The 72,089-nt window shown below is 45.4% G+C and overlaps 2 protein-coding genes and 1 long non-coding RNA gene across 3 annotated transcripts; all 3 read left to right on the plus strand.

Annotated features, from left to right (window-relative positions):
* Window positions 1-21,478: 21,478 nt before the first annotated feature.
* LOC135372084 (uncharacterized) lies at window positions 21,479-21,904 on the plus strand. Its single transcript, XM_064605807.1, has one exon. The coding sequence runs from the start codon at window positions 21,479-21,481 to the stop codon at window positions 21,902-21,904; it is 426 nt and encodes a 141-aa protein (XP_064461877.1).
* A 1,612-nt stretch (window positions 21,905-23,516) lies between these two features.
* On the plus strand, window positions 23,517-28,718 carry LOC135372085 (uncharacterized). Its single transcript, XM_064605808.1, has one exon. The coding sequence runs from the start codon at window positions 23,517-23,519 to the stop codon at window positions 28,716-28,718; it is 5,202 nt and encodes a 1,733-aa protein (XP_064461878.1).
* Window positions 28,719-39,186: 10,468 nt separating this feature from the next.
* Window positions 39,187-40,570, plus strand: LOC135372115 (uncharacterized). Its single transcript, XR_010415835.1, has 4 exons — window positions 39,187-39,319; window positions 39,410-39,584; window positions 39,659-39,767; window positions 39,895-40,570. It is a non-coding gene; the product is annotated as an uncharacterized LOC135372115 (long non-coding RNA).
* The last annotated feature ends 31,519 nt before the right edge of the window (window positions 40,571-72,089 follow it).

Genomic DNA, 72,089 nt, shown 5'->3' on the forward strand with positions numbered 1-72,089 from the left:
TACACATATGACTGTGACACTGCTGACCTACAGCTCTACATTGTCTTGCTTTTCCCTTCGTACTCTCCCCACGGATGACGCTGGGACTGTAATGTCGTTCTAGTACCCAGGACATGCACGTTGGCTGGGAAACCGCTCCTTAAGGTAAACAGCTCACTGCTATATTATTTTAAAAAGTGATGTGACTAAGTTGAACTGATTCACTAGGACTAGGCAAGAGATTAACAGAGATGTTCCATTGGGGGTCTGCGTCGAACACTTGGTCCATTTGAGCACTTGAGAGGCGCGACCAGTGGGACCACTGCGGGGATGGACGGTGTAGATGAGCAGCTTAGAGCAGATGTAGAAACTTAGAAATTATAAAAGTTAGGGAGGATATCTACGTTACGGCGGAAGCTCCGCCTTCTTTGGGACAAAAGAGCTAAAAGAGCTTTTTAGCTCTTTTGTCCCGAAGAAGGCGGAGCTTCCGCCGTAACGTAGACATCCTCCCTAACTTTTATAATTTTTAAGTTTTAATAAACCCCTTTTTTTGTTACTTCCCCTACCTTCGTCTTCTGTCTCCCATTTATTTCAACTATATATACATATATAGATACTCATGAAACGATGCGGCAGCACCAGAGGACACGTGTTTCGCCGTGTTTGCGGCTCGTCGGCCCTGGGTAGCTGCGCATCGTTCCGAATTGGCAAACCAGGGGTCACTCAGCGAGCGATATACACCTGGGAGGGTGACTGAGCACTCCTCAATGCCACAGTGCAAGCCAGTGAATCATAATGCAGGGAAAAAAGCCATTAAAGGAACAAATAAATGATACTAGATGTGTTTGTAATTCAAACTTACAGATTAACATGGCTTCTATGGCTGCACGCAGATAAACAGATACTCATGAAACGATGCGGCAGCACCAGAGGACACGTGTTTCGCCGTGTTTGCGGCTCGTCGGCCCTGGGTAGCTGCGCATCGTTCCGAATTGGCAAACCAGGGGTCACTCAGCGAGCGATATACACCTGGGAGGGTGACTGAGCACTCCTCAATGCCACAGTGCAAGCCAGTGAATCATAATGCAGGGAAAAAAGCCATTAAAGGAACAAATAAATGATACTAGATGTGTTTGTAATTCAAACTTACAGATTAACATGGCTTCTATGGCTGCACGCAGATAAACAGATACTCATGAAACGATGCGGCACCACCAGAGGACACGTGTTTCGCCGTGTTTGCGGCTCGTCGGCCCTGGGTAGCTGCGCATCGTTCCGAATTGGCAAACCAGGGGTCACTCAGCGAGCAATATACACCTGGGAGGGTGACTGAGCACTCCTCAATGCCACAGTGCAAGCCAGTGAATCATAATGCAGGGAAAAAAGCCATTAAAGGAACAAATAAATGATACTAGATGTGTTTGTAATTCAAACTTACAGATTAACATGGCTTCTATGGCTGCACGCAGATAAACAGATACTCATGAAACGATGCGGCACCACCAGAGGACACGTGTTTCGCCGTGTTTGCGGCTCGTCGGCCCTGGGTAGCTGCGCATCGTTCCGAATTGGCAAACCAGGGGTCACTCAGCGAGCGATATACACCTGGGAGGGTGACTGAGCACTCCTCAATGCCACAGTGCAAGCCAGTGAATCATAATGCAGGGGAAAAAGCCATTAAAGGAACAAATAAATGATACTAGATGTGTTTGTAATTCAAACTTACAGATTAACATGGCTTCTATGGCTGCACGCAGATAAACAGATACTCATGAAACGATGCGGCAGCACCAGAGGACACGTGTTTCGCCGTGTTTGCGGCTCGTCGGCCCTGGGTAGCTGCGCATCGTTCCGAATTGGCAAACCAGGGGTCACTCAGCGAGCGATATACACCTGGGAGGGTGACTGAGCACTCCTCAATGCCACAGTGCAAGCCAGTGAATCATAATGCAGGGAAAAAAGCCATTAAAGGAACAAATAAATGATACTAGATGTGTTTGTAATTCAAACTTACAGATTAACATGGCTTCTATGGCTGCACGCAGATAAACAGATACTCATGAAACGATGCGGCAGCACCAGGGGACACGTGTTTCGCCGTGTTTGCGGCTCGTCGGCCCTGGGTAGCTGCGCATCGTTCCGAATTGGCAAACCAGGGGTCACTCAGCGAGCGATATACACCTGGGAGGGTGACTGAGCACTCCTCAATGCCCCAGTGCAAGCCAGTGAATCATAATGCAGGGAAAAAAGCCATTAAAGGAACAAATAAATGATACTAGATGTGTTTGTAATTCAAACTTACAGATTAACATGGCTTCTATGGCTGCACGCAGATAAACAGATACTCATGAAACGATGCGGCAGCACCAGAGGACACGTGTTTCGCCGTGTTTGCGGCTCGTCGGCCCTGGGTAGCTGCGCATCGTTCCGAATTGGCAAACCAGGGGTCACTCAGCGAGCGATACACACCTGGGAGGGTGACTGAGCACTCCTCAATGCCACAGTGCAAGCCAGTGAATCATAATGCAGGGGAAAAAGCCATTAAAGGAACAAATAAATGATACTAGATGTGTTTGTAATTCAAACTTACAGATTAACATGGCTTCTATGGCTGCACGCAGATAAACAGATACTCATGAAACGATGCGGCAGCACCAGAGGACACGTGTTTCGCCGTGTTTGCGGCTCGTCGGACCTGGGTAGCTGCGCATCGTTCCGAATTGGCAAACCAGGGGTCACTCAGCGAGCGATATACACCTGGGAGGGTGACTGAGCACTCCTCAATGCCACAGTGCAAGCCAGTGAATCATAATGCAGGGGAAAAAGCCATTAAAGGAACAAATAAATGATACTAGATGTGTTTGTAATTCAAACTTACAGATTAACATGGCTTCTATGGCTGCACGCAGATAAACAGATACTCATGAAACGATGCGGCAGCACCAGAGGACACGTGTTTCGCCGTGTTTGCGGCTCGTCGGCCCTGGGTAGCTGCGCATCGTTCCGAATTGGCAAACCAGGGGTCACTCAGCGAGCGATATACACCTGGGAGGGTGACTGAGCACTCCTCAATGCCACAGTGCAAGCCAGTGAATCATAATGCAGGGAAAAAGCCATTAAAGGAACAAATAAATGATACTAGATGTGTTTGTAATTCAAACTTACAGATTAACATGGCTTCTATGGCTGCACGCAGATAAACAGATACCCATGAAACGATGCGGCAGCACCAGAGGACACGTGTTTCGCCGTGTTTGCGGCTCGTCGGCCCTGGGTAGCTGCGCATCGTTCCGAATTGGCAAACCAGGGGTCACTCAGCGAGCGATATACACCTGGGAGGGTGACTGAGCACTCCTCAATGCCACAGTGCAAGCCAGTGAATCATAATGCAGGGAAAAAAGTCATTAAAGGAACAAATAAATGATACTAGATGTGTTTGTATTTCAAACTTACAGATTAACATGGCTTCTATGGCTGCACGCAGATAAACAGATACTCATGAAACGATGCGGCAGCACCAGAGGACACGTGTTTCGCCGTGTTTGCGGCTCGTCGGCCCTGGGTAGCTGCGCATCGTTCCGAATTGGCAAACCAGGGGTCACTCAGCGAGCGATATACACCTGGGAGGGTGACTGAGCACTCCTCAATGCCACAGTGCAAGCCAGTGAATCATAATGCAGGGAAAAAAGCCATTAAAGGAACAAATAAATGATACTAGATGTGTTTGTAATTCAAACTTACAGATTAACATGGCTTCTATGGCTGCACGCAGATAAACAGATACTCATGGAACGATGCGGCAGCACCAGAGGATATATATATATATAAGCGAAAGGAAAGGGGACACAGCGACGCATTTGAGGTGTTAATAGAATATAAACAAAGGTTTATTTTACATAATTAAAACATTATTTAGGAAAGGGGAAGTGTCGACGTTTCGGATGGAAGCTCCTCCTTCTTCAGGACAGAAGAGGCAACAAGTCTGTCCAAGGCCTTTATGGATTCAGCTTGCTGACGTAATCTTGTGTATTCGCGCCACCTGGCGTTCGTCGATGAGTCACGTTCTGGAAGGTTTGTCACTGTCCGGTGTGGTGTCACTGCCCTGACGTTCCGGGATCTTCTGAAGTCAGAGCTGGGGGTCATCGTCTTTCTTTCAAAGGCATCGTCCGTGGTGAAATCATTATCTGGGAGTCCGGGGTTTAGGTCATCGTGTCTGAAAGCCTAAGGTGGCCTCCTCGGGAAGTCGTCGTTTGGGGCGTTGTTGTTCTCGTGGCCCTGTTGATTTATCAATAGTCCATGTAAGGAGAAGTCATCTATCGGGTTTTTCCGTAGCATTGTCCGTACTGCGGGGATGTCCTCCAGCCATATCTGAAAGAGAAGAAGAACAGTGCGAGACGGAGGATAGCTAATTGTTTAAGTTTTTAACTGTTGACAGTATACCGGGATCTTCATTGATTGCGGATTTAAACTTATAAATAAAATATGACTCGCGTTGTTCCCTGCATCTGTCAGAATTGAAATTTGATTCAAGAATAAAAAGGGAGACGTCATTTATTGAGTGTCCGGGCTGTTTGAAATGGCGGGAAACAGGAAGCTTCGGCTTCTTGCTAACGTCTGATCTGTGGAATGTAAGAAGGCAGTCGCGGAGGTATATTGCGGTCGCAACTGCCTTCTTACATTAACGACACAAACCATTTTCTCGAATTACTAACGGAGTGTGAACCTTCCCCTTCGAGCATATTAGTTACGCTAGACGTGTCCTCCCTCTACACAAACATCCCGCACGACGACGGCATCCTCGCAGCAGAGGAGGCATTCCAAAATTACTCAGGTCATGCATTTGACCCCATTGTTCTTTCCACTTTTCTCAATCTAATTCTCAAAAACAATAACTTTGAATTCGATGGCAAGCACTACTTACAAGTTAACGGATCGGCCATGGGCACTAAGATGGCGCCGAGTTATGCCAACATTTTTATGGGGTCCCTAGAAGAAGATTTTTTGTCCAAATGTGAGAAAAAGCCAACCTTCTACGAGCGCTTCCTTGATGACATTTTCATGATATGGCCGCATTCAGAGGATGATCTAAATGAATTTATTAACGACATCAATCAAGTTCACCCTTCCATCAAATTTACTCATTCATATTCCACTGTAACAGTTAACTTCCTCGACGTTCAAGTTACATTAACCGACGGGGTCATCTCCACTGATCTCTACCGCAAACCTACTGACTCCCAACAGTATCTTTCTTATAGCAGCTGCCACCCGCGCCACACTAAACTCGCTATACCTTACAGCCAGGCGCTGCGATATAGACGTATCTGTTCCAACAACGAAAACCTAGACAGAAATCTTGATCAACTGAAACGCGCGTTTGTCAACCGCAAATTTCCTACAAGCCTAGTTGAGAATGCCCTAGACAAAGCCCGCAATATCGATCGCCGAACCTTATTCGAAAAACGCACTAGACCATCGGACAACGACGGCGTCAACCTCGTTGTAACTTTCGGCGGGAATGCTCCAAATATTAACGGTATACTCCGTCGCCACCACAGTATCCTTCTCCAGTCGGAGAACCTACAGGATTGCCTGGTTAGGTCAAAAGTTAACAAACCGGATGCTTCTCTGACCGGCTGTCGCCCTTGTGGCGGCAGCAGATGTCAAATCTTCAAGCTAATGCAAAGTACCCAGATTGTCATAAGTACAAATTCGAACTTTTCCATCAAAATCAGCGGAGATTTTGACTGTAATTCCTCTAACATCATCTACGTCATTCAGTGTAAAGCATGTGAATGTCAGTATGTGGGACAAAGTCATCCTTCAGAATCAGGTTTAATAACCACAGATCAGACGTTAGCAAGAAGCCGAAGCTTCCTGTTTCCCGCCATTTCAAACAGCCCGGACACTCAATAAATGACGTTTCCCTTTTTATTCTTGAATCAAATTTCAATTCTGACAGATGCAGGGAACAACGCGAGTCATATTTTATTTATAAGTTTAAATCCGCAATCAATGAAGATCCCGGTATGCTGTCAACAGTTAGAAACTCTCCGTCTCGCCCTGTTCTTCTTCTCTTTCAGATATGGCTGGAGGACATCACCGCAGTACGGACAATGCTACGGAAAAACCCGATAGATGACTTCTCCTTACATGGACTATCCGCTCCTTGCACTACGCAGGTGGAGCCAGCGTCGTATGTCCCCTACCGGCGCTGCGCAAAATGTCGGGTAGTAAAGGGTGCGTATCCTCGCTTGCTTTGACTACACGATTTGGCTGCGTTGCGGCTGTTCCCGCTCTACTTGGCCTTAGAAATACTGTAGCTAAAGTTGTAGATGGGTAGAAATCCAGCGAACCGGTAGAGATGTAGGAAGGGATTTGCCTCAGGACAGAAGCCGCCGATATTTCGAACAGAGACTGTTCTTCTTCTGGGCACCGTCCTCATCATTGGCATGGTATTTAAAGGGTTAGGTGTGACGTCACACCTAACCCTTTAAATACCATGCCAATGATGAGGACGGTGCCCAGAAGAAGAACAGTCTCTGTTCGAAATATCGGCGGCTTCTGTCCTGAGGCAACTCCCTTCCTGTAGCTAAAGTTGTTGGTTGTTGTTATGACACGGTTTCTGGCCCATGAACTGCCTGGACATTTTTTTGGACAAAGTAGCGCTGTCAAAGGGTCAAGGATCTGTGAATGCACATCATTCGTCTGAAGATTTCCTGGGGTATTGTCGTAACGTGTGCTGGCTTAGACTCATGCCAAAATCCCTGACTTTTGCGAAATTCTATTTCCGCACGCATGTAATCTCAGAAGTTGTCGATTTGCCCAATTGTTATGTTGCGGTTGAACGGTTAGGGTATGCTTATGGTTTTTGTTAGATATGTAGAGTTAAAACACGCGGAGAGGTAGCTCACGGCTACGTTGGTCCCTGAGTTTGCATAAACGGTACAGGTGACAATGAATTTCAATTAAAACTGCCGCGGATACTGAGCTGGCGTTTCCTTGGCCTGGTGGCTCTCTGGTATCAACGAAATTATATTTGTGAGAGCGCATTGCACAACTTTAATAGTATATTCTGCAGAAACGTTCGAAATGAAAATGAAATTTCAAAAATGCAGAACTACACAGCAATTTGTAGACATTCTTTCATTGAACAGTAGACATGACGGCACCTTTAGCTTAATAATTACGTAAGGTCTCTTGAGGTTCATGAATAAAAGCGTTAAAACCCCAGTGCCGGGGAGCTAAAAAGTCAGACACATGCACTGACGCCGTTTTGCGTTGTTGCCGTTTAGAAAGCCCTGTAATGAGAGGGGTGGATTTCCGCTTAAATTGCTGCGCACTTAATACTGAGTTTCAGTATAACCGTGGTAAAACGTACGCTGACGCCTTTGCGCACGTAAGGGAAAGCGTTGGTGGTTCGCACGCGCAAGACACAAGCAGCGACTTGCGCAGAACCAAGAGGCTATCCCTTATGTATACGCAAAAGCGACAGCGTGCGGTATGCTAAAACTCACTATTATCTATTACGGGCCTTTCCTATCGGGATGATGGTGTAGTACCGCCATTTCTCCTCTCCCTCGAATTCCACAAGGAATGTATCAAAAGAGAACACCAACCCATCCGCCAGAAACGTGAAAACGTAAAACACACCGCAAAAAAAAAAAGAGAAAAGAAAGAAAAGCATAACAAGAAAAAGAAACCAGTAAAAACCAGCAACCGTAAAAATGTCAAACCCACGGAAGAAAGTGGGAGTATTCGACTCCTTTTTCATTTCGGCGAGATTTGCCTGGCTAGAGTAATGTATAGCAAGCTCGTCGCGTCTTATACATGTTTCATTACAAAAAAATTACAAACGTGCAGTGTAGCTTTGTCTAACCTAGAGCCACTAAATAAATGTGCGCTGTACTGAGCGACTGTAATAAGCTTCGCTTGAATGGACACCATTTAGCGAAACAAGTCAAACCGTAGGAAAGCAGGAGACCCGCCCGAAGTTACTACTCAAATGTTAACACGTGGCTTGTAGAGGGCGCTCCAGCTGCTGGAGAAACTCTACTGCAAGGAGCGTATTGATGAAGCAACAGGGCCACGAGAACAACAACGCCCCAAACGACGACTTCCCGAGGAGGCCACCTTAGGCTTTCAGACACGATGACCTAAACCCCGGACTCCCAGATAACGATTTCACCACGGACGATGCCTTTGAAAGAAAGACGATGACCCCCAGCTCTGACTTCAGAAGATCCCGGAACGTCAGGGCAGTGACACCACACCGGACAGTGACAAACCTTCCAGAATGTGACTCATGGACGAACGCCAGGTGGCGCGAATACACAAGATTACGTCAGCAAGCTGAATCCATAAAGGCCTTGGACAGACTTGTTGCCTCTCCTGTCCCGAAGAAGGAGGAGCTTCCCTCCGAAACGTCGAGACTTCGCCATTTCCTAAATAATATGTAAAATAAACATTTGTTTGTATTCTATTAACACCTCAAATCCGTCGCTGTGTCCCATTTCCTTTCGCTCATATTCCACGTCGCGGCTGTTTCATTTTTCATCTTCTGCAATATATATATGAAAGCCCAGTGAGTGAGTTATCTCACTCTGACGGGAGGAATCACGTGTTACGTGACCTTCTGACGCCATCCACTCAAACGTTACCTGCCTGCGTACTGTTGATGAGGCCCAACAAGGCCGAAACAGCTGTCCAGTACTGGCATGGCGACGTTTGAGTTACAAACATATGCTATACGTGCAGCCAAAGAGCTCCGGCTATTTTTTTCAGTATATATATATATATATGGCCACATTTAGCTCTTTTGTCCCGAAGAAGGCGGAGCTTCCGCCGTAACGTAGACATCCTCCCTAACTTTTATGATTTTTAAGTTTTAATAAACCCCTTTTTTGTTACTTCCCCCACTTTCGTCTTCTGTCTCCCATTTATTTCAACTATATATATATATATAGTACGGTAATTTACTAAGGATACACAGGCGACTCCGGAACCTCGAGGCAGAACCTCAGCGGTATGCAACGACCTTCCTCGCTACCATCTCGGATATAGCCCTCTTTGCAGTCGCACCTGCGAACGCAGTTTAGAGTGCATAAAGTTGGATGAGGTTTACCGCAGACGAGAGGGCATGCTGATCCACATGGGTTCCAAAATTCTCCGACGCCGCCGTCGGGAGTTGGGCGCGGAGGAGAGACCGCAGATATCGCTGGAAACAACCGTAATATCAATGAGTAAGTAAGAATGGTGCAAGCAGTGTGGTGTAGCGTAGAAAGAGGTAAGATTTCGTTGAGTTTAAGGGACACACAAGACGAGAAGGACAACACAAGACCCAAACCAGCAGAAAATTTAATGCAGAGGGCATAGAGTGAGAAGAAGCGAACAACAGGGTGAGGGGTGATGGAGAGAGCTTTGGAACATAGCGCAGGGCGTTGCAACTCAGTGGAACAGTCAGTACTTGATGCTTGCAAGACTTTTAGATTTGAAGGAACCCGTTACAGTTGAACTTGTAACTTCTACCAGTACATCTGTTGACTGTCTGACAGCAGAGGAATAGAAACGTTCCTCTGGCCTTGTTTGTACGCTTAAGCCCCTGTATGACGCCACTGTTGCCTCCAGTGCAGAAAAATATCCGTTAATGTCATGTCAGACTGTCATGTCATGTTCGGGCACATTAAACTTATCAATTGATTAACTACTTCATAATTTTTGGACTACTGGAATGTCTTGGTGGGGGTACCCCGAATTGCCACCGTTAAGAATCCACCGTTTAGAATCCCATATGCTCAAAATCCCAAACGGGACTAGCGTAGCGTTGCATGCGTGCCCAACTGTGGGAAGCCCCCCAACGGTGTGGTGCACTGTCAAAAAACACCTAACTAACCTAACCTCTGAAAACTAACCTGACCTAACCAAAACCTAGTAATTTTTGCTACTCTGATGTGACCGCCATGGTAAGCCTAACGGTCGCCAAAAACCTGATTTTTATTCACGACACTGACTTCTACTGACGTGAAAATCACGAAGTACTGCAAGGTTTGTCAGTAATATGTATTATTCAACACTATCGTTCCGCCATTCTTCATATTAAAGCTTTAATTTAGAAATCTGGGATTTTAAACGGCGGATTCTTAACGGTGGAATATCGTGGTATCCCCGTCTTGGTAGACTGGAAGGTGAATTCAGATTTGCACATTCTCTCCTCAATGCTGTCTTGTTACGGTTTGCAACCTACAAAGTCGATTAAACCGCGAACATTGCAGTGTTTCTGGACCCAAGGTTTAAATGGGCCGTGTACAGCAATGACAAACAAATGCAGCCGTGGCTTGAAAGCATAATCCTATGGGAGGTGTGTACAGATAATGTGCTGGAAACCATTCTACAAGGTGCACAGACTTTATGCGTCGCTTCACCTGCAACAGTGAGCCTATGGAGCATGTTTGAGAACATGGCTTTCGGGCAGTGTTATACATAGAGCTGCTGCCGTATTCGCTACTTTTTCCAATAGCGGAGTAGCGATCGCGCTACATTTTAATTTGGAAACGGGAAAAGTAATTCCGCTACAAATAGGGGTGGCGGCGGACTCATTCTCTGCTACCGCTACTTTTCACAACATGGAAGACGTGGAACACAGACATAAAAAAATGAAATAACGATGAAGCAAGCTCCGTTAGAGTAACAAACCTGCATTCAAAGAGTTTCGTGCCCTTGTATCGCCCGCTATATCTGTCATTGACATTTCGGCTCTAATCCTTATAATTAAAAAACTGACTAATTAATTCCACTTCATTAATTAATTGTAAACAAAATAATAGTTTCAGTGTCCTCACGCCACTGGTAATACTTTGCAGTCCGTCTTTTTGGTGTGCGAAGAACCATATTTAAACACACTGTGGAAACCCGCGTTTCCACAACCCCGGGGCGTCAGCCCGTCCGTCCCGTGCGCGAAGGAACAAGCAGTACAAAAGCGGATTCAAGCAAACATACCAGATTTATTGTCCTCTCAGCCATCGAGACAAAGCCAAACGAAATGACCATAGTTTTAACGAGACCCTTGCTTTTATACCACGTTCGTCTGCCACGCCCCCTTGCTGTCACCGTGGCACTGCGTGCCCCGTATCTTCTGATTAGATATCCCCCCCGCACAAGATTATACGGACATTAAGTCTTCCGGAAGGCCGAGGAGGATGTCTTCCGCGTTGGGCGGCGGTCGTGGTGCCTGCGGTACCAGAGGAGCCTGAGGGGGGTGCGTGTCTGTCAGTAATTCAGGCCGGAGGCGCCTCAGCGTGGCCAGTGCACTGTTGACGTTGGTGGCCGTGCGGGCAGCTTCAGTACGGGCCTGGTGGAGGGGTCCCCGGTGGTGGGTGGTTCGATGTACCTCCGGGACTTCGCACACCGGACACAGTAGTCTTCTCTCTTCTGCTGTCAGGGGCTGCAGGGGATCGGCCGGGTGCCACTCGGAGAGAGTTAATTCCCGGAAGGGGGCTGGGGTGCGGATGAGGTCGTCCCCGTGGAGAGGTCGCGGATGGGCAGTCCAGCGTGATTGGAAGGCCCAGGACACTGGCTGGCCGTGGGACACCACGGTCCAGGTGGCCACGGAGTGCTGCCGGACGGAGGCCGAGCCCGTAACACGGAGAGTGTTCTGTGCCGGGCGGGAGTGGGAGGCTGGCCGATGCGGTGGACTGACGGGCTCACGGGTTCTCGCGGTCTGACGGCGGGTTCCGGGAACCGAGCGATGCTGCATCTGTGAGAGGTAAAAGGGAAACGGTGAGAGGGAAACCCCAAGCCGTGAATGCCTGAAAAAGGCACTCCCCAGACGAGACATAGCGGAAAACTGTGCAACAGAAATCACACTAATAAAACACTATATCACAAGCACTATGCTTAGCGATGGAGATAGTGGCAGCTACGTGCGCCGCCTGCGGGGACGCAAGTTGTAGCGGCTGGACGCAGGTCCGGGAACGGGATCCGGGTCCAGATCCTGGAGGGAGGCAGGTTGCAAATCGGGCTCCTCTCCGTCAGGGTCTCGGAGATGGTAAGGCTTCAAGTCCGAGATGTGAACTGGCCCAGTCTCTTCGCCGGTGTCGCAGCGACGAAGCTTTTCTTCCGTTTTCTTTCCTTCTTCCCTTCTTTGCCTTTTTGTTTGGAATAGCAAGCCGACCTTCGTCTGGCTGACCTTTCCTTTCTTTTTCTAAATAAACATATCCCCCCCCCCCCCTGTAAGTGAGGCCGGAGGAGCACGCACTTACCTCGAATGTGCCGTCCCACCTATCTGCGAGTGAAGCTGCAAAGCCTGGTGACGCATCACTTAGCGGGTGAGTCCGTCGAAGGACGAGGTCACCGACGCTGTAGGTGAGGTTCCGACGTCCACGGTTGTACTGGCGAGCCTGGACCAACCTTGCGACGTCCAGATTCTCCCGAGCCGTCCGGCCTGCATCGTCCAGTCGACTCCGGAGGTCCTCAGCAAACCTTGAATAAGGAGGCCGGGTAGCACCATCCTGGAGGCCCAGAGCATTCTCCCCTGGAAAAGGGGCCTCTCGTCCCAAGTTCAGGAACGCCGAGGTGAATCCTGTGGACCTGTTGAACGTCGTCCGTGTAGCGAACGCCAGCTCGGCCAGGCGAATATCCCAATCACGGTGGTGCTGGCTAGTAAAAGCAACCAACATCATTTTCAGGTTCCGATTAACACGTTCCAGTAATGTTAGCCTGAGGGTAATACGGGGAAGTCTTCTTATGCTGAATGCCTAAGACAGCGCAAGAATCTGAGAACACCTTACTTGTAAAGTAGGTTGCGTTGTCGGTGATCAGTTGTGCGGGAAACCCGAACCGGCAAAATGTGTCGAGTAGTTTTTCCCACACTCTCTGTGTCCTGAGAGGAAACAGCTCAACCCATTTCGTGAAATGGTCAGTAACCACGAACAAATACTGGTTACCTCTAGGACTACGGGGAAATGGTCCCATCACATCACAAGCAACTATCTGCCAGGGTTTGCTCTGAACAGGCTGTAAGCGCCCAAGGGGTAAACCACCACGAGGTTTCGCTCTGTGGCATACGGGACAAGTACGAACATACTTTGTTACATCCTGCCTCATTCCTGGTCATGTCGCAACACGACATCCGTGGCACCACGACTCTGAACGGGGATGAGCCGTCGTCCTCATCCGCCTGGGGTATGTATCTGAAAAGGATGCCATCCCCGCACAGCAGATAGGAGTCGTGCCGTCCGTCAGTCGTTCCGGTGTCCGCCGAGTCTTGCTCAGCTATCCACAGCGACACACGCTGACAAAGGCCGTCCGCTCTCTGAGCGTCTAGGAGCTGCTCTCTGCTCACGACCGTGCCCCAAGACGAAGATACGTCTCGTGCCACCTGTGCTGCTAAAAAAAAACTTTAGCTCATTTTTCGTGAAACACTCTGTACATCGGAAACACAATGAGATATCGCTATAGCCATTCATTGCACTCCAAACGTACCGCCGACTTTGCTTTAAAAGAGCAGTCTAGAGGCCCGAAAACAGTTTTCCCACAATTAGTACAACCGTAGCGAAATTGGGATGCCTACAATAGCTCTCTGAACCTCCCGTGCGCGAAACACCCTCCTTCGCCTTCACGATAGGCACGTGATGAGCGCCACCACACGCGTCACTAGGTGACGCAAGTGGTGAGGACGCTCCTCATTGGACCTGGGATCACATGATCGAGGTGAGCAACATCGCGCAGGCCGGAGCGTCTGCTACCGCTTCGGAGACACCATGCCTTCCCCGGCTACGTGATGTCCGAAATGGAGGGTTTGAAGGCTGTCCACGACAAAACCACGATTTTTTGGGGGCCGCAGACACGACGGGAAGAGCGAGTGGTGCAGCCCAAAATTAACTGCGCTTGTACAGCGAAAATTCCGTACTTCTCGACAGTGTGCAGCCTGTCCGACCGCTTTCACCGCGCAGTTGGTTCAGTGGCTAACAGGTGGCTCCACAATACCGCCGCCATCACTTGCTTTCTGCTACTGTGAATTCTGAGATTGCACAGAAGCCACGGATATGTGTTTCTCTTGTGATCGTAATGTTATTTTCTCAGGCTGCATATATGGCTTTGTTTTTTTAGAAAACGTGATATAAATCATATAAAGGATAGAAGTCAACAAGAAACAGCTCGCAATGTTCGTAGCAGACGGTTCTTCCTACGAACGAATGAGGGGCTCTCTACCACCAACGTCACAGTAGAGTGGGTGTGGTCTGCAGTTGGAGCGCTCCGGCCTGTCACCGCGGCAGCGATTTTCCAAATTAATTGTACCGTGGTGAAACAACTTTGGACAGAAATATTTTGTGGGAATGTTTCTCACATACTGCTTTACAAGATGACAGCAGTTTTTGGCCATGTTAGATACCACTTTAATGCTCCTTTGAGGTGCTGTGCCTCAGGTGAAGCATTTCTGGCGAGATAGAATTACCTAAGCAAACACAGGTTGTCGAACGCTGTCTATATTTATTTTCTCACCTTACATTCGTTAAACTGTGGGTATATCAGCTTTACAAAATGAGTAAATAATAATATCACCCGGGAGCCAGTGTACGCTAGCATGCTTATTAATGCTGTTTGCGCACTTACTTGGTGGCGGTACACAGGCAATTAACCTTAAAGCAAGTGATTGTTGGCAGAGTTTGACATGTTCAGGGAAAAGTTACATGATCTCATACGGGTAACTCTTACCGAGGAACTCATACGCCCAGAAAAAGCGTATTAAACGCAGATTTTCGTATAGTCAAACGGTTTGTAAGGGAAGCCGTCGTGTGGCTGGAAGCAGGGAAGCAGGATGTAGGCAACAATATTAACTCCTAATTTCTCTGAGACCTAATTCTTGGTGCAGTATGCCAACAGCACGGCGTTGAGAGCAAACATCACACTTTAAGAAAAAAAGGGAGTCGCGAGGCGTCAAATGCGCGCTTTACCCCCTTTCGCCGTTTCTCCAACAATCACTCCCCTCTTCCTTCTCGCACTCCTTCGGGCGGAATGTGTTGCGTGCAAGAACGGGGGGAGAGTGGACCCGTGGAACCGCCAGCAGTACTGCTCAAACGTGTCCTCAAAACGTGAGACTGCGTGAAACGGCTGCTCGCATGCAGTAAAACGAATAGGTAAAACGTTTGCTCTGCTAACATGCCATGCACAAACATGTGATTGTGCACCCCTGCTTAGACAAATAAAAAGTACAATGAAAAAGTGAAAACGTACACACACACATATATAATGCGCCTCCCAACCCATATTCGAGGCTCCGGGATTTGCCTCTCCACATTTTCGGTGCCGTCAACGGGTCAACGGTTTTGAAACTCGCAAGGCTGCTTTCACATGGTCTTTGTATACTTTTGTAGGTTTTCGTTTATCATTTTCGCGAGACGTTTGCGTGAGGATAGCACCAGGGCCACTCTGTTTGTGAAATACAAGTCGTCGACGAAGCAAAATCACATGGGAGGCGATCACCGTGCAGATGACGTGAAGGAGGCATTACGGGACTCAAGCTTTCGGTACCGTAAAGGTAAAGGGATCTCTGATTTCGTTGTGTTGCATGCGGTTTCTGCGCTTCTTTGAACAATGAATACATGGCAGTTGTGCTGTGTGGGGAAGTGTGTGTGTCTAAGGGTACACACTTTATGTTTGATGTGCTTCCGGATTGCTTTGTCGTTGAAGATACATGATAACGAGCTGTGTGGCGTTCGTCACCCGCACAAAAGTGCACATAGTGGAAAGGAACACCATAATTATTTGACTGCAGGTAGCAGCTGTGCCACACTCGCATTTGGGACGGTCGTGGGTGGATGCAAAGCAGAGAACACGTCCATAGTACAAACGCACAGGCTTAGAAGATCTTGAAACAGTGTCCCGTCTGCCTGCATGTTGCTGTGTCATTGAGCATAAAAATCAGTTTTTTTTCTTCTCCCGTTTTTCGAATGTGCTTCTCACTGTGGTCTCCCTTTGCATTATTCATGTGAAAGGCAGAGTGGTTGGGGAATTTGCGCAGTTCAACGCAGGACGGAATTTTCACATAATGTCTGATTTTTATATAGTACAGTTTCTATATAGCTAAATATTAAGGCGGAATCACCGCAATGTAATCTCTATGGGTATCACGGTGTCCAGTTCATCTCGCAAACCACGGCTCTTAGGTAGCCAAACACTGGGCACAAAATAATGGAAGAGACCATGTAGGTATTGACACCTTTTTAATTCATCTTCTGCACACGGTTGAATTTATACATTTTTTTGCTTCCTTGGAAACAAATACATTGAGCCCTATGGGACTAGCATTAAAACGGTCGGTATAACGTCGGTGAAGAAAATTTTCCTTTTCAGAATGGTGTCCAGCAGTGCAAATGTTGATTCTGATCACCATTCAATTGAAGTTTCGTGTCAAGGCACTCAAGTTTCCGCGGTGAAGTGGACATAAATTTGGCTGTTTGTCGTCTGCTCGCCGGGGCTGCACTGTACTGCCACCACATCCAGCTTCCGCTTTGGGAGAGGGACCTCGGCTTTCGCACCTAGCTGGGAGAGGGGACGGGAGAAGGTGCGCGAGCAAGCGCGTGCAGGGCAAACTGTCCGTTAATCAAACTACATTACAAATTCCGACTTTGTTTTTCTTTGCAAACATATCCTCTATGTCACTCAAGGGCTCGTGACTGAAAGAGTTAGTTGAACCTTTGGCTCACGAAACGTATTAGGGATCGTATAGTGTCTCAACTAAATAAAAAAGCTGCCGTTGTTGGTGCTAGCAAGTTTTACTCTTAAGAAAGTTCCCCAGTTGCGTACGATCCGCCTATCCACAAATGACTAGGTCAAGAAAACGTCCATCAAAGGCAAGGAAGCGAGAGCAAGGAGCATTGCCACAGCTCGCAAGAGGATGCGGCTTGTTGCCACATCATTGGCGGAAAACTCTGACAGGTAGGCGTCGCATGACATAATTTATAGCTGTCCAATCCCTAAAGTGGAAACATCCCCAAAGGAGTGCAAAACTTGTTCGTAAGTAAAGCACGAGATGCACCGCAAAAAAAAAACAAAACAGAAAAAAACTATAAAATAAAATAAAAGTTCACTTCGTTTTTCCTTTTTAGCTTGGAAAGTGAGTAATGACCAGATGCAGCATGTGCGCTTGCAGCGCGTTGTTGCTGACCCACGTTGGGTATACTATTCCTTACTTTACTAGAGGAAACGCGTGAGCGTCACCTACTCTCACATACGCTTACAGGTCTTTGTAATTTCACCTCTAGGGATCAGTCCTGTGCATTTGATGCGGACGTGATGGACACTGAAGCACAATGGGTGTCTACCCCAAAACGTCCAAACACGGGAAAGCCACAGGAATGTACTTTCATGCGACATCACGTCTGCGATAACAACCACGCAGGCAGTGATAACCGGCAGCAGTCACAGAGAAGTGATCTGGAACTACCAGCATCCGCGCCGAGTGTTCACGGCAGATCGGGAAACGACGACAACCGGCACCCGCCTCGTACGGCATCGTTGTCCGCAACCTCTGCGTGCGACTTTCCAGAAACCCCTGTCAACACAAGCCAGTCGATGGTGTCAGAAACCGCAGATGGTGAACGAGCCACCCTAGTCATCAACTTTCAACAAGTGATTGAGGAATACGGAAAAGCTGCTGTTACTCATTCACAAGAATGCGTGTTTTGTGGCCAGCTTCGGTTCTACAAAGAAGTTAGAGTGGGGCTGAGTGTCACATTGGAATATCGCTGCACCAAATCACCTCTCTGCACCTTTAGCCATTTTGTGCGCACACAACCTCCACTGGATTTGAAAAACAGCATCAATGCTAATATTGTTCGAGGATGTCTCGCGGTCGGAATTGGGTTCATTCAAGCCCGAGAACCGTCAGTTGGCCTTCCCCTCCTTTCTTACAAATTGTATCAGAAGTGCGAGGACAAAGTTGGCGAAAGTTTGCACGCTGCAACGTTGGACTCTATGAATGCTGCTGCTCAAGAGGAAATCGAATTGGCGAAGCAACGTAAAGAATGTCCTGATCCTGACGGCTTTTGGCAGATTCCGGTCATAGTGGACGGAGGATGGAGTAAGAGGTCTTTTTTGCACAGCTACAATGCAAACAGCGGTGTCGCGGTTATCGTCGGCAAATATTCACGAAATATACTGTACATTGCCATCAGGAACAAGTATTGCACTCTTTGTCAACGTGCGGAGGCTGAATGGAAATATCCTTTTCCACACACCTGTGCACGCAACTGGGCTTCATCTTCGACCTCAATGGAGCGCGACATTATCGTCCAGGGTTTCCAAGAAAGTGAACGAATGTACGGAATCAGATATACGACACTAATTGGCGATGGAGATAGCAGCGTTTTCGTTGCTGTTCAAACACAAGTTTCATACGGTCGATTGGTAAAGAAAGTTGAATGCGTGAATCACCCGGTGAAAAATTACACTAAAAGACTGTACATCGCTGCAAAAGACACCAAAGCATTCACATCACCAGGTGGAAGGGAAGCCAGGAAGATTTTGTCGTCAGCGAATATCCGAATCCTAAAGGGTCTCGCGAGGTCCACGGTTAGACGACATGCCCAAAACACCCACGCTGTGACGCCTGAAGCGATAATGAGGCTACGTCACCAACTGAAAAACGGCCCGTATCATGTTTTCGGCATCCACAGCGGCTGTCCCTCTTAGCATTGTCCCATCAAGAGAGGTGATGCGGTTGAACACGAACGACGAACCGAAAAGGGCAGGCTTCTAATACGATCCGGCATGATGGTTGAAATTCAAAAGGCGATTGATATACTCGCTGACAGGAGTGACATGCTCCTTCTGGACGCAACAAGCAATGCGGCTGAGACATACAGGATGCCAAAATTTGCAAGCGTCGCCGGAGACAAGGACTACGGGCCAGATTCACAAAGGCCGGACCTCGAGAACACCATCTTTCTGCAGAAAGCTAAAGAGCTAGCTGACAAAATAAGACTTACAGCCCACGAAGCGAACACCCTCCAGGAATCTACGCTGGAACAAAGTCAGTGCTCACTTTGGCGTGCAGAAAGAAAGCAGAGGATACCTTCCACCTCGATTTACAGCATATGTCGGCCGCATCGAGCGACTTTCAACTACTCGTCAATTGTGAAGAAGATATTGTATTCCAGGTCATTCCAGAGCAGGGATTGCCAATACGGTATGGACCACGAGAATGCGACAGCTTCGGTATTCCAAGCCAGAAATCCAGCCTGTGTGGTGAAGCGCTGTGGTCTTTTTGCGAATCCTGACACGTCGTACGTGGCCACGAGCCCCGATCGCCTTATTGATGACGATGGCATCCTTGAGATCAAATGCCCTGCAAGCGCTCAAAACTACCCGTCCATCGTGGAAACTGCTAAAAGTCATGTAAGGTGCCGACAGGTGAATAAAGAGGAAGAGGAATGGGGCACGAGCCTCATTCTAGGGTTTTAAGAAGAGATAGGACTGTGAAGTCTTACATTGGCGCAGCCGACAACCGAATGTGGGTTGAATTCCTCCTAGAAGCCACGCCCAAAGGGCCGAAGGTGCGACACTGTGACGTCGGAGAGGACAGCTTCAACCTGGATTCTCACCCCGACCACCAAGCCCTCCTTCAGTATGTGGCTTCAAAGGCAAACCTCGACATTTCTTCGCCTGCTACTCAGGGCACTTTTAAAGTCAATATGAAGCTCGATGACTTTGATCGGCTAGTCCGGTTTCCTCGGAACTCACAGACGCGACAGACGGCTTCGCAAGCTAGTGGAGACACGGCAACGTTGTTATCCATGTTCCAGCACCAACAGAATCAGTTAGCTGAACAACAGCGAGTCCTTGTTGACCTAATTCGCACCATGTCTGTCCGGGAGGATTCATCTCGCCCCTCAGCCTTATTCAAGCCGGAGGAATTTGACGGTAGTAGGGGTGCGGGGTCATGGATGCCTTTGTACGAACACGCGTGCCAGCATAACCATTGGTCGACAATTTACGAACCTTCCTTCTCGGATCGGCCAGGAGGTGGTATGACTCTCGCCTACTTCAGCATTACCAGGCAACTTGGGAGTCATGGAAACAAAGCCTCCTTCTCTCATTCGGCGAGGATAAAGTGGCTCAGTGGAATGACGCCATAACCTTCAAGTATGTTACTGGTTCATACACTGACTACTATTTAGAAAAATTAGGCTTACTCCAGCTTGCCGAGCCACAGCTGCCCAGCTCCTCTGTCGTTGCTTTGCTAATACACGGACTACCCATTCATGTTCAGCAAGTCGTAAAGATCCGCGGACCACGAGATCCCGAAGCAGTGTTGCAATGCCTACGCGACGCTGGTGTATGTCGAAGCACACATGAAGTACCAGCCACAACAGTACGTCCAGATGCTGTAGGAAACGCCAGCAACGCAACCTCAAGCCAACGCATTTTTCCGCCTCATGGACCGCACAAGCGGCCAGGCCGTCCAACAAACACACAAACCTCAGCTGTAGCTGAAGACTACAATGACCATGTAGTACAAAAAAACGAGTAAAAAAGGGTGCTGGTTTCCACCCAAAGACACAATATGAAACTGTTTACCTTGTATCCACGAAACTCATTTACATCGATGTACGTGTCAACGACATCCTTGCACGTGCCCTTATAGACAGTGGATCCTCAATCACTTTCGTCAACACTCGCCTTCTGTCTCCAGAGGACGTGTGTGAAGGGAGAACTGTATGTGTCAAAGGATTCGATGGCACTTCTAAGATATTCAGTCAGTGGAGTGAGGTATCCCTGCGGATTTCCAACGAAACTATCACCACAAACGCTCTGGTCATTTCTGACGTGGACTATGACGTGCTACTCTCACGACCAGATATTAAACGCCTAAAACTTAATATCTATTGGGACGATACAGTCTCTACTGCAGATGATACCGGGCACTGGATTCCCTTCACCGACCACGGCGCTGGAGGTTCCGTTTACAATCCGGGACACCACACCTATTCGGCGAAAACCTTATAACTTATCACTTGACAAAAAGAACTGGCTGCAGCAAGAACTCCAGGCTATGCTCGACGCAGACATAATTCGTCCATCAACATCATCATTTGCCTCACCCATAACTATTGTCCCCAAAGCCGATAGCTCGTTTCGCTTGTGCACCGACTATAGGCTCTTAAACCGTCAGACCGACCTTTTTCCGTTTCCCATGCCCCATGTGGATGATATTATCAACCAAACAGGTGGGAGCACAACCTTTTCTTGCATCGATCTCTGCAAAGGATTTTGGCAAATCCCTTTAACAGAGGAAACAAAAAAGTACACGGCCTTTGTCACACCGTTTGACTTATACGAGTACAATCGTCTACCATTCGGGTGGAAAAATTCCTCTGCGTGGTTCCAAAAAATGATGACATCTGTACTCCAACCATTTATTGGCAAGTTCGTACATGTCTACATAGACGATATTCTAGTGTATTCGAGATCAACAGAGGAACATTACCATCATCTCCATATGGTACTACAAGCACTCAGTAATGCCAACCTCCAAATCAACATTAAGAAGAGCGTTTGGTTCAGCTCTAGTGTTGTTTTCCTGGGCAGGCGAATTGACGGCATGACCAAAACAACTAAAGAGGAATCTGTGGAGAAGATCAAGCACATGACGAAGCCTTATGATGTACACTCCCTGCGTGTGTTCCTTGGACTGGCTGGTCACTTCCGTGCGTTCGTCCAGGATTACGCCGCAAGAACAAGAAGTCTAACGGCTTTACTTCGCAAAGACGTTCGCTTCCACTGGACTACGCAATGCGAAGCTGCTTATCAAGACATTCTTGCAGCAATCACTTCCAACCCCATCTTGACACTACCAGATTTCAAGTTACCATTTGAGCTGCGTACCGATGCCTCCCACTTTGGAACGGGCGCTGTACCAGCGTGACGCGATGAAACCCGCCGTCCAACAAATGACAGCTATAGGGTACTACTCATACACGTTCAACGACACGGAACTCAATTATAGTACAACAGAGAAAGAACTTCTCGCTGTTGTAAAAGCCGTTAGGTACTTCCGTACCTTCCTTGATGGAAGGACTTTCAACTTGTTCACAGATCACCCACCCGTGACACACATCCTCACATCTGCCGACCTCAAGGGACGCCTTGCAAGATGGTCCTCAGAGCTCCAACAATTTGATATGAAGATCCACTACAAGCCAGGAAAGGTCCTCACAGACGCTGATGCTATGTCTCGCCTTGGGCTCGAGCATCTCACCGCCGCAATTTTTTCCAATTCACTAATATGGGAAGGCACTCAGCCGATAATCCTCAAGGAAGGCAGGTACGTAGTTCCTTCAACCATGATAAACAGAGTTCTCTATACTCTACCATGACAGCCCAGAGTCTGGTGGCCATGACGGCATCTCAACAACTTATCGCAAGATATGTCAACGTTTCACATGGCCACGTATGAAGCAAGACGTCAGAAACTACGTTCGTTCGTGTGACTTGTGTCAAAGAAACAAACTCAAGTTTCGTCAAAGAGCTGATCGCATGACGTTGCCTCACCATTCATCAGTACCATTCGAAGTGATACACCTCGACTTTGCTGAATTACGTAAAAAGTCTGAGGGCATCAGGAAAACCCAATCATTTCTGCTTGCCATCGATGAACACACTCGAGTAATTAACACACGGCCAGGGGGGGAAGATACCATGAGCGTAATTGCCATGCTGGAACGGGATATCTTCACAAACACTAAGACCATCATCTGTGACAATGGACCTGCGTTCACAAGCAAGCGTCTAGCCACATGGGCCCAAGAACGACATATCCAGTTGAAGTTCACAGCTCCCTACCACCCTGCGGCAAACGGAATGGCTGAGCGGGCTATCCGCGATATCAAGCAGTTTATACACATGTATCCTGATTTTCCCGGTGGTTGGAAACCATGTTTGGAAGCTGCAACGCATCATCGTAATCGTTCCCACAACCAAGCTATAGGGTGCTCTCCCTACTTTGCTCTACATGGCCGCTCACCTATTCTCCATGCTGATCAGGATTTAGGCATCAGTGATACAATCATTCTAACCGAGAAGCGCAACAACTTGGATCAGATCAACAAGTACAGGCTAGCTATGCAGCTACACTTCGACCGTCGTCACAGCAATCGCATCCCGGACATCAAACTCGGCGATCTTATCCTAGTACAGAGGCGCCTACCTGGGATGAGAACTACACCACAAGGTGTTGCGGAATGAGACCTGCAGCGCGAACCGTGCTTGATTTAGATTTTCATGTACTGAAAGACGACGAGGTTGTTTGGACCTTTCAAGAGTGTTGCTTTTGTTTTTTAGTGTTGTAACTCGTGAACGACGAGGAAGAAAAAACTGATTTTGGAATTTTGGAACGTCTGGTTCGAGTCCTTTTCTCTAGCTCATCGAATGTCCTGCGTCACTCTGATCGAAACGAAATCCGGTTAGTAGCTATCCATCTGACCATAACATATTTGGTGCCGAAACCCGGGAAGTCTGATTCCGGACGATCGAGGAGGATGGATCGCTTGAAAGCGAAAAGGACTGTACTGCGAGGGAGGACCACTCGAATCATCAACGAAAGCAAAGCTCTTCTTTCATCTGAGACCGCCAGCGCTGAGGATCTCACCGTTCTACTAGATCGCCTCACCATTTGCAGTACCGACTTGAAAGACGTCGACACCCAGTTGGAGACGCTCATTCCAATCGAAGATCTTCAACACGAGTATGACAGCTGCTTTGGATACCAAGAGGAAGTAAGCACAGTAGTCTCAAAATTGAACTACAAACTTCGACAAGTTGAAGCTCCTGCTTTGCAGACCATGACATCGCAAACTGAGAGGAACACTCAGTCCTTGAGGGAGTCAACGAGATCTGGAATTAAGTTACCAAAGCTCCAGCTCCAAAAGTTCAATGGCGAGCCCACGCTGTGGCCAAGCTTCTGGGAGCAATACTTAAGCAGCATACATGAAAACGCTACCCTTTCCAAGATCGAGAAATTCCAGTACCTGAGATCTCTTCTCGTTGGACGGGCGTCTGCTGCGATTGAGGGACTCCAGGCCACGGAAGCTTGCTACGATGATGCATTGGAGTTGCCGAAAAAACGTTTTGGTGATAGACAGAAGATAGAACACGAGTATTTCTCCCGTCTGCGTCAACTTTCCCATATTCGCTCTTCGCACGATACTGGTGGACTGAGGAAGATATATGATCAGACCCAGTCTAGTATGCGAGGATTAAAATCTCTCGGAATAACTGCTGGAAGTTACGCAGCGATGATGAACGACATTCTCCTGAACGCGTTGCCACAGGACATGGTTTTGGACTACCATCGTAGGAAACAGCAACAACCAGCACAGCTCGAAAACTCCGAAAGGCAGTTAGAGGATCTCCTCGATTTTCTCCAGAACGAAGTCGAAAGCAGAGAAAAGGCGGGAATATCTAGCCAGGATGGAGGAGTTGTGAAACGAAGAGGGAGTCAGATGAGCCGTCCCAGTGGGCTAGTACTCCAAACGGGTTCTGAGCCGGCCAAGTGTATCTTTTGCGGCTCTTCGGCGCATACGACTGAACGATGCTCTTCTGATATGAATCTGAGTGCCCGAAAAGAGAAGCTCAAATCTCAGCGAAGATGTTTCCGATGCACCTGGGTGGGACATATGACGAACCAGTGTGTGAGACGTGTCAAATGCGATAAATGCAAAGGTAGACACGTAACCTCCATGTGTGACCCGGAGTACAACCCAGCCCAGTCAACTAGCCCTAAAACGCAAACCCGCAGCGCAGTGATCGCCACGTCCTCAGCCACTTCACGTTCCACTGTTTTGCTACAGACTTTCCGGGCTTGGGTGGTCGTCGACAAGAAGTGCGCATACATTCGAGGATTATTTGACAGTGGTAGTCAAAGTACCTTTGTGCGAGAGGATCTTGTTCGCAGCTTGAACTTGCCCGTCCTGAGAGAGGAGGAACTCTCAATAAGCACATTTTCCAGTGATATGGGGAGGAAACCAGAGAGGCGACGAATAGTGGAGCTCCAGATACGAAGCCAGTATGCCGAGGAGGTAATAACTATGGAAGCAATCGAAATGCCAGTTCTATGTCATGATCTTCCATCAGCTTCAGCAGATGACCGTCACTTGATTCTACTTCAGGAAGCTGGAGAACATGTTGCTGATGTCGTATCGTTCCCAGGCATACCGCAAGTGAAGGGAATTTCGGTCCTTATTGGGTCGGATCAAATGTGGAAATTGCTGAAAGGAGAGATCCAACGTTACGGGCCAAACGATGAAATCGTTGCCATCAACTCCAAACTAGGATGGACGTTTCAGGGTCCGACTACCGAACGTTCGCTGATCGCAAGGCAGGCCTGCAACTATGTATCTGTGCTTCGTGTGAGTACACTTTCTGAGGACCTGCGCTGTGACCAGCTTTTAGAACGATTTTGCAGCCTGGAAGGAGTTGGAATCGTCCACGAAGATGAATCTCCGTCGGCCGAAGGTCATGCCGTTCTCGAAGAGTTCGAGAAAACACTGAAGATGAGGGATGGCAGGTACGAGGTTCAGCTCCCGTGGAAACAGACAGATTCGCCGTTGAACGACAACTTCGAGATAGCTAAAACTAGGCTGAAGAAACTTGTGTTCCGACTGAACAAAGACAGACATTTGATCGAAGAGTACGACAAAGTTATACGTGGATATCTTCTCAGTGGATACGCAGAAGAAGTTCCGGTATCCAACCAAGAACAGAACACTCGGGTTTTCTACATGCCACACAGAGAAGTTTTCCGCGAAGCATCTACAACAACCAAGTTGCGTGTAGTGTTCGACGCGTCGTCGCATGGTCCTGGAAGTACATCTTTAAATGACCACCTGGAAACTGGACCAAAGCTTCAAGCAGACATGCAGGATATTCTAATCAGGTTTAGGATGCATCAGATCGCTATGATAGCGGATATCGAGAAAGCTTTCCTCCAGATCATGGTCCACGAGAGAGATCGTGATGCGCTACGATATCTTTGGTACCGCGACGTGCCCTTTCGTGAGATGACGTCTAACGAGCTCTGCGTTCTCAGGATGAGTCGGGTTCCCTTCGGAACGACCGCGAATCCTTTCCTCCTGGCCGCAACGCTGCATCACCACTTTCGTCACTTGGTAACAGGAGCTGATAACGTTGAACAAGCCACGAGGATGCATCGTCAGGCTTTGGCAGTCATTGAACAGGCTGGAATGCGCCTCAGAAAATGGGCATCGAATGAACCCCAGTTAAAGTCTGTGTTCAAAAAGGGTGAGACTGACGAGTCGATACATCAGAAGGTACTTGGAATTCCTTGGAATACTGAAACTGACAGCTTGATGCCTAATTTAGAAGCCGTGAAAACGTTTGTGGCAACTTCACCAGTAACCAAAAGGAACATACTCCAAGGCACCGCAAGACTGTTTGACCCTTTGGGATTCCTCAATCCATTTACGTTCAGGGCCCGATCCATGTTTCAAGACCTATGGAAGAAAAAGGTTGGATGGGACGAAGATATCCCATGTGATGCTCAGCAGAAGTGGAGCGAATGGTGTAATGAACTATCTACATTATCAGCACTAGAGATTCCCCGTTGCGTCGTTCCAGCGAATGCATCTGCGTTTCAAATGCATATATTTTGTGATGCCAGTCCTCTTGGTTATGGGGCAGTGGCTTACCTGAGAACCGCAAACACAAAGGGCGAGATTTCAACGCATTTAATACTCTCAAAAACTCGTCTAGCACCTATCAAGCAGCTCTCTCTTCCAAGACTAGAGCTTATGGGAATGCTTATCGGAGCGAGAATGCTCACTTACCTGCAAAGGACACTGTATAAATTACAGTTCGACTATTTTATGTGGACCGACTCCATGATCGCATTGTGGTGGATACGACGCCGGCCAACCGAATGGAAAGTGTTCGTCAGCAATCGAGTAAAAGAAATCCAACGTCTCACCGAAATATCGCATTGGGCACACTGCCCTGGGACCGAAAACCCAGCCGACCACTTGACAAGAGGCATTACTGCGCTAAAACTGATTAGCAGTCAAAGTTGGTGGCATGGGCCTAAGTGGCTAGCCGGAGACTGCGTGTGCTGGCCGAACGATTTCGTCGAACAGGATCCACGAACGGATGAGGAACGCCTACAATGTCAGGCATTACTGCAAGTGGCGTTGCAACAATGGTCGCCACTTCTTGATTTGGATGCGTTCGCAAAGTATTCCCGTGTTTTGCGAACGACTGCCTGGATTCTTCGATTCATTACAAATTGCCGGCATCATGAAGAACGGCTCACGGGTCCCTTGTCTGCAGACGAACTACTTCATGCGGAAACGTACTGGGTACGTACTTCGCAGGCCGCAACGTATCCAGATGAGGTTTATGCACTGAGGGAGGAGCTGGAATTTCCCAAGAACTCGCCAATTTTGCAGCCGTTTCTGGATGCAACTGGTGTTCTCCGGCTTAAGGGTCGGCTTCACTATGCGGATGAAGTAGAACAAGTCAAACATCCCATCATCATTTCGAAGGAGCACCGCCTGGCACACCTTATAGCGTCTGCTTCACACCACCGCACACTACACGGAGGACTCCAGGACACCATGAACGACCTTAGGGAGAAATGGTGGATTCCCCATGCTAGACAATTTGTAAAGACTGTGATCTTCAGCTGCCCAACGTGCAAACGATTCCGACTTCAGCCAGCCACAGCACCTACTGCTCCGTTACCTGCAGAGCGAGTAACCCCCATTCTTCCGTTTGAAGTGGCAGGAGTAGATTTTGTCGGCCCGGTTTTTGTAAAAACCGATGACGGATCAAAGAGATCTTATATCTCATTGTTTACTTGTGCCGTTACCAGGGCGGTACATTTCGAACTAATCAGCAACCTCGGAGCCAACGCATTTCTTCTTGCATTCAGGAGATTTGTGTCCCGTCGTGGAATACACTCGGTGATGTACTCAGACAACGCCTTAACATTTAAGAGGGCCGCGAAAGATATCCAGAAGTTAGGGAGTCTAATACGGCAAGACGACGTGCAGAATTATATGGCCACAACTATGATCAGCTGGAGGTTCATGCCGGAAAGAGCACCGTGGTGGGGCGGGTTTTGGGAGAGACTCGTTCGGACCCTTAAACATGCTCTACGAAGAGTCATCGGAAAGCAGTCGTTCACGATCGAAGAAATGGAAACGGTGCTAGCCGAAGCCGAAGCAGCAGTAAACTCACGGCCCATCACGTACTTGCATTCCTCACCCAACGAGCCTACTGCTTTGACGCCAGCGCACCTCCTAGTTGGAAAACGCTTGATTGCCTTGCCATCTTCGAAACGACAAGACCCAACCAGATCAACTACAGAAGCGCTTTCGCGAAGGTGGGTGCACCAGCAAAAGATAGCTGACCACTTTTGGAAACGTTGGCACAAGGACTATCTCTGGGAGTTGCGATCGGCCCATGTATCACGTACCACGCCTTCTCATTCCATGAAGGAAGGCGATCTTGTACTCGTTCATGAAGAACGAACACCGAGGCAAGTTTGGAAAACAGCACGGATTGTGAAGTTTCATAGAGGAAGAGATGGAAAGAACAGGTCATGTTCCGTCAAGCTGCCATCAGGCAACATCACAAGACGACCTGTACAGCAGCTGTACCCATTCGAAGATCATCTCCAATGTGCTAGTGACGCCCATTCCGGGGGGGAGGATGTTGCGGAATGAGACCTGCAGCGCGAACCGTGCTTGATTTAGATTTTCATGTACTGAAAGACGACGAGGTTGTTTGGACCTTTCAAGAGTGTTGCTTTTGTTTTTTAGTGTTGTAACTCGTGAACGACGAGGAAGAAAAAACTGATTTTGGAATTTTGGAACGTCTGGTTCGAGTCCTTTTCTCTAGCTCATCGAATGTCCTGCGTCACTCTGATCGAAACGAAATCCGGTTAGTAGCTATCCATCTGACCATAACAAAGGCCCATACACTGTTACCCAAACGGCATCGAAACAAGGCATACTTAAGACCATTGGTTATGTCACTCCTGATGGTCACATGCACATAGCCCCAATCTGCAATATATGCAAATATCATCCCAGGAGGGACGAAACCAGCACCCCGGGGCCTATGTAAGGTGCCGACAGGTGAATAAAGAAGAAGAGGAATGGGGCACGAGCCTCATTCTAGGGTTTTAAGAAGAGATAGGACTGTGAAGTCTTACAAGACATGCCATTGGCGTCAAAGTTTCCAAAGAAGGTTCACTGTACCTGCCGCAATCACATATATTTAATTGCGCTTGGACTAAGAGAAGTTATTGCAAGCTTGGGATCTGGTCACCCACGGACATGCAGGTACTTACAATAAGAAAAGACCCATCGTTGTGGGAATGCCTGTTGCCCCAGCTCAAAAAGTTCTACCTACATTACCTGATGCCAGAAATAATCGATCCCCGTGTAACAAGGCATATGAAATTGAGAGAAGATGCTGTGGAAATGAGTGACCTTCAGGACCTGCTGTAGCTGTTGTCCACGTTTGTCCTTACTACTCCGTCGCAGGTGGTAAGGTGATGGCATACCGAACTATGGAATGTACAAAGCAGGATTTCGTTATTTGAAGAATGCACTGCAAGAGTGACAGCCTTGACTCTGCTTGGCTTGGATGTAACATGTGTTTAGCAAGACACAGCTGATCCACGTCCAAGTCAGCGTGTCGAGAACAATTTCTTTGCAATATTTCTTGCATGGCAGTAGACAATGATAACTGTGTGACATTTTATAGGCAATCCGCCACTAAGCTGTGTTTTTTTTTTTTTGCTTTTTTTAATGATCATTTTGGTTGCCGGAGCATGACAGGTATTGTGTATGTGTGTGCGCAGATAATTTCGAAACAGTTCACAAAACAGAAGAAAGAAAATGTTAGAAAATGTTGGCTACTTAGTTGATCGTTAGAAGCCTTGGCTGCCTTGGCCTCGTCTGATGCCGACTAATCAGAAAAGAAAAAAGAGAAAATGGGGCGCTCTTTACTGCAGTCCGCTTCACTTATCGGTGGTGGTGGGCAAGAGGATCGCTTAGGCATTGTAGCGTGATGAGAAATCATGCGCAGTAAACAGTGGGACTCGCGAACGTGTCATCTCCGCAGTTTGATAAAAGAGAATAATCAGGTGTAGTCGCTCGCCTTTTAATTTGAGGAAAGAAAAATTACAACAGGTTACGATGAATACACTTATATTTCGACAGCTTTTATTTTCGGCATCATACACAAGTGCATTACGCCACACATTTCGAAGCAGTGGGTAGGGTTCCTTAAAAGCCATCATGGCTGCCGCCTGTCGCGCAATTAATATGTTCGAACGAAAGAAAAATAAGTCATCGGAAGGATAGGTATGGTGAACTATAGTTCACCATAGTACAGGTCATGGTAAGCTAGTACAGCCATTGTGTCGTAACGACGGAAGAAAAAGACCGTGTGGGTTTCGTCAACATGTAGAATGCAAACTCTCCGAATCACTCTTCCAAAGCGATTTTCTGATATAAACAGGTAAATGGCGCACATTCCAAAGAGTAATATATGTCTTTTCGTGTACGCAATTTCCTTTACAAGGTGTTTACTATTGATCTCTTTCTTCTCTACACCCTGAAAAGAAGAAGCAGCAGCCAGGGGGCTCCTCGTGCCGTCAGTACCCAAAGTCAGACAACGTATAGACACGCAAACGCGCGTGCATTCGTCATTTCCGATTTTGGTCCAGAAATATCACGTGGCTCAACAGTGCGTGGCGCCATCCATCGCGAGGAGATGACATGAGCGGGTTGGGTGATTCGGCCTTAATGTGCAGAGCGAGTGATTCACCATGTTCACAGGTTCGCGTCCAGAATATAAGACTTGTGCGTTGTGATGCTACAAACTCGCATAGAGTATCTCAACGTATAGAATATCACCAGGTAGAATATAGAGATAGATAGAAGAGAGAGATAGAGATAGAATATATCTCCAATATTGAATACCTGTCTAGAAAATGCAGGCAAGCTTCCCCCTCGACTTCACAGTATGTGTGTACCTCACTCTGGTGTATTTCATGGAAACGATACATGACAGTACTGACTACTAATTGGAATGGCGCCTGCATCCATGCAGCTCCCGTACATCTCTGCCCGTATCCCTGCACTTCTTTTCCCTGAGGTGGTTGGATTCCCTGCTGTTCCCACTGTCAGCATTTTATGTTTGTATTATTGTATTTGGCCTTTGCATAATGGGGCGTCACACCCTCATGGGAGTGGATACAGCGATGTTATGATTTTGTGCACGTTTTGTTCTTATGGCAAGTTCGTTTCTTTTTTGTGTGGGAAGCATGCATGTCTGTTCAGTATACAGCTTCATGTGAGCTGTACTTCAGAACACCGCATCAGCTGAGATTGCGTATTATATCTTCATGCATTAAGCATCTCTGTCTTTTTCCAGCACCTTGCCTCTGGAATGGAAGCACAGCAAGCCTGTGCCAATACCCATACATGGGAGGAGGGAGCTGGAGCCATGTTTCGTTGCTGTTGGCCTTGGCACCCGCTTTGAAGAACTTAGATGGGTATGTAATCCTCATCTCATCACCCTTCTACTCAAGCTGATAAGATAATTCTTCGGTACACGAGAACCATGTGAATACCTGCATCTCTCCAGTGGTGCGCCTTGTGCTGTGGTTAATTACGAAGTTGTCTGCTGGTCAGAATGCAGTGGTTCTGTGTTGAAGCTATGGCACTGCACAATCTCAATTTATTGTGTAATTTAAAGGTGTGTCACTTCAGAACATTTAGTGGCCATTGTAATTTGCCCATCGCATTAGGTGCTCTGGTCAGTGCTATATTCCGCCTCCTGCAACCGCTGCTAAGAGAGAAGACAGATGGAGTCACCAAGAAGTTGGTAAGCAATGTTCTTTGTGATGTAGGTCTATTTTGTTGAGAAGGGGTAGGTGGAGTCTCCAAGATATGTGGAATATTTATACACCTACCTGAGCCATTGTGTAACCTCTGTCATAATTAACATGAAGGCGCATACTGACATTATGCGCAAACATGCATACATTAGGTTAATATAGAAGGTTTTTACTGAATACAGATATTTATTTGCAGATAAAGATACAGATAAAATTATTTATTCTACGTAGATTCTATCGCTGCCTCTAGGTTACTGGCACTGGATCCTACAACTGGAGCTGTACGATATAGGAGTTAGCCAATTAGCTAAATGTTTGAATTATACATTTCAGGAGTAGGTAATGTTTGGGGTAGTTGGAGCACCCAACTGGGCTCATTGCAGTTAACGTGCACCTTGGGAGGTCCCACTAGAAGTTTGTTTGTGCTACAGTACACATTTATGTTTTAATGTAGCGCATTACAGGGTGTTTCATGTAAAGTGATTCAAAAATTGGAACTGGTGATGTAGGCGCTGGAGGATTGTGGGACTTTCGGTAATTACCAGTTCTGGAAACTTTTACCACCATGGAGGAAGGCTTGGGAAAAATTTTAATTGCAGGAAATTTATTTTTAGTCAAGTGAACTTCGAAAATTGCCACTTCACTTTCTTCACAGTCCTCACTTTCTTTTTACAGAAATACGAAGTCCTCCAGGTATAAGCGCCCAACAGACCCAACAAAAACTATGCACAGTATCGCAACTCAAAATCGTCAACAACAAAAAAGTAAAAATTACGCTTTAGCCACGCCTGCTTGATTTTTGCGAAGAAGCGTGCGTGTAATGTTGGTCTCCAGGAGGAAGTGTCCCAACCTTCATTTATTGTGCGTTCTTTCTGATAAGACTGGTTTTGGATTTTTTGTGATCAGACGGTTGTCCCCAGCATTAAGGTCAATGCGGGGGAAAGAAAGGTAAAACAAGAGGGGGCCACTTACTCCTCTCCCCGCATCTTCCATGCGCTTTTCTTTGCTACAATTGAGCAGGCGGGGATAAAGCAGAAATTTTTTTTGCTATTTCTGTTGCGATACTGTTGTACAAATAAAAACAGTGAGATTCACTTCATTCGAAGTTCAATTGAAAAAGTAAGTTTCCCACAATTAAAAATTTTTCAAAGCCTTCCTGAATGGTGGCAGAAGTTTTCAGAAGGTAATTTCCGAAATGAACACAATCATCCGGCGAATACGTCGCTAGGGCGGGCTGCAGTCCAGTGATGTGATTGCTCCGCCAATAGCGCGATACAGCCAATCCTGCTACACCTTGCTACATTGTCGCAAAATAGCAGGAATCCGCTCCAGGCCTGCCCAAACATCCACTTGCGCTGTTAAAAGCGAAGGCAAGCCTCCAGCTGAGGACCTCTGCTTGTTTAGCGCGTGCCTAGTCACCGGGTAGCGCTACTTTAGGTAGCGCTACAACTCATCGCGGGACAGAGGTCGCGTGTCCTATTTGTGCAGTTTCGCTTCTGTTTTGCAGACGTTAGTCCGGTATCCTGCCGTTAGGAAACCCTTTCCTGACACGTGTTGTTTAAAGCGTGAAACTGCGTATGAGTTTGTCTCCTACCTGTTGGGGCCAGGCAATAGTAAAGCGATAGATACAAGATCATTACCACCCTTTCTTTCATTTTTGAAGTCATTGCTGTTTCCGTTTTGTGTTTCCGCTACTTATCGTAGATGTCACATGGCGTCTCTAACGCGATCACGCAAAAGATTTGCGAGAACGCTCGTAATAGGCGTGTCGTGGTACGAGAAGCTTGAAATAAATATTCGTCATGTTCAGCCTATGTGATTCTAGCACTACGTGAAAGCACAGTGCACAAATTGAGTGCGAAAATAACTAAAAAAGATGGCATAGTGTGTAGAGCACACATAGTACTTTTCCACCAGTAAGCTAGCTCTGGCATTTTCTTTGAATATTTCTTTGCATTGTGGCTGCAACATATCGGCAGAAAATGACTAATGGGAAATTATTGGCAGTTATCTATATTCTATTGTTTACTGTACTTCACCTGGAATTTTCGAATTTTGACACCTCTCTGTCGCTGTTACGAACACTGATTTTTATCATTACAGGTAACCTACTTCACCTCATTCCAGTACATGACAATCGCTACAAGGAGATGGGCTTCGGGTTCAATGACCACATGTACGTCTCTCTTTTGAAAGTGTATTGAAAATAAAGTATATAGTGTGCGCGTGCCCTCACTACGAACCTTCCCGAACCACACTCTCCGAGTCTCTTCGTCAGCTGGACTCTCGCCCTTTCTCCCTACCGAAATTGCTTGGTCCCTGGCCCAATCCAGCCCAGCAACGCTCTGCGCACAAAGGTCTTCTGACATTTCTGGACACCATCGGACTTCGATCGTTATTGTAAAGGGGCACGTTATTTTATTCCCCCCATTCCACCAAGCACTGGGGTAGAGTATCGCCTGTTGCGATGAAACTCCCCACTCTCCAAGGCCGAAAATAAAGTTGTTGTTGTTGTTTAGTGTGCGCGTGATGATGTAGCATATCTGCTCAAAAGCACAGTTTTTTTGCTTGAAAAGGGTTTTTCTCCTGCTGCAGTAGGTTCTCTAAAATGGCTTGGGTCAATCACATCACTGCAGTGCTGATTAGACACATCCTCATTTTACATTATTTCACTCAAATACCAACAGCAAATACCAACTCAATTTTAACCCCCGAATTATCGTATGCATTTCCCGCGGAAGAGATAGAATTGATGAAATTATATTATTATCTGATAATGTGGTATTGTTTTCCTGACACTCTTTATAATTTCCTTCTTAAAATACTTTACTTGCAGAGGCCGGGAGAGGCCCATGTGTATCCTACAATCATCCATCACGCAGCAAATGACCTGCAAATTTCTGCATCATTCTCTGTTTTCGCCGAGGGGTTTATGGTCGAGCATCCTGCATCGGCATTGCTAGTCGCTACCTTCTTTACCATTAACGTTGTGTACAGTCCTGGAGCTTAACTAATTAACTGCTAGCTACATCAACGTGGAATCACTGTTTGGAGCTTATACAGATTGAAGCTTTGCACAAATCTCACAATGTACATCGATTAAGTACTACTAGTTGCCATAACTGGTTGCTGTGCTTCATTAATTTCCATGTAATGCTCCATCGCAGAGGGGGTTGCCGCGGAAAGCCTGCCCCTATTCAGTATTTTGCGTGCTACAGCTGTGTGACAAACGTCTCTGAGGTTTCAAGGACACAGCACCTATTCTTGTTATCAGGGGGGGAAATGGGAATTAATTTGGAATAGCAGCAGAACGTTACTCGAATGTATGAAACAGCATACAGAAAGGTTTTGAAGACAGCGTGTAAGTGTTACTAGCAAACTTCTTATACAGTAAACGGCAGCATCAGCAGCAACAGAAAGTATGCAAGTGTTACTTGAATTCTGGCGGCGGCATCATCAGAAGACGTTCGTGCTGTTGCCAGCAGCATTTTTCATTCCATTTTGAGCATTTTTAGGCAGATTTTCATATAGAATCACATTCCAATTGTTCTCTCCGTTAATATGAATTCGTTTTCTGTCAGTTCGGAAATCCACAGGTACCATTTCCGTATCTGCAGCACAGGAAATATCAGACTGGTGGTTTTTTTCAAGGCATCACCTTGTAGATGACATTTTGTCTGACCGCAAATGAAAAAACAAAAACAAAAAAAAAAACAAGAACAAAACATTCATCCTGGTCAAAAATTGAATAATTGAGCTGTTCACTCGATCTGGATGAAACTGGTTTCAAGAAGTACAGGACAGTCAATAACCACTACGCTCAGCAAGTGCTAGTTCTTAATCGATGTGGATCATAAGATTTGTGCACGGCTGTGAACAACGTCAAAGTTGAGCAGGTGGTTCAGGTGTTTCAATTTAAAGAGGAAAGCGTGTGTAACCTAGTCACTGCAGCCTATTGCTGCTATCTTGTCTCGAATGAGTGCGAATTGTCAAAGCAATAAAAGTATCTTATTTAAGCCTATAGTCTGGAACCATTCAGTAGCTTGTCAAAAATGTAGAATACCGTTTGCAACAAATTATGTCTCTGCTGCATGTTCTAACTGCCAGCACACCGTGATGTAAGTGACCAAACGGAATTTATATTTGTACGTTCTGGTCAAGAACTGGTGCAGTTAGCGAGTACTGCAATAAAACAGAATTTACTGCAACGGTGCTTCGTTTCGGCGCATTTTTTGTGTGGGGGTGGAAGGTCCCCCACACTCCCGGTGGCATCAAGTGACTCCCCCAAGGGGTCAATAGACGATTTCAGAAATTGCATGAATGGCCCGCCAGAGAGCGCCGTGTTGCGAATGCCCCACTGCACCTTGGGATTTAGTTCTCATGAGTCAGACAGAAGAAGAAGAGCGCAAACGGTTTCGGTTTTCCCTCCTTCCTTCGAGCAACAGGCAGGCAAGCACGAATGCAAGCACGCATTGCGCGATGCGCGTGACTTGGGCGACGGAACGCCCCCGTGCGGAGCACAAGGGCAATATCTGAAATCGCCTATTGATGCCGGTAGGAGTCAAAACAGATCCATGCCAGTGGGAGTCAAATGACTCCTCTTGATGGCATCAAATGACCCCCCTGCATTGATGGTGTCATAGTGACTCCAAGAGGGGGGGGGGGTATATATGTGACAGGGTTGGACTCCCCCAAGGGGAGTCACCCTGACTCCCTTTTTTTTTTTTGAGTGTAGGCTATTCGTTTGACGTTGTCACCTCATGGTAGCCATCTTATTGATTGATTGATTTTCTTTCACTCTATTAAACATATCCCCCCATCTTATTGATGAATTGATGTGTGGTCCCCTATCATGGCAGTTGGACCACTTGATCACACTAATCATTCCGTCTATAAGAAGCAGACGGTAGAGTTTGACGTTGGGATCAGCGGATATCGCGGACAAAATACTATCACTGCAGAAAAAACGTCTTGTGCTTCATTCATTCTGACGGGAAAATTATTAAATGCGCACATGCGCTATATACATTAAATTATGCTTCAAATGCGCATCATCTCAAGGTCAAGCTCAATGTGAAATAATATATATATCATGTTACAAGTCGGACAACACCAGTAAACGCTGCAATAGTGCGTATAGCGCACAGATCTGCGTCGCTGGTTGGACAGCGTTCCATAACCATATCGATCATGAAAAGTCAGCCATCCACTAGACCGATGTATCTCTTAAGTGTGGTGCGACTGCCTTGTAAAAATGAACAGTACATTCGAGTATCCTCTACATACTCCACGACAGCGCACTTTCTCCATCGGGCTTTTAGAGCTTTGAAATGCTTCCCATTCGCCTCGAAATCGAACAACGGCGCCACCGCACGGCGGTTCCGTGAGACACCATTAGTGGGGACGCGCTGCTATACCATCCGCCGGAAGCTGCCGTTTACGCAATGGTCCAGGGAAAATGGCGGGCGCCCAAACCACGTGATCCCCAGGAGCCACTCACACCGTCTCCGCTGGGCAGCGCGGGAAAAAAGCTAGGGCCCAGTGCGCATGCGCAGACCGACCTTTCCCGTCTCTCCTCGGGTTTTTCGTCTCTCCTCTCGTGCCCCCTACCCCCTAGCCTCGTCCGTTTGTCTTCGGCGCTTGCTGTCTTGCTGTAGAGCAGCGATCATGCTGTCCCAAAGCAGACAATCAAAAAGCGATGGTGTATGACAAATCAACTTTATTTGTCCTCGGGAACTGCCTCGAAAAAGCTACCGTACATATCTTTTTACGTCTTGTAACAGGCTTCACTGGAGCTTTAGGTGCTTCGACATCGAAGGGCAGTTCAAAAGCCAATGCTGAGCTATGCGCGTCGTTGTTGCCGATGGCTGCGGGAGAACTAAAACAAAACAAAAAATATATTGATGATCCGTAACTCTTCACGGAAATCACTGCTATGATAGGCAATCGGTCTTGATTTCGTATTTGCGAACACCAAGGCATTTCATGATAGGCAAGCCTGAGCGATGGGTAAGACACGTAAACAAACACAAACACGAAGGCTCAAAACCAGCAAGACGTTTTTGCTGGTTTTGAGCCTTCGTGTTTGTGTTTGTTTACGTGTCTTGCCCATCGCTCAGGCTTGCCTATCATGGAATTTCACCAGCTAGCCTGCATTTACGCCATTCTATCAATGACCAAGGCATTTGTCACGAATGTTCGTAGATCACAGTGGATGAACGGATGCGACGCGCATGAGGGGCAACTAGGATAACCACACATAATTTGATTAACGGCATATCAGAAACGTACAAGTTACGGCAATGCACTGCACAATGAAACGCCGCTAACGTACCGAGTGACTCGTAAATGTTGTACGTAATACACTTAACGTGATAAACCTGCATTACTTCCTTCAGTCACAAAAAAGTAATCAAACTTTTCTTACCGTTCACCTGCAGTACGCCGGATAGAGTGCAGACTTCCTCTCTGACGATTTCTGCGTCCTTTCGAGGTGCAGGGATTCCATGTCATGTTCGTCTTCCCGCTGTTGTGATAATGAGGTGGAGGTGCCATTCCGTTCTCACATTAGCAGTTCGCCAGAATCTAAATCTAAAGCATTCAAAACCCTCAAACTACCCCCTAGCGTCTGCGTGCACAACGGTTGCAGTCCGAGAGAACACGCGTGGCCGGACAGACGCGATGTCTCCTATGTCGTTTTTCTTTCCGTTCGACTGCTTCCGTTGAGCGGTTCGCGCGTTCGGATGCTCGCTCATCAGTCAAATTACTCTCGCCCAATCAGCGCGAAGGAAACTGACGCCAGTTTTTTAGACCAATGAGCATCCAAAATTTATACATATATTGCGCAGCCAATCAGAGATCTTCCGCGTACGCGCGCCGGTGGCGACAATATTTTGGAGGCGGTGCGTTTCGCTTTAGAGCTGGCGGCTGGCTATACCATCGCATGCGAATGTATGTGACAAGAAGCGCGTGTGAGTTTCCCTTGAAAAACAAGACTCCGGTTGGTTTCAAAATGAATGAAGAGGACGAGAGCTGCGTCGAAGGTAAAGTGTTGTGGCACTTATATGCCATTGTATTGTTTCATTACGAGTTATTCCAGCACTGTTCGTCGTGCAATAGTGGCAAAATCGTGGGGCGAATGTTTACTACTTCTCTCCATTTCAGTCAAGATATCTCTGACAACCATCTTAGAGCATGTCGGGGAAGGCTTTCGCTGCTTAGAAGAAGGCGAAGAAGTGATCAATGCTGGTCACATTATAGAGTGCATCGTCGTTGAAGTCACACCTTCTACCGTCCAAGTACTTGTTTCGTATTACAGTCGTCTGCACCTACAAAAGACCCACACAAAGTGAGCTTGGCACTGACGGAAGGAGGGAACATACAGTTGTTGTCCTGCACCTGTCCTGCCGGGTGAGACCTCATTTGTTAGGCAGATCGCCTGTACTTGACATCTATAAACCATATTCGTCTTGCTAAATTCAAGTATTCATTGTCTTCCAGGGAGTATCACAAATGCAAGCACTCCGTTGCGGTGCTTTTGCACATTAATAGGGTGCAAAGGATGACCAAATTGTCTTCCACAGACAAGCCACAGGCGTGAGGACGCCTAGCAAAGGCTGTAGTGCAGGAAAAGTCTGCACCTAAGAATGTAGTGCATCTTCCTTTTTGCGCAAAGGTACATTATCCTCATTTGTTTTCTTCATTGAAACGTTCCCACAAGCATTCACCTCTATAAAACATGTTCTTTAGTATGAAGTCCCAAGGTTGCCACGTCCAAGAAGCGGGGCGCCGGAGCGACTGGTGGCAAAGCTGCCGCATGTACCACAGACTGAAATGTACTTGTGAAAAAGGCGAACAGGTGCATAAATTTACTATTACAGATGCTATATACATCACCTTATAGGAACAAGACATGGACTACACATTTACATATTTTGACCCCAATGTGTTTCCTTAGCACTAACCATTATATTTAAAATGTGTAGGAGCAAATTTTGAGGACAAGGATTCCACTGAGCACCCAAGCAAGCAGCCTGCACCGTCGCTTCCACCCACCATGTCCGAGCTCCTCTCTGCCACGGAACACACACCGTGCAGTGCCTTTCTAGAGGACATCAGTGTCATATACGACGAGAATGCCATCAGCAGTATTGAAAGGATCACGAGAGAGCAGTCTTTTTGTTCTTCATGGAAAGAATATCGAAGGGGAATGGCAACAAGTTCAAATCTGCACGCCTTCCTGACAAAAGCAAGAAAGTTGACGAAGGAGGCACGACCCCATAACCTAGGAAGCATTGTAAGCAATGCACTCAGATACACCACATACCAGTCACCCTGCATGAAGAATGGCATTGAGAGAGAAGCAGATGCCAGGAGAAGGTATATCGAAGTGTACAGAGCCAGGGACACATTGTGGAAGTATCACAAAGTGGATTTACTTTTTCGCAACAGTGTCCGGTAATGGGATGCTCCCGTGACGGAATTGTGAATTTCCACTGTTGCTGCTGTGAGGGAGTTCAGAAGGTTCTGGAAATTAAGTTCCCTCAGAAGATAGAAAACAGTTGTACGAACTTAAAGCCGAAGCCATCACATTTTACACAGATCCAAGTCATAATGGACATCTTTGGCATAAATGCATGCGATTTTTTTGTCCTCAAGAATGACAATGAATATAAACTGGTTACTGTGCCATTTGACAGTAGGTATTTTGTGGAATGTGTCAACGCTGTCCGTCTTATCTACGAAGGGTATTTGTTTTGCGCTTCGAAGACTGTTCTGTGCCACGAATAAATTTGATCTTTGGATTTCTCTGGTGTTTTCATTTGTGTATCGTTCTTTTCAGTCTTTCAGTCTTTTCGTTCAGTCATTCAGTCTTTTCTTTTAGCCTGCTCTACTCATTGCTTTATGCACTGATGCAATCATGAATTATTTTTGTATGTTTTGGTCAACCTCATTTTTTATTACATGACATGCTGTACAGACTCAACACCACTAGATGCACACTGAACATAATATTGCACATGCCACTTTAATAACTATTGCACATATCACTCAAATATCAGAATGCACGCATCACTCAAAAATATCACAGTGCACGTATCACTCAAATATCACAATGCACGTATCAGTCAAAAATATCACATTGCGAGTATCCCTCAAATGTCACAATGCACACTGAACATAATATTGCAAATGCCACTTGAATAACTATTGCACATATCACTCAAATATCAGAATACACGCATCACTCAAAAATATCACAGTGCATGTATCACTAAAAAATATCACAGTGCACATATCACTTAAATATCACAATGCTCGTATCGGTCAAAAACATCACAGTGCGCGTATCACTCAAATGTCACAATGCATGTATCACTCAAATATCACAATGCACACCGAACATAATATTGCACATGCCACTTGAATAACTATTGCACATATCACTCAAATATCACAATGCACGCATTACTAAAAAATATCACAGTGCACGTATCACTCAAATATCACAATGCACGTATCAGTCAAAAATATCACAGTGCGCGTATCACTCAAATGTCACAATGCATGTATCACTCAAATATAACAATGCATGTATTGCTCAAATATATCACACTACACACATAGCCCAAATTTATTGTACAATAATGTTTCCCCTATTTAGATATATCTATGGGCTGTGATATGTGTTATTTTGGATAGGATGGTTGAGGCTTAAAGGTTGGACAAACCTTTTTTCTGAAAGTATCCGCCTGGATAAATTTACAAGACCACAAAGAAGATGAACCACATTATCAAAAACTGGCAACAGTTGCGTAGGAAACTTTTGTTGCAATATTTTATGGGCTTTAATCCTCTGAATTGCACGTTCTACGTGGACACGTGCCCGTGCAATTTTCTGGTTTGCCAAGGCCTCACTTTCACGCGTTTGTTTCCTCTGCTTCAAGAAAGGGGGACACATTAGACGTACGCGTGCATCATCACACTGGTGCTCAATGACAAAGCCTTTATTTATTTATTTATTTATTCATGCTGTTGGTCCTCGTCATGTGGACCGTTACAGGAGTTGGGCACGGCATCTACAATAATGACAATTGTCGCGCAAAGGTGCTAGTGTTGGGCAGACAAACAACCGTAGGTGGGAGGCTGTTCCAGTCTTCTATAGTGCGCGGGTAAAAAGAAAACTTAAAAATGTCAGTGTTAGCGGAGAACGGCACTAAGGCGTGCATGTGTTTATGCCTAGACTTAAAGTCATCACGTACCAGGTACGGACAACTACGATGAGAGTGATACAATTGAAACAAGTGCCGAAGCCGAAGGATACGAAAATGCTCCTCAATTGGAACCAAGCTAACCTTATGACACAAACCAGTTGCAGATGTAGTCGTACGGAAATCTTTACAAATGCAGCGAGCCGCCTTTCTCTGTACACTCTCTAGCCTATTTTTTCTGATAAATGAGGTGCGGATGCCAGACTAGGCAACCGTATTCTATAATGGGTAAGACCAATGACCTGTAAGCCGTTAGCCGTACATTACGGGTCGCATCCCATAACTTCCTCTTAAGCTGGAACAACCTCCGTAGCGCCTTTTGACAAACATAATCTATGTGCATGTTCCATGAAGGGTTAGATTGTATATATACCCCTAAGTACTTATAAAAACTCACTCTGGTTAGAACATTATCATATATACTGTAATCGTGCAAAAAGACACTGTGTTTTCTTGTGACGTGCATGCAAACTGTTTTCTTTATGTTCATGTTCAGTTGAGACACATCACAGCATGATACAAATTCCTGCAATGCACTTGATAAGGCTACCTGGTCGTCAGCACATGATATTCTGCGGTACAGTACAGTGTCATCTGCATACATCCGCAACGAGACACCAAATTTACTTACGTCTGGAATGTCATTGATATATATATATTCAGGAGTGGCCCCAGGACAGAGCCCTGAGGCACACCAGATATAACGTCAAGTAAACCAGAACGAGAGTCTCCTAGTTGAACAAACTGTTTCCGATAGGATAGATAAGACTCTGTCCAGGTTAGAATCTGTTTGTTATTAAGAATGTCGCTAAGCTTGGTTAGTAATTTCTTATGAGATATTGAATCGAATGCCTTTGCGTAATCAACAAAATGACGTCGGTCTGAAAGCCATCGTCCATCGCTTTGGCTAAATCATAGTGGAATTCTACGAGTTGTGTGACTGTCGAGTATCCTTGTCTGAAACCGTGTTGCCTCGGGCTAAGTATATCATGTTCGTCCAGGTTGGCCATAATGTGCTTATGTAAAATGTGCTCCATGAGTTTGCAACGTTGGCATGTTAAGGCCATAGGTCTATAGTTCGTCGGTGACAACGGATCCCCTATTTTGTATATGGGAACGACTTTGATGAGCGGGCAGATTACCCGTTTCGAGTGACCTCTGAAATATTAGTTGCAGGAACATAGCACACCAGCTGGAGTATCAAAGCAAAAATTCGCTCGGAATACGATCTGATCCGCAGCTCTTCTTTGTGTTTATCTTTAGCAAAATATTTAAGATACCTTCAAGTGAAAACACAGGATCTAGGGCAGCACAAGATAGTCTCCGCGGTGAAATCAACCCTTGGCTTTCAACCGTGAAGACACTGTGAAAATAATTATTAAAACTACAAGCAACCATGTGTGGGTCCTCAATAACAACACCCTCAAGGCGGAGTTTGATCTCTTTTTTTCTTTTTTGGTACCACATAGCGCCAAAATTTGGATGGTTCATTTGTCATATAGTTTACAAGAGTATTGCTAAAAAAGAACAGCCTGCATTTCTAACTTCGGTTGATAGTCGTTTACGTAGGCAATGCAGCCGTAACCTGATGTCTACTGAAGAATCTGACTTTGTTCGTTTACGACATCGCTCAAGCTGTCGCTTTAAGCGGATAATAACTCTAGTTATCCATGGGTTTTGTTTAGCGGTTCTTCTTCGACGCTTCGGGATGTATTGGAGACAATTAAATACGGCATGCTTAAACCTATTCCAGAGATCATCCACAGGAGTGCCACGCAAAAATTGTGAATACAAGTTTTCATAGCAGTCTTCTAGGATTAGTGATATTTGGTTATCTGTTGCGCTACGAAAATTATAAACTTGGATATCCCTAGATTCCGGTAGGTTCGTAGTGATATCTACCTTTGTTTGAAATAAAATAATCTGGTGGTCTGATATACCATCTTCAATTGTACAAGTAGAGTTAACTAGATTCCTTGACACAAACAATAAATCCAATATGGAAGAATGACCGCCAACAATCCTCGTTGGGCTGTGAACCATTTGCGTGAGCCCATGTAACACCGATAGGTCCAACAGGCGCTGGGAACACTTGTGTTCAATATTGCCAACTGAAAACCATGTCCAGTCTACCCCAGGTAAATTGAAATCGCCCGTGATTATAACATTCTGATTGGGCCTAACATTACCAGCTAAGTAATCATTGATACAATCCATGTAAGAAACCTCTGAAGATGGGGGTCGATAAATGCCAACGATAACAAAAGAAGTGGTTCTAAACTCTATTTTGGAGCAAACAGATTCAACATCTCCAATGCAATCCAAGTAGGTAGAAGAAAAGCCACTTTTTACAATAATGCAAACTCCCCCACCTCTACGCTCTCGATCTTTGCGGTAAATTTTGTAACCTGGTGGGACGAATTCGTCGTCCTGAATATCTGGTGTTAGCCAGGTTTCAGTGATCACTACTACACACGGATCATATTGTAGTAATAGCAACTCGAGCTTATTAAGTTTATTGACAATGCTACGGGCATTGAAGGAGAGGAGGATGAAATCGCGACCGAGATCGCTGTGTCATTTGGAAACAGGGCGAATTACTTTGGTTCCGGATCGCAGTATTCTTGTATTGTCAGTGTCAGATTACTAGTGCCCTGTAAATTCTGTACAGGAATTTCCGTATCTGTAGTGAAGCAAACTCGCGACTGGGTTCCTTCGTCCCATTTGTAAACACAATTATTAATGCGCAATTTGTCATAAACCAGACGGACTTTTTCACCCTTTGAACGGCTATCACCAGCACTGTCCCAGAGCTTCTTACGCACTTGATGAACAGCAAATGAAAAATCTTCAGAGACAGTGATATTTGTGCCTTTAAGTTTACGGGAATTCTTCAAGATCGAAACCTTGTCATTGTAATCATATAATCGAAGTATTACGGGACGGTTGTGCTTTGGTTTCTTAGCACCAATCCTGTGGGCTCTTTCTATAGTAGGAACCCCTAGGGCTTTGAAAACTGTGTCGTGTAGTAACTGTCGCGTATCCTCGAAGGGGCCAGGTGCTTGGGGTAATCCTCTAATGATAAGATTATTTCTTCGTGAGCGATTCTCAAGATCGTCAAGCTTACGCGTCATATCGGCAATCTGTGATTTCATTTCAGCAATGGCCTCTTCATGTGATACAATTGACGACTGACTATTGTCGATGACGGTTACTTTCGTCTCTATATTAGCAAGCCGTGAATCAATGTCTTTTTGATTCGCCCTGATGCTCTCCAGGACCGCGTCTTGTCTCAGTTGACCCTGCCTAATATCAGCGATCATTTCCTCCAGGGTTGGGCCTGGATTCAGTTCCACGTCACTCGCAATATACACAAGCATTTCAAGTGAATGAAGGCACTGGTAACACGTAGACAACAAAGTGTGGGGACACGGCAGAATGACCAAACATCGATAATCGCTTTTAACCGAAGAGTGATCATTTCTTACCTGTAAAGAGGCAAACAGTAGTGGGTTACACATCATGTTGCTAATGCCGTGCCCGCCACTGAAGTGGAACAGGAAGAAAGGGGCTTTTATGCCGGCTTAGTGAAACAGCGACGACTGGAAAGGCGAACTGGTTGGTGACGTCGTTCCGAACCTGCTGGCGTCGAATCCTTGTAATCCAAAGTCGATAACAGGCAGACTGCTGGGAGCGCACATGGCACTGATCACTCTGTGTGATTCAGCGGGTGTAGTATGCACAAACGCACCACATGGCGAAAGAACTACAGAAGCGGCAATCTGTAAACAGGCAAACAGTAGTGGGTTACACATCATGTTGTTAATGCCGTGCCCGCCACTTCTTATCTGTCATAACATGGTCTGTGTAAGGTAGGCACATGCTTAAAACCCCAGATTCTTTTGTAACATGAGTGTCTGACGCACGCCCACCAAATGCTTGACTGACAAAACTGATGAACCCACTTGGAGTGCACCCAATCAAAACTTTAGCGGTGTAGGTTTTCTTATAGTGGCTGTATGTAAGAATACGTGACACCTGGTCACCTGGCCTCTCAAGAGCTACTTCTGTGCAATCTAACACGATCCTTGTGTTTTTGAACTTGTCAAAGTAAACTGTCAGGTTTTCCCAAGACATTTTCCTTGCTAGGAAAGAAGACTGTAGTGCCAAGAATTTCTGCCAAAATGCAGACGGCGCTCTTTATAATGTTTGACACCGTTGTCCTGTGTATACCGAACAGTACAGACATAAAGCTGAAGTTTGTGTTGTGATAAAGCTTTATCATTGTAAGTAGAACAACACCACAGTCATTGAGACCGTATCCTCTTGGTCAATACCTCAATCGTAGTTCAGAAAATTCTGATATGATATTCCTAATAAGCTGTAGACAACTTATGCCTGTTAAAATTCGCAGGTGTTCATCTGACTTTACCTTGCAGAATGACGAATGACGAGAATGAAGATTGGAGCTTTGTTTTTCATGTATTCATATGTGTTGACTTGGATACATACATCCCGCAAAATGCCATCATTCTTGCTCAGCATTTCTTGTATTGCCTCATCAGTACACACTCCAAGAAAAACTATTATTGATGTACTATAAATATATTAAGAATGCACAGCTGTATGGGGCATGTTACTGGGAAGTCCTCAAATGGTATTTTTTTTTTCTTCTGTAACAAAATAGGGACTCAGTTATGTCACACGCGATTAACCTCTAACCTCTGGGAAATGGTAACAAGTTAGTCACATTTTTGTGTATGTAATGAGCAAAATAGTTTCCTTTTATTTTGATTTTTGATAGAGTGTACCAGCCTTCACAGGTGTCTTGTGCACACTGTCATATTGTGGTGTTCCGGAATATCTGTGTATCTGCGCTAGGTCAGAGGTCAAAAGAAAACAACCTACCTTCTTGATTCGATGTCTCGCTAGAGCTTCCTGCTGGTGAGTCACAAGACGTTTTTTTTGGTGTGGTCATCTAAAAATGCAAACATGAACAACAGGATGTAAATACCTTCAGGAAACTTGTTAATGCATGAGCAAGCCAAAACTTATTACTTATTAATATTAACTTAATTAATTAACTTAATAGTTCGCATAGAGTTCGCATGTACCTGGCGACTTCCGATGCTGCGTCTCTGTCATGACGCCTTTTAGGTAATCTTTGCGAAGACACCGCAGTCGGTTTTAGTCTTGGACGAACAAGACCTAAGAAAAGACGCTGGGGGTTAAACTTATGCGGGGTCAACACAAGGATGGGATTGGAAATATGCTCGGAAGGAACAACATAGCCTGAAAGCAGCGCACACGACACAGACTGTTATCAAACCACACTGCGGCAGTTTCAAAACTGCGTTGACCCAAGTATCCCACATTGGAGCTTTGCTTTTAACACACAGATAATTATTTGTCATGCGGAGATCCCGGACGAGCGAAAACACACGAAGAGAGGACGCGGGTTCATGCTCCGTTTATTATGTTCCGATCGCAAACTTTTTAGATTACTAACCTTTGTTGTCTTTCTTTGTCGTTTGTCTGAAGTCGTCAACAGAACCAGTAACCGCCCCTGGACAGCCGACAAGGGTCCGAGCATCCGCAGCCTAAAGTGAACATCGATTGAACGCCTCCAGGACGCGTTAGATGGGATGCTCCAATGAGTATACAGCAGCAGACGTCCCACGTATATTAACCTGTGGACACCATGCGCACCCCTTCCGCAGTGTGTCCACAAAGAGCCGTCTGAGCACTCCTTTTCGCTCTTCACACCCTAGCTCGTTCTTCTCTCCCGGTCTGTCGTCTGACTGCGTCGCCGCCAAAGGAGAAATCTGCGCAGAAGGCTTGTTTTTTCCGCAACACGCAGAAGAGAGAGTCATGTGATGCCGTAGCCCGTTGTGCGGATGATTTCAAACGCCGCTGGAGACGCTGGAGAAACATGGCGGCGTCTGCAATGCCTCGGAGTAATACGGTAATTTTCAACGCGAACAGCACCAGTACAACTTGAATTTTTTGAAGAGTTAGGTGCATATGCCTTGTAGGTAACGGATTATCCATCGGGGGCCACTACCTATGACCCAAATGCAGGTAAACGGCCGTGGTGCCTTTGTTTCCTAACGCTCGCGTTTAAGACTCATTTGTTCTTCAAGTCGCTTTAGCCCACCGGCTAGTGAAAAAAAAAATGCAATCGATCCTAGCTGAGCTTGTAACATAGGCATATTAGCATTGCGTGCTACTTTTATTTTGTGGTTCACGAACTGTGTTCTTGATGATCTTTCAGGAATAAAGGGCTATACCGCTTAGCATCGGTCATTCATTGCTGCGTGCGTCTCAGCGTCTTCCAGAGAGTATGGGGTGTTTTCTCTATGAGCAGTCTTGGAATTATTTACTGTCTTATGCGTTACAGGTAAGAATGTTAGGTAAACGAGAAGTACGGCCAAATGCTGGTATGCGTATGCGCCATAGGCAGAGACCGATGATGCCTGATTATGTCTGTTGTTTTTATCAGTGTGCCTCGGTGGAAGAACTTGGCCAGTGAGGTCCAGAGGCCGGAAGACACAGAAAGGAACAATATCAAGACACCGGTAGCCATTCATAAGACGTGAAGGAGTGTGAGGATACAGTTGCGTCGGTTTCGTGCAAGATGCCAACTAATTATAAGGCGAGTAACATAAATGTTTTTTTTTCTTGTCTTCATAACGTGGTGATATGGTGATCACGATCTGTATGAACTGGAATGATCTGGATATGGCACCTTGTCACGTGCTTTCATTATTTGTACTGCTTATGTACGGGCAGCCATGTACGAATGCACATGTAAATAAAGTCCACATAGAAATAAAGTATTTTGGGAGCACACTTGCGTCCTTCTGTTTATCTCATGATTAAAATTACGATATTTTCATAGCCGCGCGATACCTATAGGGTCGGAATAGAGATCCTCCACAGGTCCCTCGAAGATCCGCATCGGCGGTCCTACGACGTCCATTTCGCATAATTTTCTCTTGATTAGCACGGTAGTACGGGCGTAGTTAAAACGTAACCGGGAGCAAATGTGTACGTTCGTGAGACGTACCCAACATCCACAACCCGACGTTCGCTGGATGTTGATGGGCGGTTAATGGTTCTGTGGGATGGGGAAATGCTTGCTGCACACTTCGCTGTACGCTGAAGGGTTCTTGGCTGTTTTCAACTTTATGACCCACGCTTTTCGCAACGCCAGGTTTTTCGGAAACTTGTGAAAGCTCACACCATTTTCTGCTCTGTAAGTGGTGCATCCAAATACACAACAGAAGCGGACCATATTGTACGAGGTTTTCACGTCGAATTTGTGCAAAAACAATGCGCTGAACGTGGAAACGCAAGTAGAACTGCATCCACCCTATCGAGAAAAAAAAAAAGCACCAGAATCATTCTGGTGTTTTTAGTGGCTGCAATTTGGGACATTTCTAGTGTATTCTTCGCTGATGTTAACATCAGAATTCCCTGTTGTTCTTAGTGTTTTGTCTGTGATGTCGCACACCAGGAATTCTGTAAAGGGGAAAAAAATTAGCAGGGGCTCTTTGGCTGCACGTATTGCATATTGTCACGAAGCGAAATGGGCCGGCGAGTCGTCGAATAAACAGCAAACGGTTTATTAAACTACTTGGTAGCAAAAGCACAAGAGTGATAGCTCTCTGAACACAACTGAGTCCAAAGAATGGAATGCTCCAGCCTGGAGCGCACAAGCATTTAAGCGTCGCGCAACAACACGTGCAGTCTAGAACAACACGTGCGTTTGCCAGAGAGCAGGCGATGTGTCTGGAAGCTTCTTGTTTCTTCTTCAGCGCGCGCCGGGATGCGATGTACCGTTTCGTACCTGCCCTGGAAGTTTCTCGAAGATGATTCGTGGCAATATGTTTGTACGTATAGCATATGTTTGTAAGTCAAACGTCGCCATGCCAGTACTGGACAGCTTTGCAGAGGGCTTTCAGAGGTGTCTTAGGACACCCTGACGGGAGGCATCACGTGCCACGTGACCTTCTGACGCCATCCGCTCAAACGTTGCCTGCCTGCGTACTGCTGATGAGGCCCAAGAAGGCTGAAACAGCTGTCCAGTACTGGCATGGCGCCGTTTTGACTTACAACCAGAAATTCTGGTGTTTTCTGGTGTCTGCTCTGTGGTGTTAGACAGCAGGACTTCTGGTGCCTGCACTTTCTGGTGTTTAAAAATTTTGTGGCCTGGGTGATTATGCTGCAGTGTCTCATGTTTGTGATTGAGATAGTTGTTTCAATACCGCTGACATATGGTGACTAGAAACACACTTTTTCTTTTATTGTGCCCAGAAGTTTTCGGCTCACCTCCTGAGCTGGCACATTTTTTCAGTCAAGTATCGCCTTATTGACTTCGACCTCTTCTTAATATCTTCATTGCCAGCACCATTCATCCTCGCATAGTAGTCGAACATACCTGAAAGAAAGAAAGGTACACGATATGTAATTTGCTTCCTCAAAGGTGACGGGTGAGCATCAAGCACGGGATGCCATACTGGACTGTGCTTATGACTATTCACCACAGAAAAAGAAAAATGTGGCTGCGTCCCATGAGAGGTATTTGCAATAAAGGGGCAAGTCATATGCGACAAAAGCAGTCCAATGCAGTGCGAAAGACAAAAATCAATTACGTGATTGCTAATTGCTTATAAAACCTTTCACACAGCACAAACAAATGCAAAGGCATGTAGATTTTCATGCTCAAAACTACTAATCAATGACATAAAGCCACCAACTTCTTTAACAAGAATATATAAACTAGCACGTTGATCTGGACACATTTGTATAATATGTCAACTGGTACACACCGTGCAAAGACAGAGGACAGAGAGGGAAAGCACAGGGCACAAGCGCAGCTGACCAGCAATGTGGACTGACTTAACCACAATGGCAAACCCTTTGTCTTTCCTCCTTAGAAAGAAAGTTCCACTGCACATGAAATACAGGCAACCACTTTCATATTGTATCATATCAAGCGGGCAGCCTACGGGGAACTCAACCTCTTTTTTTATAAAGACTGATAGAAGGTTGGCTTTCGCACACCTATTTGAATTTGTTTAACTTATCGATCTGGAAGGTCGCAATTACTTCACTAGTAAGTTGCTTGGTAGCCTTTCTTATGACAGTTGTGTTTCCAAATTCATATACGCAGCCTCACGTAACAATGGACAGCTAAATACCCCGAGGTTGTTCCTGTAAGTGTGTCATGGTGGCAAGCGTTGAGACCCTTTCCTGTCTAGGGATGAAGTAGATCTCGTGGCATGGTTGTCTGAAATCTATAGCTTGTGGCAGAATGCTGCATAATTCGCTGTATCATGCTTGAAGGAACTGCACCAATACTGACTATGAAGAGAGCCCGCGCTCAGTAGCCACCGGGAAGGACAGATAATCGTCCGATACACTGACGTCTTCTACTAGTAACCATAATGTGCCTCAACACATCAAAATCAACTTAGTAGTGAAGGGGCTCGTTCTTTTATTCGCCACATTCCCACCAGCAATGGGGTAGAGTATCGCCTGTGGCGATGAACCTCCCCACTCTCCAAAGCCAAAATAAAGTTGTTTTCAACTTAGTAGGATTATGTACTCACAGTGAATGGCTTTCAGCGTCTGAGGTGTCAGGGGGCTCTGTGCTGTCTTGCCTTCTGCAGTGTGCCTGTTGGACAGCTTTCCAGTCACGCTGCGGCGTACTAATTGCACGGTCGACCAAATGGCCACAGCGCTGTCCTTTACAAAGAGCGAGTCCTTTAACGAAGACATAAGTTTCTCCCAGACAGTCTTGTCCAGCCAAATGTTGTGGCCTGCATGGACCTACACGAGCAGACACAGTAGTTATGTATCTGAAAAACCCCGAGCTTGAAACAAGAAGCCAAACAACACAAGCCAAAAACCAGCATATGGACAATCATCATTAGTTATAGTCAATACACCAAACCAAAAGCTCACCAGCCCACTTTCCTCTGCTCATACTGAAACTGCTCGTGTGCCAGTACAAGAAGCCCCTGCGTGCTGTGTGTGATCTAGTGCCGATTGGGTGCTGTCCTTGCTTTACAGTAGGGTCGACGGTGTGGGCGGGGTCGACAATAGGGGCTGGGTCGACAATGGGGGTGGGGTTGTAATGGCACGATTGCCATTGTCAAAGTTCTCGAACACGTCACACAAGGTCCCAGGTGTCCCGTCCGGAGTAGTTACTGGTTGTTGGAGTGATCACAGTGTAAGTCTTCCAGGATGGGGCTTGACTGGAAGTACCTAGAATATAGATGAATATGATCAAATGCATGTCTGTGCCTGTGAATTCCCATTTGCCTTCTTCTCAACTAAATTCGACATGTGCTTTCATTGGTAACAGAAACACATGACCTTAACCAGGCAAACTTCGGAGCTGAGTCAATACAAATGATTATGGGCCATTCCATGCCAAACGTCCCAGACATTGCGCTCGACTATCCCCGATTTCTTTCAAATAAATTGTGGTTGATTGTTCCCATGCAGCCAATGCACTCCCGGCTTATTTTTGCCGCAAAAATTTTTTTCGCGCTGTGGTCGCCTCTTGAAGATGGCGATTTGACATGTAACCTACCTGGTGAAAAAAATTTCTAACAAAATAGTTTTAGTGCAAATTCCAACCAAATCTCTTCTGAGTAAAGGCAAAGCACAATACTTTCGTGCCAATACCCGTTCAAGGTTGATCTACACTTTTTATAAAACGTTTGTGCCCGAAGAAAATAGCAAAATTTCAGGAACATTTCGAATTTTTTAGGAACTGTATTTTTTCCGTAGCTATTTCAACTGTTTAGCGCTGCTGTGTAGGAGGCATAGAACATGTTAAAAATATTTTGAGACACGCAGACTTGGATGAGTACACAGAAAAATTCACAAATATTGCTTTTTACCACATATTCAGCAGTCTATTGCACACTGATGTGGTCCTGTTAAAAATATGAGACAAATTGCATTTGATAGTAATAGTATGACCCTAGACCATTTAGTTTACAAAGTTCCATCGAAACACTTCTTGTTTTAGCAGCGAAGACATTTTTTGAACTTGACCACCCCCGCACTCATCCGGCATTGCCCCTCAAGACTGCTTCACCCCAAGACGCATCGCTGCCACTGCTGCCAAACGCACACGGGAGCTGCCCAAACCGATTTGAGTTGCCTGCAAGAACCTGTTGTATGTACAAATTAACTTTCGAAGCTTCAGGTTCTCTGAGAACGGCCTTTTGCGGTGGCGCAGTACGCAAGGAGCACTGGAGCCAGGGATGTTTGTAAGTCCCAAACCCAGCCAAAGTCAGGTCAGGTCAGTCAGGTCAGGTCAGTCATAAGTCCCAAAGCCAGGGATGTATTTCGATGACGACAGGTCTGCATCTGTTACATCTAGCTCATTTCAGGGATGGGCATAATACATTTTTTTTTTACTAATTAAATATAAATAGAAAATACTACAGTTGAAAGAGTAGATGGGTAGAAATCCAGCGAACCGGTAGAGATGTAGAAGAAGAACAGTCTCTGTTCGAAATATCGGCGGCTTCTGTCCTGAGGCAACTCCCTTCCTTCAGTTGAAAGAGGTATTTTAAATACTCTGCATAAATAATGTTTATGCAGTACATTTTCAAATAGTATTTAAACATCATAAGTACCACCATGAATACTGTGAGGAAGATGTTTGAATTTTGAATTCGAATTGAAACTTTATTTTACATTGTAGCAAGTACAATGTGGGAGGCCCAGTGCAAAAAAACTGCAAGAAGCAGCTTGACAAGGCTCTGGGTTCCCACTCTGACCGTGACAGTTGTCAACGATAAGCACACACAAGGCAATGTTCACTATGTCACATATCAAATTATTCTATCAACACTAATGACCAACGCAAGTGGAACAGTAGTAACATAATCAGACACACTTAGACAAGTAACATTTGACGAATCTGTTTGTTGGAAGTTTTTGCATAGATTTGGAATTTATTTAAAATTACACGCGCTTGAGAGGATAGTTTTTGATTACCATAGCTCGTTCTCGAGAACGGAATTTTCCACGTGTCTTTGTGACGTGTGTTAGCACTGGAGGAGGGTGCTGTAAGCTTTAATAAGTTAAGAAAAGTGCTATTATGAGTTTTCACAGCATTTTTATACATTTAAGTAGTCGATAATGGTATAACTTCGAAGCAGGTATGATATCAAACTTGGTGAAGAGACTGTCTACAGGGTCTAGAGACGATAATTGAGCTATACTCCTAAGGCTCTTTTTCTGTAAGCTTAGTATAGAGCGTAAATTACCATGTGTCGTTGTCCCCCAAATTAGTGTGCAGTAATTTAAGTACGAATGAATTAAAGCATTATAGACGATTAACTTTATGTTAGTAGGTAATATGTAGCGACTTCTGCAGAGGACTCCTACAGATTTAGATATTTTACGTTTTATGTGCTCAACGTGATCGTCCCAGGTGATGTTGCTCTGAAAATAAACACCGAGTAACTTTTGGCTATTAACAAATTCTATGTTATCACCACCCATTTTTAGCGACATAGTTAAGGAGATCTGCTTATTTTTCGGCCTAAATAGAATTGCCTTGGTTTTACCTGTGTTACTCTTAAGTGAATTGTTTGCCCTCCATTGGTAAAGATTATACAGATCCTCGTTTGCCATAGTTATAAGGGAGTCAGCATTTTGGCCAGAGCAGTGGTGTCATCTGCATAAATAACCAGTTTAGCATGTTTACAAGTATGGACTATGCCATTTAAATACATGTTACATAACAGTGGTCCAAGGATACTACCCTGGGGGACGCCAGTTTTGATATCCGTAGGGTCTGAAATAAATTGCCCTATAGCTACATTTTGTTTCCTGCCTTGGAGATATGATATAATGAGCTGTTATGGAGTTCCACGTATACCATAATTCTGAAGTTTACAAGAAAGGATGTCATGGTTCAGCATGTCAAAAGCCTTACTTAGACCAAGAAAAATACCTAATGTTATATTCTTACACTCAAAATCCAACAGGATTTGCTCCTTAATAGTTAATAGCGCAGTTTCTGTAGATCGCATTTTACGGAAACCGTGTTGGGAATTAGATATTATGTTGTGTTTATCAAAAAATGATATTAACCTATTCAATATGATGCTTTCCAGACCTTTTGATAATACGGGAAGGACTTATATCGGCCGATAATTAGATAAAACATTTCTGTCACCTCCTTTAAAAACTGCGACCACCTTCGCATTCTTCAGCCGGGAAGGAAACGTGCCCGACGACAAGGCTAAGTTGTAACTATAAACCAAGTGGGGGGTGATTAAGTTTAGCACATACTTGATAGGTAGGATTTGAAGCCCATCAATGTCAGAGCTTTTAGAATTTTTCATATTGGCAAATACGGACATCACTTCAGGTTCAGATGTTGGAAAAAAATAAACTGAATTTGTCGTTATGAATTGACACGATTCAGGGGGCTGTGAGTGCACAGCACTAGGCCCTATATTACTGAAATGTTGATTAAAGACGTCTGCCAATGTTTTACCAGTGAGTGTTTCACCATTAATTGTAAGTTCATCAGTTGAGTGATCTCCCACAGAAGGATTCATAACACGATTAAGATTACGCCATACCGTTCGGATATCAGGTCTGGAGTCGAACAGCGAATTATAATATCGTTCTTTAGTTTGGCGTATCAGCTTGTTCGTAAATTTCCTACATGCTTTAAACTGATCATAATCCTGCTGCCTTCGAGATTTAAGGAACGTCTGAAATAATTTGTTACGTTTAGAGATCATACTAATTATTTCTGTTGTCATCCATGGTTTACGAGCTCTTCGGCAGGTTTTTTTTGTTATTACTGGAAAACTTCTTTCATATGCTCCCTTTAACAGGCTGAGAAAGCCATCATAAACTACATTTACATCAAGAGAAGAATATAACAAATCCCAGTTGATTTCTTCGATGGATCTCCTGAAGGTGCTTAGACCATCTTGAGTAATTGGTTGCGAAGAATATACATTTTGCTTTGCATTTCTACTAACAGGTACACAAAGATGCACGAACATAAATATCGGTAGATGACCTGCTATGTCACAGGCCATAACACCAGTTGAGATGTTCATTTGATCATTATTCGTGACAAATAGATCAATAAGCGATGACGACGAAACGTCAATGCGAGTTGGATGGGATATAACGTTAACGCAGAAATTAGATTCCAGCAATCTACTAAGGTTTTGTTGTGGAGTATTCCTGCTCATTAATTTATAGTAAAATCTCCCCCGAGATACAGGTGATGACCATTTTCATTGATAAAAGATAAGTATTTCTCCAGACGGTCCAGAAAATTCGGAATATTCCCGTGCGGAGGTCGATATAATGTCCGAAAGAAATGTTTTCCGGAATGAACTGTGATAAGTTCTCTGCCATCAGTAGTCATAGTAAACTCGCTAATAGATAAACAGTTTAGGTATTTCTGCGCCAAAATTGGTACACCACCTCCACGTCTACACTTCCGATTCAAATAAAATGCATCAAAAGTATCTAAGTGAAATTCATCTCCTTCTTGTTCACACCATGTTTCAGATAACATAATGCAGTCAAATGAGAAACCAACATCGTTGAACAAAATATTAAGTCATGCTTGTTTCTTAAGGCCTGTGTATTCACATGAAAACATTTTACACTATTTCCAGCAGGCAACCTTTCCCGAAGATTATCAATGGGTACAATAGATTCAGAATGCATTTAAGAACAGACAATGAAAAAGAACGGTGACGTCTTGTCACTCATGCAATTCGCAACAAATCATCATTACACGCAATTTCTATAGCAGAACTGGTCTCGTCTTTCCGCACAAACACTCTCCCTCGACTTATCCAACTGTACTTCCATCCTTGTTGTTTCCGTCTAGATACCGCATTACCCATGAGTAGCCTCAACGCAGGGCAAAGGTGCTCGTTTATATAAATAGGACCATTAACCGGCATGTTTAAATTCGTGCAAGTAATGCGTTGCCTTTTTGCTTTGGCTAATACTGCGTCACGCTTTGCCCTTCGCTGAAACTGTACAACAATGTTCGCAGGCTGAGAGTAAAGTTTCTTCCGTTGTTGCTGGAAGATGGTCCGTTGATGTTGCTCACAGATCGGAGATATTCCCAAGAGACGTCCGACAGGCGGTATTTTCGAACAATAACTGGGCTTTATTTACATAGTTATTTACATAACTATATACAAGACAACACTATAGCGACTGAAGTCACGGGGCTTTCGCCTCGTCTTCATCAAGTCGTTGCGGCTTCCACACCCGGATTTTCGTGTGTCCTCCGCTTAAGAGAGTGACATTTGGGACACAACCTCCCGCCAGCAAACACCAATCCCAGAAGCCCGGTTCAAACGTCTCCAACTCATGGTTGGCCTACTTTGAATTTAGACCGAACCAGGCACCTCCTAATTGTCCGCCCACTACTCGGTATTTATGGGTAACGGACCAAGCTGTCAATCCGTGCACCATGCAACTTTGGACAGTGCATCTTCCTTGGCCCACTCTACTGATTTATTGCCAGCGAGCATCTGGTCGCGAAGACCCCCTGAGGCGTCAAGTGTCCCCCGTCCAACGCGCCTTCCCCGAATCTCTGTCGGGTGGCTATTTCACTGAGTTGGAAATGTACAATATTCTCGAGGTTTCTAAAATGTACAACTCTTACATCTCCCCCCTTAAGTTACTTGTGGGGCACAATTGCGACACAAGGAACAATATCAATAAGAGTTGTGTAGCCTAGTCATTTGGATTACGATAACAACAGGCTGCAAACACTGTGTACACTGCAATGCACTCGAGTAAGAATATTCCCTCTTATAATCGCGGGATCACTAATACACAAGTCAACTTGAATACGGGCTACTTCACTGTGCAGTACAAACGTATCTGATGGTAGAGTTCACAAGCAAAGTCCCACTGCATTTGCACCCTATAGGTGCCTCATTGCCCAACCCGAAGTGCACTACGATCAACCACGGGCGAAATGCTTTGCTTCTAATCTACTGTGTCGAACACTGTCCTGTGTAATATACATGTATGATCACTGACACTCCTCTCCCACGAATCTCGCGAGGGAGCTACTTCTCGTGCACGTTTGCCGCTGGTGGTTGGTTCGAAACCCACCGCCGGATACCCACCGGTAAAATGGGTACAGACGGTCACCCTACTTGACGCTCGGTTCTTCAGGGATGACGTCTGGGGGAAGCCTCGTAAACCCCGCAAGCCCAGTTTCGGACAAATGGGAATGCTTGGATAAGCATGCAGCCAGGAGAGCTGCAGAGACATACAGCCAGAAGAGCTGTGGAGTTCATGACCTAAGTGGTCCGGAAAACTTGAGTTACATAGGTACTCGTCATCGACAAGAAGGTGCAACCGGTCAACGAGGACAGGCTGTGCGTCGATCAGCGCAAGAGGGGACAGCCAGCAGGCCAGTGCAACTTGGACTTGCGACGGACAAGGGCAGTGCAGTGACGGGACTGACCAGCTAGGGAGTCACCGTTCAATGGAGAACACACTCGACGGAGGAGCAACGAACGATTCCACGAGGTAGGTGGGTGGTCAGTCGCTCCTGAGGTCCGCGTGTAGATAGCTTAGATCTTGTAGGATTCTAGCTTTTGTGTACCTCTGTGTTCTTGTGGCAGGCTTTTAGCTTTCACAGTGCATTTGTCACTTGGTCGCGGGTTGCGGTAGGAAGCGTTGAGGTGTGAAACGCTTGGTGCGGAGTCCCAGGGTTGTTGCGTATAGTTGATGCTAACGCGAAGTAAAGCTAGGCAAGAAAAGGCAAAATTCGAAGCAGAAATGGCGGGATCACTAATACACAAGTCAACTTGAATACGGGCTACTTCACTGTGCAGTACAAACGTATCTGATGGTAGAGTTCACAAGCAAAGTCCCACTGCATTTGCACCCTATAGGTGCCTCATTGCCCAACCCGAAGTGCACTACGATCAACCACGGGCGAAATGCTTTGCTTCTAATCTACTGTGTCGAACACTGTCCTGTGTAATATACATGTATGATCACTGACACTCCTCTCCCACGAATCTCGCGAGGGAGCTACTTCTCGTGCACGTTTGCCGCTTGAAACTGAACATGCGCTCGTGCCGCGCCCGCCAGCTGACAGTGACTCGAAGTTAATCAGTGTCTGACTTCTCCCAAACTCAGGGCCTGTGGGCGGCACGTTGTGATTCCTCACACTGATTAGGGACACTTCAGCGCCTTCCAAGTTAACCACGAGCAATCCTATGCCACGTTCTGCCTTTGGTGTCGCTGCGGTTCCTGTTCCGCGATTATTTCCCATTGGGACGACTCTGCCAGTACCGTTTACACTGGACGTCCTCGCAACGTCGTTGTCTTTAGTTGACTGATTTACGGTGACGTTGACGTACCGATCATTGGCCTCTACAGAGGCACAATGATCATCAGAATTCCAAGGGCATTCAGCCCTTGTTTCTACTTCTGGCATGCTGCTACATGCGCCGGAACGATCATTGCTATCAGTGAACTTTTGACAACGTCTTTCCTTTGCTACTGCCTCTGGTTCGTTTTGACTAGTGTCCCGCCTTGCGGCTTGTCTAACGACAACCAGATCAGTGTTCATCGACCGCTTTACTATAGCTTGTGTCAATGCCTGAAAGTTGCTTTCCTCGTCGGATGACAGTCCCGCAAACAGTTGCTCGGCCCGTTTATTTAAAAGCGGGTACAGAAATCCCGTCTTCCACTGGGCAGGAACGCCTTCGTCGTCAAACGTCCTTTCTACGTCTCCTAACCAATGATTCATCTTCTGGCATTTTTGGAAGGGACACCCTTAATCTGCTCAGCATGTTCCTGATATCCACAAACTTTTCGTTTGAGCATACACTGACCTGTTCCCGTCGCTCGTCATGCTGAGACAGGCGAGAATTGTAGGTCCTAAGTTGCGCCAGCTGGAGTTTCATATCCAAAACCTCCCACTTCTTGGCGACTGGTGCGCCGAAACTGAGAACGCGGCACTCATACTCAATGGCGTCCGTAAGCGCCGCATCTACTTCTAGCTCCTCGCTACTCCTCATCTCCCTGTCCCTACGCTCGTTACTAACCTCGATCATAGTGCACACGGGATGTAAGCAACGAAACACCTACCACGTGTATCTTGCCTCCGGAGGATGCGTTGAGGTGCTGTCCAACAATCCAAGAACACAGTTGACCCCGGTGATGCTGCCGCTACAACGTCGTGTCACCGCTGCTTGGGTCTCTGGGTTGTCCTTGCTACTCGTCGCTGGCACAGACACCTTCACTGCAGTCCGTTGCAGTTAGCTTCCGCTGTCCGTCGCGGAGCTGCTTCTGGGCTTAGCTAGCACTGCTTTCTGGTCACAGCCGCTCCAACGGCTGCAGCCGGCAATGCTCCGCCTAACTTGCCTCGAAGTTGTTCCATGTTGCTGCTGGTCGTTATGCTTCTTCGCAAAGCTGGGATCCTAGCGATGACTGGAGCTGTCCCTTCAGTTTCCTGGACACTCCGATGGTCTGCCGTTGTCTTGCGCTGCTATGCCCTCATTGTTCCGACTCGAAATATCGTCCATCCTGTCGGCTGCGCCAGTAAAGTTTCTTCCGTTGTTGCTGGAAGATGGTCCGTTGATGTTGCTCACAGATCGGAGATATTCCCAAGAGACGTCCGACAGGCGGTATTTTCGAACAATAACTGGGCTTTATTTACATAGTTATTTACATAACTATATACAAGACAACACTATAGCGACTGAAGTCACGGGGCTTTCGCCTCGTCTTCATCAAGTCGTTGCGGCTTCCACACCCGGATTTTCGTGTGTCCTCCGCTTAAGAGAGTGACATTTGGGACACAACCTCCCGCCAGCAAACACCAATCCCAGAAGCCCGGTTCAAACGTCTCCAACTCATGGTTGGCCTACTTTGAATTTAGACCGAACCAGGCACCTCCTAATTGTCCGCCCACTACTCGGTATTTATGGGTAACGGACCAAGCTGTCAATCCGTGCACCATGCAACTTTGGACAGTGCATCTTCCTTGGCACACTCTACTGATTTATTGCCAGCGAGCATCTGGTCGCGAAGACCCCCTGAGGCGTCAAGTGTCCCCCGTCCAACGCGCCTTCCCCGAATCTCTGTCGGGTGGCTATTTCACTGAGTTGGAAATGTACAATATTCTCGAGGTTTCTAAAATGTACAACTCTTACACTGAGCGTATGAAGAGTTTTGTCCAAGTCTGTGGCAAGCAGCAATATCATCAACCTCTATCTGTTCACCAATCAGTTCACCAATACGTCTAATTATATTCGGGAGGTTTTCATCTGATGCAAACGCAAGGCCCTTTATCTCAATATTTGCATTACGTGAGTACTGCTGAAGCTGTACGATCTGGCGATCCTGCTCTCTTAACCGCTTGCACTTCCCTGCAGTGTGTCCCAGTGTGTCCACTTCCCTACGTAACTCTTTGTTTTCCATACTTATTTCCTTGAAGTTTTCAGACATTGTCATCTGGAATTACAGAAGTAGTGATGATCATAACAAATCCTCAAGGAACAATAACATTTATTTGTTAGATCATCGTGGCGATTTTAATATTAAAAGTGTATCGGAGACTGCATCTTCTAGGTATCATGTGTTCAACCTTACAATGAGATTCGCAAAGGCGAACGCCTCTCCACAGGTGCCGATGAAGAAAGGCTTGTATTGAATGTGACGAAGAACGAGGTAGTCGGGTAGTCCCGACTTTTATCCGCGACAACAGTGAAAAAACTCGCCATCTAAAACCGTTTGTCGCATGTGCGTGCTTGTGAAAACACAGCATAACTGCGCGGTTCTCCAAACTCTGCTTTGCCCTTCTTACCGAGAGGTCCAATGTAGGGTAACGTTGAGATATGAGTTAATATCTTGCGTATTTAGGAGTAGATTTACAAAAGCAAATTCCCAAAATTGGTATTTAAATATAATTATAAATACATTTTTCAAGTCTGTATTTAAATACAAAATAGAAATACATGTATTGATATTTTAAGTACTACTTTAATTACAATGCATTAAAATACCGCCCATCACTAGCTCACTTTGATCACTTTGATTGATCCTCCTGAGCTGGATCTTTACATTCCATGACGTCACTTGAACAGTTTTAAGCATTCCCTTCTGTTATTGTGTCCTTTGGTGGTAGCCGAAAGAGTGAAGATGCTGTTGTCGACAAGTGAACAAGTTTTTTTTTTTTTTTTGCTGTGTTTCTCCATAACTTTCTGTATCTTTGTTTCTTCTTCCTTTTTGTTCGTTTCTCTTCGCTGGGAATAGCAAGCTTCCATCATGAGCAGCCTTTTCCTTCCTTTTTTTATCATCATTAAACATATCCCCCCCCCCCACACACACACACCCTTTATTGCCTAGCGCCATAGAGTCTGAGTTAGTAAGCGCTGTGTGCGTCATCGCTCGAACAGATTATGGTTATTCAATACCTCGCAATTGCCGTTACCACCGACGTGCATCGCTAGGCCCAGTGCTCCTACTGAACTGCGTCGCTGCAGTAGGCCGTTCTCGTGAACCTGAAGCTTGGAAGAATAATTTCTATGTTTTTGTTTGTTTTTTTTCTTTTTTCGCTGAAGAACACAAATCGGTTTGGGCAGCTCCCGTGTGCGTTTGGCAGCAGCGGCAGCGATGCGTCTTGGGGTGAGCAGTCTTGCGGAGCAATGCCGGATGAGTGTGGGGGTGGTCAAGTTCAAAAAAATTTTTCACTGTTAAAACAAAGTGTTTCGATTGAACTTTGTAAAATAAATGGTCTAGGGTCATGCTATCAAATTACATTTATCTCATTTTTAACAGGACCACCTCAGTGTGCAATAGACTGCTGAATATGTGGTAAAAAGCAATATTTCTGAAATTCATGATTTTTTCTGCGTACTCATCCAAGTCTGCGCGTCTCAAAATATTTTCAACATGTTCTCTGCCTCCTACACAGCAGCATTAAACAGTTTAAATAGCTACAAAAAAATTGCAGAGTTCCTTAAAAAATTCCAAATGTTCCCAAAATTTTACTGTTTTCTCGGGGCATAAACTCCTGATAAAAAGTGTAGATCAACCTTGAACGAGTATTGGCACGAAAGTATTATGCTTTGTCTTTACTGAGAAGAGATTTGGTTGGAATTTGCACAAAAGCTATTTTGTTAGAATTTTTTTTCACCAGCACCACGGCGCGAAAAAAAATTTTGTGTGTTTCGATGGAATGTGTTTCGATGGAACTTTGTAAACTAAATTGGCTAAGGTCATACTATTACTATCAAATGCAATTTGTCTCATATTTTTAACAGGACCACATCAGTGTGCAATAGACTGCTGAATATGTGATAAAAAGGAATATTTGTGAATTTTTCTGTGTACTCATCCAAGTCTGCGTGTCTCAAAATACTTTTAGCATGTTCTATGCCTCCTACACAGCAGCGCTAAACAGTTGAAATAGCTACGGAAAAAATACAGTTCCTAAAAAATTCCAAATGTTCCTGAAATTTTGCTGTTTTCTCCGGGCACAAACGTTTTATAAATAGTGTATATCAACCTTGAACGGGTATTGGCACGAAAGTATTGTGCTTTGCCGTTACTCAGAAGCGATTTGGTTGGAATTTGCACTAAAGCTATTTTGTTAGAATTTTTTTTCACTAGGTAGGTTACATGTCAAATCGCCATCTTCAAGAGGCCACCACAGCGCGAAAAAAATTTTTGCGGCAAAAATAAGCCTGGAGTGCATTGGCTGCATAGGAACAATCAACCACAATTTATTTGAAAAAAATCGGGGATGGTCGAGCGCAATGTCTGGGAAGTTTGGCATGGAATGGCCCTTATGATAATGCTCAACACAAACGCGACCCAATGAGGTGGTAAAAGCGTAGACTAAGTCTAAGACTAAAAGACTAAGTACTGTTGACTGCTCTTTCTGTCATGGTTGCCTGTATGTTGCAGTCTTCACTTGATCAATTTCTTTTAGTTTGGCTATTATGTACTGTAGTATTCAATTTAAAGCCATGGGGAAAGAACATACGTACTGTTCCAATAAGAAAGAAACAACCCATATAACTTCCCTCCTCAGAATGGGAAATGGTTGTTCTGTGGATGGAATGGCCAGGGGACAAATGTACTAATACCGGAAAGCCTTGAGTTCCTTCACACAATGAAATTTAGAACTGCCACATTTATACATTTTCCTCCTAATCCAATTTCCAAACCGAATTTGTCCTTGGGGGCAAACTGATTCGATCCTTAGCGAAAGCAGCAATGACTATTTAATTACGGTATTTCAATGTGTGGTTGCAATATGCCCTTTTACAGAAATAATTAAACATAGTTAATTATCATAAACTATTCATCACCTACTACATTAATATTGGAAGCACCTGGCAGATGTGCCCTGCGAACAACTAATTCACGCTGATCCACTAGCCATTCGGAATAAAAAGAAACACCATGTATGATACAAGTGTTCTTGTGCACTCTCTTCTGCTGCTTTAATACAAAAAGACCTTGTTAGTGCCCGCTAGCCTCGACTGCAGTGTGAGTAACAGTGATCACATTGGATTGTAAAAACAAGGATGCAGTGCACAATTGAAAATTGGGTTTTCGTCAGTGTTAGCACTGTTAAACACTTGACCATGACAATGTGTACTTCGTGGTATTCAGCTGAGAGTGAAATTCGCACTTACTAGTTTCAACGTCATCATCTATGGCAATAACACCTTGGAGAACACGTGGCTCCTGCTTCAATGCCGGCCCAGCACCTATACTTATACGCAAGGTAATGCAGATGATGAAGATAAAAACAAATAGTGGAAAGAAGGAAGGCAACCTAGTTAAAACCTTAGTATGACTTACAAAGTACACAGCTGTAAAAAAGAAACAACTCAGAGTTTAAGCAGAGCAACCACCTCTATTTCCAATTATGAATCGCACAAATGAATGTAGAATGTGCATTTGGCTGCGCATAACTAACACACTAATACAAAATATAAAAAGTACCCAGTTCCTCGGTGCCTGATTATTGCTAATCGTTTTTTGGGTTTTATCAGTTTTCAAATTCGGGGCGGGAGGGGGGTGGGATTGTGCGCTATGATATCTCTTTGGAAATGCTAAATGTTACTAAATGTTAATACTAAAATATTAAATGCTGTTATTAAATACTGAAGTATCGTCTGCACCATAGTTTAATCAGGGTTCCTCATTTTCGGATTAAGCCCGATTTTTCACCATAGTCATGTTTGCAAGAATTCGGGTAAAACTCGATTATCTACCTGAAATCCTTGTGGTCCTTCAACTTGCCGTTCTAGGTAAATTGTCAGAAAAGTGAATCATAATATCAGCAAAGAGAGCTATTCATGAGAACCTATTTGTACTTCTTTAATAATTTCCTCTTGCAAGGTTGAAAGACGATGTTTTATGGGACTTGGGCAAGTGTTTTATATAGTACCACGGTGATTCGCTGCTCCAGTTCCAAGCGGAAACATAAAGATGCCTATTTCTCGTCCCTGTGTCACAGCAGAGGCTTGTTTCACATGCCTTTTGTTTCACCCGAAAATTCCCACCCATCTCCCCCACGCCAGGCCTGGCATACTGACGGACGTCCTCTTCCCCGAAGGTTCTTGTGCGGAACGACTTACAAAAACTCGCGGCCTCGTGCGCTTTCTTCAAGAAACGGGCCTAGCGGAGAGACCACTCTAGTGCACCTCTCACCTACAGTGTGCTTCCGTCCCATCAGTATCGGTCATCCTGCCTCTACATCACTTTGAAACCCTCAACTCTCCTCTCTCACTTTCTTTTTTTTGGCTATAGTCGTGACGATGCCCGCTTGAGCGCGGCCAACAACGGCAAGCTACCTTATAAAAAAAAAAAATAATCTATGCATATGAGAATGGATTCAGTAGCTTAGGCAATACAGTTAAAAGGGCTGTGAAACAATTTTTAAAAGAAATACTTTGTAGATATTAATTTATGTCTACTAAGCATGCACGTCAACATGCTCCGTTCCTGCAATCCCATGTTACGAAGCTCTCTGTCCTTGTTCCACTAGCACTTTAAACTACGACAAATGTAGTACCCTCCGATAAGAGTTTACTGCACAGCGCCTCCTGCAGCTTGTAGTTCAGATCCTTGTAGTAGTGCAATGCCTTCAGCTGATCACGGTACTCTTCCAAGTACTCCTTCGAAGATTCAGGGTCTTCTAAATCGACGAGCAGGTCACTTTCTGCAACCCTCGGTGCTTCTTCTTTTCTTTTCTTTGCAGATACCTATTAACATCGATACACAAAAATGAAATATCTCAAGGACACCAGGTGAACACTTGAAATGCAATCAATCGCATGTAGTCATGTCTACGTTACAATGATTCGCTTATGGATAACTGGTACACTGCTATTACTTTCCTTACACCATTGCCACTTCAGGAAGATGCTAATGAGACAACAGTAGCAAATGTGCAGTATTAAACCTTAGCTTGCGTTGTTCATGAACTTGGCACACACATAATCAACAGGAAATGGGCAACAAGGAATGCTCATTAAATATAGAAAATTATCTGATTAAACTCTACTTATTTTTCTCTCTGTTCTCTCCCTGTCCTGGACGGCACAGTCTTCGTTGACCTGTTGCGCTTGTCTGCATCTAAGTAACAGTCCATTTCTTGTTTTGATTCTGAGAAGAAAGTTCACAAAAGTTAAGTAGTTTAACAAAAATGCATGCTGGACGCGAAAGGTACCAGCAAGGACGCAAGCAATCTGATTATTAAAATTGGTTAAACGAAACTCCCGGATCCACAGAAAAGATCGAGACAAACAGATATAAAGTTGCAAAGCTTCAATATGCCGTACACTCGTTATGACAGCCCAGTCGAATTTTTAGAACATAAGCAGAATGCTGTAGCGTCGCCATGAAGGCTGGAACGCGTTTGCGTCTATTCATCACATAGCTGCCGGTGACAGCGGTAACTTTGAAACTGCCCACTTTCACACATGAATGAATGGTTCCTCAAGAGAAAAAGAGTTGCAAACTTACCTGCCATGTACAAGATCTTCGCGTCGTAGTATCCTCCGCGCGTCTTCTCATCGCCACCCCAGAAACAACTGTACACGTGATCTGCGTTGTAGTCGTTGACGTCTAGGGGTTCAAAGTCTTTTACATATGTCGATAGTGTAACCTTCTTCACGTCATCCAGAAGAAACTGAACATACACAAAATACATCCCAACTAGGTGCAATAGAGCAGCGCAAATCCACGTTGAAAACCGCGTGCAGCAAACCGAAAATGATCGCAGACGCGCGCACGATACGAAACGACGAAACAACGACTTGGGTCGGCCAGCTCGGCCGTGGACTCGGCTTGGCTTCGTTGCGCAGAAAATCAGTTATTAAAAAAAAAAAAGAATACATTAAATGCTTTCGGAGAAGACAATGTTCCGGAAAACGTTTATATTTACACACAAAGTAGAAAAGTAGAAAGACACAAAGTAGAAAGACACAACTGTTCCGTCAATGTTTCCCGCTACTTTGTCCCAAAAAGTAAAGCACGGTATATCTACACATTCGAAATATTCGAACACCTTACTTGAGCGGCGTGTAGCGCCGTATTCGAGATGGAAGGTGAGAAACGGGGGAGGTACAAGCTCTACCTGGAACCAAGTCAGGAAAGGCCCAAAGTGCCAAGACAAACATTGTTTAATGATCGGCGTCGCGTATCTGTCCAACCAGCTTCGTCAGTAAGTACACGACCGTCAAAAACATTGTAGTGATCATTCTGATACCTATCCAGGTCATGAAACATGCCCCACAACATGGGTTTCTGAAACCAAACTTCTCTATAATAGGGACTGCAGGACACCATTGAGGATGAAGTCGAAGGAGAGGATATTCCGGAGAGTGACGACAGTTGTGGCTCCTGTGAGAGTGACTCAGATGATCTGAACGACATCAGAGGATCAGGATGAGCTAGACGATCTACTTGCAACAGAACGCGACATCCCTGCTGAGGAAGAGTTTGAAGATAGACTTACAACCGCACCAAACCCGAATCCACTCGGGGAAGAAGACAACGCAGAAGTCGATAATAACGTAGACGCCGAATTCGAAGATATTCTCAGAGATTATGGCGATGAAAAGCTACCATACCAAAACACGACCGTGGTGCAGGGCTTGCTACTTATATTAACATATGTGGTTTCAGCTGGCTTATCCTGGAGTCAAGTCGATCTTCTGCTGAAGCTTATCAATGCTCTTCTTGGAAAAGATATATTTCCAAATAGCAAATATGGCTTCCGCAAGCTTTCGAATCAATGAAAAAAGGGCACAATGAACATGCATTATTTTTGTGGCACCTGCAATTACGAAATGCTTCCTGTGTCAACTGATATCGGTGCTATGCTGCAGTGCAAGATCTGCTCACGTAAAACCATTGAGCAGGTGCTAATCACAGAAGGAAAATTTTTTATAACACTTGACCTTTGTTGACAGTTGCAAATCCTTCTGAGACATACTGGTACCATTGCGGGAAGTAATCTACAGCGCATTGCATCCTCGCAAAGATAATCAGAGTACAGTGACATAACCGATGGCGCAATATACCACGAAACACGGCAACGGTTCTGCATGACCAGCGATGACCTGACACTTACCATCAATACAGATGGGTCTCCGGTATTCAAATCAAAGCAAATCGTCATTCTGGCCAATACAAGTTATGCTCAACGAACTCAGTGTCCTACATCGATGGAGACACATAATTGTAGCCGGATTATGGTTTGCCAAGGAACACCCGCCAACCCATCTGTTTATGAAGGCACTTGTGGATGAGGTCATCAAGGTTGGAACCATCGCGGGGGGCATATGGCGGCACTCTTGTACGCTCACGCATCTTTCCCATCCTGAGCTGTGTAGATTCGGTGTAGAGCGGTGTATGCAACAAGGAACCATTGTTGAAGGTAAGTTTGCTTTCTTACATCAATATGTGTTTTGGGAAGGTTTCTTCCTGAGAAAAGGGGTTCTCTGCATCAAAAGTATTAAGCATTTCAAAAGTGGTTCACGTTAGTGCAGAAGAAAATTGGGAAGTTACTGTGATTTGCGTGGTATATAACTGATGGCTTAACTGGATGCTTATAATTAAATGTGACGATTTGAACTAGGCACTTCTACGTGCACATGGTGATAAACTATAGTTTCTGTGCATCCGTGCTGCCATTCTGGTTTTATAATTTACATTTCATAAGCCCATGCAGGGAAAACGTGACCTGAGCTTGCAGCAGCAAATGTCTGATTGACTACATTTTTTCAGGCACAATTAACTACCCCTATGAAGAGGACGTCATCGAAAGAACGCATGATTTGGTGGTACATACAATGAAGGCTGCTGCTCGTGAAGGCCGTGTTATAGATGGCATCAAAGGCCTCTCTCCGCTTGTGAAACTTTCAAGCCTTGATTTAGTCTGGGGGTTCCCACCTGATTACCTCTACTGTGTTTTGGAAGGCGTTACAGCACAGCTCACAGATCTATGGCTTACTACAACTGGCGCGCCTTGGTACATTGGGAACAAACTACAGCTACTTAATGACCGTATTGCTCTGATCCATCCACCACTGACATTTACCCGGCTACCAAGAGGTGTGAGCGAAAAGGCTCTATGGAAAGCAACATAATGGAAATATTGGCTTCTGTATTATGCTCTTCCATGCTTGCAATGTGTGCTGCCAGATAGGTTTCTAAGACACTTTGCCCTTCTCAGCCACAGCACTTACTTGTCGCTCAAACAAACGGTCACGGAAAGAGATATCGCACAAGCTAGCAAGTTGCTTAAGATCTTCGTTCAGCAAGTCTGAGCACTTTATGGGGAAGCAGCAGCCACGTTCAATGTGCACAAATTGCTCCATCTGGCAAAATAAGACTGACAGGGCCACTCTGGGCAACATCAACTTTTCCATTTGAGGGTGGCAATGGTGGTATTCTAAAACTGGTTTCTGATGCAAAGGGCGTCCCAATGCAAGTGACTGAACGGTGTGTCATGCAACAAGCTCTGGAATACCTCACGAGGGTAACTGCTATGCCGCCTCGGTTGGAGACTCGTCGACTGCAAATTTCGGCAACAAAAACTAAGTCTTATGAGACACATGTTCTAGGGAGTCCTGTAGTGCGTCCTGGTGCTCTGGAGAACTTTGTGCTTGAGCTTTTCCAGCGTCACTTTGGGATTTTGCCTGAAATTACTGAATTTTTCAGGGCACGTATTCATGGTTTTGTTCTTCACAGTGCCGCATACACACGAACGGAAAAAACGTGTTCCCAGTACATTCAATGAGCAAGCGAGGATTATTACAGGGTGGTGCGTATATTTAGTGTTAAAGAGGAAATCATTCTTTTATGCCAAAGACTACTGACATCAGAAGCCTTCGATGTTTCATACTTGCACCGGTGTGAACACCCACCACAACAGGAAGGTGTGTGCCTGCTATTCAAAGACGATATATGTGCGTTGTGCCTACACATTCAGCAAAAAACAAGTTGTTTTGTTGCAGACATTCCGAACGACTATGAGACAGATTAGCACTGTGAAAATGACGCTAAACGAAAAAAAAAAAAAACATTTCTAGCCAAACAATAGGGGTTTATCTTGAGAAGCTCTGATTTGACGGTATTAGACGGGCACTCAAATGTAAAAACAACTTTTTCTCAAATTAAAGTCCATGTTTGAATTACAACAATTCAAACAAAATTAGTTCACACAATCCAAGTGCAATGAAAGAAGAGCCGTATTTGGCGGCAAAGAATGGGATCTCAGGAAGCAGATTGACAGCACCCATTGAGACAGCAGAAGAAGCATGCACACCTATCGTTTGTGTGTGGATTTAGAACAGGTCCAATCACAGTGTTCCGTATATGCCTGGCATGATGCGCACTGCTGCATTTTTCAGTATCAACTCACTGGATTGCAGCCTACAACAGCTCTCGCAAATGTTTCACTGACAACATTTATATCCACCTCTTTCTGACAGCGACGCCAGTTTGCTTTGCAACACACACTATGTTTTTCATCAGGACTGCTTCATGGTGTGGCACGTGCATGCATGCCCAGCATGGATTAGAAACACCGATGCACCGACGTTCACTTCTTAGCGCCGAAGCAAGAAAGAGTCCCGTTTTGATTGTAGCTTTGTAACGGAATCAAAGTTTTGAATTATATCCTGTACAAAATTAAAATAGTGTGTAACATAATTTGAAGTGAACTTTATTTTGCATTTGAGTGCCCCTTTAAAATGTTTTAGTCCAACTGTTGTCAGCACTGTTTTGACGTGCTGTACTGACAGACTGGCACTGTATTATCTCCACTATTTTTTACTTGTGTTCTATGGATATTGCTTAATGCTTCGTATAAATAATCGCTTTAGTACTGTTCGCTAACTCTTGTGCTCTTGACATTGTGTACAAAATAAGCACACAATTCAAAAGGTATGGGGCCATCCACTGGCATTAATACTTGTCTGTTGTCACCATCGGTAAAAACTTTCGCAGTCCTCTGTGCTCATATGAATGGACGTTTGTTGCAGCTTTTGTGTGTATATGGTTCCAGATGCCCTTGTACTCAGTAGAATAAATCACTGGTTTTGAATGGCAAGACATATTCGAAGAGATTTCATATTTATTTTTCTGCCTTTTCTCTACTATAAATAAGTATGCTCTCAACACAAAAACATGTGAGTAAGCTATATATTATATAACCCTCTGAACCCTTAAAAGAGTGGACTTATGGTAATATTAAAAAAAAAACTTTATATGTCATGTCAAATCGTGTGATGCGAGAATCATGGAGGCCTGGCAGACATGACAGGCACATCTTAAGCTTGTGCACTGCTGATCAGTAA

Source organism: Ornithodoros turicata, unplaced genomic scaffold (genome assembly GCF_037126465.1).
Source record: "Ornithodoros turicata isolate Travis unplaced genomic scaffold, ASM3712646v1 Chromosome13, whole genome shotgun sequence".
NCBI classification, from domain to species: Eukaryota; Metazoa; Arthropoda; class Arachnida; order Ixodida; family Argasidae; genus Ornithodoros; species Ornithodoros turicata.

Coding starts and splice junctions, on each gene's coding strand:
- LOC135372084 (XM_064605807.1), top strand. CDS start 21,479: ATGGTACTACAAGCACTCAGTAATGCCAACCTCCAAATCAACATTAAG.
- LOC135372085 (XM_064605808.1), top strand. CDS start 23,517: ATGGATCGCTTGAAAGCGAAAAGGACTGTACTGCGAGGGAGGACCACT.